We start from the raw sequence: 72089 nt of genomic DNA on the forward strand, positions 1-72089 counted from the left end.
TATTCCTAAGGAATATGCAGTGGAGGTGAAGAATAGATTTAAGGGACTGGACTTAGTAGATAGGGTCCCAGAAGAACTATGGACAGAAGTCCGCAACATTGTTCAAGAGGCGGAAACAAAATACATCCCAAAGAAAGAGAAAACCAAGAAGGCAAAATGGCTGTCTGCTGAGACACTAGAAGTAGCCCAAGAAAGAAGGAAAGCAAAAGGCAACAGTGATAGGGGGAGAGATGCCCAATTAAATGCAAAATTCCAGAGGTTAGCCAGAAGAGATAAGGAATTATTTTTAAACAAGCAATGCGTGGAAGTGGAAGAAGACAATAGAATAGGAAGGACAAGAGACCTCTTCCAGAAAATTAGAAACATCGGAGGTAAATTCCAGGCCAAAATGGGTATGATCAAAAACAAAGATTGGAAGGACCTAACAGAAGAAGAAGAGATCAAGAAAAGGTGGCAAGAATATACAGAAGACCTGTATAGGAAAGATAACAATATCGGGGATAGCTTTGACGGTGTGGTCAGTGAGCTAGAGCCAGACATCCTGAAGAGTGAGGTTGAATGGGCCTGAAGAAGCATTGCTAATAACAAGGCAGCAGGAGACGATGGCATCCCAGCTGAACTGTTCAAACTCTTGCAAGATGATTCTGTCAAGGTAATGCATGCTATATGCCAGCAAATTTGGAAAACACAGTAATGGCCATCAGATTGGAAAAAATCAACTTATATCCCCATACGAAAAAAGGGAAACACTAAAGAATGTTCAAACTATCGAACAGTGGCACTCATTTCACATGCCAGTAAGGTAATGCTCAAGATTCTGCAAGGTAGACTTCAGCAACTCATGGAGCGAGAATTGCCAGATGTACAAGCTGGGTTTAGAAAAGGCAGAGGAACTAGGGACCAAATTGCCAATATCCGCTGGATAATGGAAAAAGCCAGGGAGTTTCAGAAAAACATCTCTTTCTGTTTTATTGACTATTCTAAAGCCTTTGACTGTGTGGACCATAACAAATTGTGGCAAGTTCTTAGTGGTATGGGGATACCAAGTCATCTTGTCTGCCTCCTGAAGAATCTGTATAACGACCAAGTAGCAACGGTAAGAACAGACCACGGAACAACGGACTGGTTTAAGATTGGGAAAGGAGTACGGCAGGGCTGTATACTCTCACCCTACCTATTCAACTTGTATGCAGAACACATCATGTGACATGCTGGGCTTGAGGAATCCAAGGCTGGATTCCTTAAAATCGCTGGAAGAAACATTAACAATCTCAGATATGCAGATGATACCACTTTGATGGCTGAAAGCGAAGAGGAAGTGAGGAGCCTTACGATGAAGGTGAAAGAAGAAAGTGCAAAAGCTGGCTTGCAGCTAAACCTCAAAAAAACCAAGATTATGGCAACCAGCTTGATTGATAACTGGCAAATAGAGGGAGAAAATGTAGAAGCAGTGAAAGACTTTGTATTTCTAGGTGCGATGATTACTGCAGATGCTGACTGCAGTCAGGAAATCAGAAGACGCTTAATCCTTGGGAGAAGAGCAATGACCAATCTCGATAAAATAGTTAAGAGCAGAGACATCACACTGACAACAAAGGTCCGCATAGTTAAAGCAATGGTGTTCCCCGTAGTAACATATGGCTGCGAGAGCTGGACCATAAGGAAGGCTGAGAGAAGGAAGATAGATGCTCTTGAACTGTGGTGTTGGAGGAAAATTCTGAGAGTGCCTTGGACTGCAAGAAGATCAAACCAGTCCATCCTCCAGGAAATAAAGCCAGACTGCTCACTTGAGGGAACGATATTAAAGGCAAAACTGAAATACTTTGGCCACATAATGAGAAGACAGGACACCCTGGAGAAGATGCTGATGCTAGGGAGAGTGGAGGGCAAAAGGAAGAGGGGCCGACCAAGGGCAAGGTGGATGGATGATATTCTAGAGGTGACGGATTCGTCCCTGGGGGAGCTGGGGGTGTTGACGACCGACAGGAAGCTCTGGCGTGGGCTGGTCCATGAAGTCACAAAGAGTTGGAAGCGACTAAGCGAATAAACAACAACAACAAATCATGTGAACAAAAAGAACCAGAAACTAACTACGCTGTAACAATGTTGTGGGACTCTGACCTATTTGATTAACAGCCAAATATCTCATGCAAATGCAGAAAAAATGATTAAAGGTGGGTTAAATTAATTAATGTAGAGATACATGCACATCTAGCACCTTAAGACAGCTAAAATGTTAAAATGTTTTGGGTTAAGCTTTTATTTTTTGACATGTCACAAAAATATTTGGTGTTTTTACTACCAGATAAGTGTGTAGAGCAGTCTTTCTCATCTGTGCCCGTGTATGTTTATAACTTCATGTATCCTATGACAGAAATATTGCATAGCATTCTAAAAATGGTGGGGGGTTTCCAACATTGCCTTTTTTATACAGTTGATTCCTCATGATTTGTTAGCTAAAGGGAACATGAGAAACTGCTTTTTACTGAGTCAGACTATTCATTCATCTAGCTCCATCCTGTCTCTACTGAGCAACAGCTTTTTCAGGAGTTTAATATGGAACCTTAGCCCCTCAGGAGAGGCCAGGACTAAATCTAGGAGTATCTACCCTGAACCCTTCCCTTCAACTTCAGGCAGTGGTGTGCATTCTGTAGAGCAAGGGTGAGCAACTTATATTACTGAACCCTGAAATGATGGATGACCTCACCTAGGGGTTTCAGGTAGATGTTAAATAAGAAGAGCGATCAACCACTAAGGATGAAGGCAAACCACTGCAGCTGATCGGGAGGAATACCATGGTTGACAGTATTGAAAACTGAAGAGATCAAGGAACACAAGGATAGATGCACCCTCAAGAAGTCATTGAGAAGTGCAACCAAAGCTGTCTCACACTATATTTTGGCATGTAACCTGACTGGAACAGGCCCAGATAATCCATGTCCCCCAAGATCCTCCACAAGTGCTGTCTGACCACCTTTTCAACAATTTTCCCCACAAAGGGAAGGTTGGAAACTGGATAATAACTATCCAGAATAAACAGCCTCTCGATAAGGGGATGAACCACCGCCTCCTTTAAGGCAGAGGGGACCATCCCCTCTCTCAAAAACTCCCATACCATCACTTGGACCCACCCACAGTTTACCTCTCAGGCTACCTTAACAACCCAGGAGTGGCCTGAGTCTAAAAGGCAGGTGGCCGAACTTAAAGTTCGGAGGATCTTGTCCACTTCATTGGGAGTCACAGAATCACATTCTGTCCAGATAATATCACAAGACTCTGCCCCAGACAACTCACTTGTACCTGCCGAGTCCTACTGCAAGTGAATCCAAGTGACTTCGTTTGGCAGATAACAGCCCTGTAGATGGTCCTCTGGACTGCCCTGCCCCCCCCGGCAGGAACCTGTCACCCTAAACAGGGTGGCAGGGTGGCTATCTATTGAAGGACCGGGTCTGCCCTTATCACTATGGTTTAGGCCTGAACGTGGTCTCTTATTCATGATCCTTGGTTGGTTTTTTTTTTTTGGCAATTTACAGACATAAAAATGGCATCCTATTTCATTGGCAGGATAGCTTTAAAAATATTTGGAAACTCAGAAACCCCCCAATAATTGTACAAACTGCCTTTGTTTTTTAGGGATGGGCAGCGGCGAGGGCATCATAGAATGGAAGGGGCAAAAGGGAGCCTAGCAATCATCTCATCCAACGCTCTTCTGTGTAGCGGGGCTGCCTAGGGAATTCTGGGAGTTGAAGTCCACACATGTTAAAGTTACCAAGGTCGAGAAACACTGCCCTAAGGAAACGATCCGAAAGCGTAATTGCACATTTTGCTCCGCCTTTCCATCTCCAGAAGAGCGGAAGAAGAAGCCTTACTTTGGCACGAAAGCCAATATCGGTCCGCTCGTCCAGGCTGGAGGTAGATGCTTTGCGGCAAAAAAGGCAGAGAACGTGCCGCCCGGGAACCCTAGGCGCGGCTCCGCTCCTCCTGCTCCCAAGCTGCCTTGCGCCGGAGCGCTGTGGCGTCTGCGTGGTGATTTCAATAAAGGGGCGGAGCCTTCCCTCGTCGCGCAAGGGGGCCGGGCTGGGGAGAAAAGCGCGCCCCTCCTCTCCTTCCCCGTGCCTTTCATTTGCCGGCTTCGCCGCTCGCGTGACGCCGCCGTTGTTGCTGCTGCTCTCGCCGCTCCGCTTTCGCCTCAGGCGCCGCTCGCTCTTCGTTCTCCTCGCCGCCTCCATGGCCAACTACATCCACGTCCCGTCGGGCTCGCCTGAGGTGCCCAAGCTGGACATCTTCGTCAGCGAGAGGGACCCTTCGGGCGGCGGCAAGGCGGGCTACCGCCGCGGAGCCCTGGAGCTTCTCCGCCGGCTTAGGCCCGACTGGAAGCCTGAGGAGGTGACGCTGAAGGTAAAGCGCGGGGCGGCGGCCCGCCGGCTGTGAAGGGGGCGCGGCGGCGGCGGCGGCGGCCTGCGAGGGGCTGGGGCGGGCAGGGAAGGGGATTGCGCGGCCGGGCCGAGCCAAGCCCCCCTCCTTCCTCCGCCTCCCCCGCCGCCTTTCTATGCGCTCGGAGGCTGAGCGGCCCTCCAGGCCCCGCCGCTCCCCAACCGGGCGTCCCCCGCAGACGGCCATGCCTGTCTCCCGCCCCAGTGGGGCGCGATGGGAGTCGGAGCCTGGCGCCTCTGGAAGGCCGGGAAGGAAGAATGCCCTGGCAAGATGGAGGGAAGGAGGCGCCCCTTCCCCAGGAAGCCCCTCTTGCTCTTCCCCTGACGTGGACGGGCATCCTCTCCTCTTCTCGGCGGGGAGAAGGAGGCACCGCCGCGTCGTCCTCGCTTGCCTGCGACGCGTGTCAAGGGAGCGTGTCTGGAGGTGGGCGGGGAACGGAGCGGTTCGTCCTCCGCCTCTTCCTTTTCTTTCCTTTCCTCCTCTGCTTTCCCGCAAAAAAAAAAAAAAAGCTTCTGCGTTTTTCCCCTTCCTCACGCCCAACCTGGGATGGTTGGGAGTTGGGCAGGGCTCCTTAACCCATCTCGAAAGAATTATGCACAGCGGGTAGTGGCTACGCAAAAAAAAACAAAACAAAAAACCATAAGTTTGGGCGGGCGAATGTAGGCCCTTCTTTTCCCAAGCATCCTGTTAGGTGGTGGTGAGAAGGCAGCTTGGCCATGCAGGCTTTTGGGAGTGTCATTACAGCATCCTATTTTTTTTCAGGAAAAATGACAAAATGTTGTGGTGGGTGAAAAGCCTAATTTTTTATTTTTGCACCCACTGTCATGGTTAGCCTTCTGTTTCAGTAGGCATTTAAGTATTTGGTACTGATTTAGGTATTCTCTTTTGAACGTTTTCTACAGTTAATGAAGATGAGAGTCTACCTAAGCTTGCGTCATAGCTCTATTAATCTTTAAGATGCTTCAAGATTAACGCTGTTAATCTTTAAGTGTCAGAGCTGTTGTTCTACCATTGTCATACACATCTTGTCGTAACTCAAATAATGTGGATGATGAATAATGGAAGATTTCCTGATTCTTCCCTTTAAATATGTTTTCCTGTGCAAATGAATCTCTCCAATAGAAGAGAATATGTGTAGCTTAGGGTTGAACTGTGGAGGCCTTGATGCTCTCTGAGCTTGGTGATCTGATGATGTAACCTAGTTGGGTAATGAAATGTCTGCAAGCAAACGACCAAGCTCAGAGCACGCCCAGGACTCCACAAATGAATCCCTGTATGTATTAGGGTTATAATGGAACTTGAATGATAGAACTTGAATGTATTTCAGAAAGCTTACTGCAAGTGTTAATTATTTTACCTCAAAGTAAAATGCTGGCCTTTCCAGAGAACTGTCTCCACCTAGGACCTGGGCAAGCTTAGGCCATCACGTTTGCCCCACTAAAATTTCTTTTTCAGTGTCTCTTGCAGATGTGCCCTATATGGACTAAGGCTGAATTCTCAGCCTTTCATATCCTGAAAACAACTGTAAATATAGTGTCATACTCCCTTCTTCTGGTTTCTTTTCAAGGAACTTCAGTTATCCAGTCTTTTTGTAGTACATGTATAAAATACTTCTCAAAATGTGGATTGTTCTTAGTAAAATTCCATGTTGGAATTAAAGTAATAATAATAAAACAGTTTAAATGGGATATAATTTCTTCATTTTAGATAGCAATTATATTTTGGAAGTTAAAAATAGTGCAAAGAATATAACATTCTAAAACAATACCTTATTAAAAGGAGTTTACAATAAAAGATACTTTCAGGGTCTGTGAAAGAAAAATAGTTCTAAATGTAGTTCATAGACAACATAAAACTAGCTACATTTGCAGAAATGTGCTTTTAAAAAGGTAGCATGAGGAGCTTTATGGTAACTTTTTAAGACTTAGTTATCTTTTAATCACATAGTTTCAAAATAACTTTCTTTTATTAAAGTTTTGATATCAAAACTTGCAGAACTTTTTGAGAATACCAAGTATTTTTTAATGTAATAGACTCTAGGTGGTTAAAGTAATCATCAGTTTAGATGTGGAAGTTGCTTAGATAGCTTATATCAGCTGTGATCCACACTTAACCAATTTAATGAAAGACATATTTTATATTTTGTCTTATTTATTAATTCATCATATTTATATGGCTGCCCATCTCACAGACAGGTGGCTCTGGGCGGTGTACAACAGAGCTAAAAATAATATATACAAATAAATAATATTAACTTTAAAATTATTTATTTCATAATATTTATATGGCCACCCATCTCACAAGTTTAATATGAAATAAACTTTGACTCTGCATTATTTCGACATCATGTCCCTTTATATTGATTTAGAGTCATGTTATGAGGAGTCATAGTTTGACATCAGATTTGTATACAGTGTGCTCAGAGGACTAGATTAGATCATATTGTGGTCATCTGCAATATTCTGCCCTGAATTACAGCTTCCATCATAATGGAACATTCTTTAGGCTGTGTTCTATCAGAGTGTTTATATTTACAGTTCTATGCTTTTTCTTAGTGCCATAATATCTGGATCAGCATATTTAACTGTAATTCCCATGGCTTGGAAGTTTGTAATTTCTATTCAGGTTTTGCAACAGTTTATGGTAAGCAGAAAGCTCGAAATAGAAGAGGTAATCAGGAAGGAAAAAGTAGAGGCTCTCAGGCTCCAACTCAGTCATTACTGGCATAGTACGAAGGACTGTCTGGATTGAAATACAGTGAAGTAAAGCATCTGTCTACCCCTCTTGCTTAATATGGGGAGCCTGGTTGCATGTACTTGTTAGGTTCTAGAAACATTTTAATTAGGGTGTTCTCAAATCAAAAGGAAAGTAAAACTTTATAAAGCATTAATTGATATACTCAGTCCCAAAACACATTTCTTCTTCTGTTGGTGCTAAGCATTAGAACATTATAATCTTAACCATTGTTTCACTTACACATCTAAAAAATTTGAAAATGTGTGGGTTTGGGTATGTTTGAAATAGATACATTTGCACTTCCTTTTACAAGCAGAAATTATCTGTTCCAACAGGAATTAATTGCATTTGTTCATTCATGTTGTTGTTTCAGTGGGAATTGCTCCTATGCCTCACTGACCATGTTTAGAAGAAGATACCAAGTAGAGATTATCATTTTCTTTTATGTGGGGCTGTTGCTTTGGAAAAGGATAATTTACTAAATTATGTCAGTTAAGGAAGCTAAGTATTGTTACTGTGAACTTGGGTACTACCTAACTTTTCACTGGTTTCAACTAGATGTTTGACCATACTGTTGCTGGGAGTCAGGCAGCATATACATTTAAATAATATAGAAAGGTATAGTAGGTTGCATGTTGTAATTGTAGCTGTGTTCTGCCAAAAGGAATAATTGAAAGAGTCATTACAGAATTGATGTCCACAATAAAAAACAAGAAGTAAAATAGAAATAATGTACTAAAGCAGTGGTAGAAACCTGTATCCCTCTAGTTTTTGTTACAACTCAGCATGGCTTAGTGAGTCACTGTTTTAGCATGTTCACAATCTTTATTCTCCTTTATATCAAGTATTTACACTATGTATTTTAATAAGTTTTTAAAATTAATTACAAATGTATTTATATTAATTGCATGCCTTTAGAGTTTCCTAAATATCTGTTGGCCCTTATCAGATATTGTTGTTTCTTGTTATTTCAACATATATAGATACCACAATGGTGTTTCAAAATCTGTGAAATCCATTTCTGCATTGTACTTACATATCTTTTAGTAATGAATATCAGTATTTTATTAGAAGTATTTTAAGCTGTAAAGCCAAATCTTCACAAAGCATTTAAGTTGATTAGTAAAAAATGCCTTGTTGCTTGTGAATAAAGCCTGACAATGTTTGACATACCAGTTACTCATTACAAATAGAGTGGGTGTATGCTTAGCTTATGGCAAGAAAAATGATGGAAAACGTGCTATTAATAGCGTACACATTGCTGACTATACTGAGATGTATTTTACATCATTATGTTACAGTTGCTTTCCAGTCCAGAATCTTCTGTTGTATTAGGCGTGAATCAATTACATAACCATTGCTACATGAGACAAATGTGAAACATGTGCTTTTACACAATGTACAAAGATATGTCAATGAATGTGGCTTTGTATTGAGGACTAATGACAGACAATTTTTTTCTAGATGTATACACTTTTGTAAGAATGGATCATAAGAGCTTTTAAGATTCTTTTTTAAAATATTTTTGTTGGAGTTTACAAATACAAAGATAAAAGACTAATACAAACTAAGAAAATATAAAGAGTAAACAAAAGAAAATTTATAGTTCAAATTTAGTCACAGCCCATCTCACTCAAAGAGCTATATAATACAAAGAGATAGAGAAAAGAGACAAAAAAAAGAATATGTAAAAGATGACTCCCCCCTCCAGACAAGTATAAACAGTTTCAGTAACATAACACCTTCTCTAGTAAAAGAAGAAAAAAGATCTCTTCATCCTATATCTCATCCCTTTTCAATAAAGTATAAAAAATCATATCCTAATTAGCAAAGGTCTATTAAGAGCTACCAGAGATAACAAAGAGCTTTGAAGATTCTTGATGGTATGGAAGAGGTGTTATTAAGAAGCCTTAAGGGGAAGTGAATGGCTTGAGTAAATAACCCTTCAAGTTCAGTAGTAAACTCTCTGGTTAAGGATGAATTAATACAGATGAGAAAGTAGTTTCATTTTCTTTCCAAAAAAAAAAAGAGCAGCCTTTAAGGCTCTTAATGTAGTCCTAAATCAGGCTACTGTTATAGCTAAATTTCAGCAGCATGATTTTATGTCAGAAACCGCAACATAAAGATGGGAATGGAGGCATAAGGCCTTGAGAGATTAATCACTACCATTCCTATTTTTGAACTTGCATTCCAAAAGAGTTGGCCCTGGTCTTCTGATGATGTCACTGCAGTTTTTGTCCTGACCCATAAGGAGTTTATCCATATGTGCACCAACACACACTCTGAGAAAACTTATTTTTTTAGGCTTTTATGCCGTTTTAGTCCAAAGGTGCTGAGCAGCTAATAATTTTCCAGTTATAGTAATTAGACTTAAAAACAGTAACTCAGTGTAATAAAACTGATTCACTAACCACACTCTCACCAGCGTCAGGAACAGCTTGTACGAGCCCTATAGAAGAGCCAGGTCTTGACTGTTCTAGTACGTCAAGAGGGATAGGGCCATCTTTGTTTCAGGAGGTAAACTGATCCACATAAGGGGATCTATGGCAGAAGGCTAGTCTCCAGGTACTCTCTCACTGACACTACAAGAGGGGTCACTTGTAGCATGCCCTTCCTATGTTTACTGGATGGGCAATAAATGCTAGAAATATTAATCTAAACGCATCTGTATATATAATGAGTTAATTTTAGAGTTTCTAGTTCATTTGATGCAAGTATCTTTAACTGTAATTCTGCATTCTTGGTAAAAGGTTATTTCTGGAGACAGAAGTTATATTTCACTTGTAAGCTTTGTTCAATATGTTAATTGACATAGATCTATGGTATGCTATAAGAAATATGGAACATAAGCGTCCAAATGAAACAGAATTGCAGATTTAATTTAATATATATTTATGCATGATTTGATAGATAAGAGCCATAATTGTATCAGGAACGGATGGTTTTCTTTCTGGCATGCAGAAATAATCATTGCTATATATATATAATCATTTCTGCATGTGTAGTTATCAACATTGTCACCCTGGCAGCACAATAGCAAGATTAAAATTTGGTTAGAGCTCTGGGATATTATGAACCACAAAGAAAGATTGTGATACTTGATTGACTTAAGCTAATGCCAAAACTGATGTATAGAATTTAATGAAGAACACGGAGGAGGAAGAGAATAATTCTCTTGTCTAGCTTACTTGGATGCACTAGTAACTTCCAAATATGGTTACTACAGTAGTTGTAAGTAGCTCATTCATACCTATAACATTTCTACAAAATAATAACGTAACAAAGACTGGGATTGTTATTTTAAGTAAGGGAGAAACAGTGAATTATATTTGTGTATGTGAGAGAAATGACTTTGATTAAATTCCTGTGGAGATATTTGTTATCTGTAGCATATAAATAGGGGTACATCAAGATTGATGCAACCCATTATTTCCTCTTCCTTTATTAATCTTCTCTCCTGGCAACCACTTCTTGAACTTCTAGCACTTGGATCATAGTACTGGGATATTCAGTAAAGTACCACAGCAGCCTCTGCTGTCTAAGATATCTAACTGCAGGAAAGAAAACATTGAAATACATTCTGAAAATGTGTTACAATATTACAAAAATGTTTTCTAATAAGCGAATAGAGTATTAGGCTTAAACCTAGTAAGATAAGATTCAGATAGACCTACCTAAGTCAAGGCTAGTAGTAGTATTAAATATAAGTGAACAAGTTATACAAGTTATACAAGATTTATCTTGTCTCACTCCAGACAAGATAAATCTTTGATCAGTAGAGAAACCAACTTGGAGGTACAGCTTGTGAAAGCAGCAAAGGAACTGTTCTGAAGGATTAGGCTTATAGATGGGGGTGCTGTAATCTAACTAGGACTTCCTTTGCTCAGCTCTGATGTTTCCATCATGAAAGCTGGCTGGGTGACCTTGGGCCAGTCACTCTCTCTCAGCCCAACTCACCTCACAGGGTTGTCATGGGAAAAATAGGGAGTATTAGGAATGTTCCCCGCCTTGAGTTATTTATAAAAATAATGAAGGTGGGATAAAAAATCTTTAAAAATAAGTATTCAATTAGCTATCATATATCCATCTAACAGGCTCTACTCTTACCATGGGATCCCCAGGCCCGATGACAGAACCATGTTTTAAGGGCCTTCTGGAAGGCCAACAGGGTTGGGGCCAGCCTCACCTCAGGGGGAATGATGTTCACCCTGATTTCCTGTCCTAGAGGACAGAGTTGATTTGATCAGGCAAAAAGGATTTCATGTTGTGGATGATTAAAGTACAGTCTTCAAGTGAAACTTGGTTCCAGGATACTTCAAGGACATGTCCATGTAGTTTTCTTTGCAATGATCCCTTCCTCAGGTGGCAGCATTTGGCCAACCTTTCCTTGGCTTCAAGCTAAGTATGGTCAGGTCCAGTTCATGCTTTGATGGGAGACATCAGGGAATTTCAGGCTGGAGGCTAGACTAGAAAATTTTAAAAAAAATCCCAGGAAAAGGCAATGGGAAGCCACTTTGTGCTATTGACAGGGCAACTGCTTGGATATATTCATACTGTCATCAGGTATTGAATTCAACTTGAAGGAAAATTTACGTTTTTAATGTGGAAATGGTTTATTGTTGCCTTTTTTCCATTTCTGTGTGTTTTAATGCTACAGTGTATTCTAGTCTAATTTATATTTCAAGAATAGATAAAGTGTATTATGTAAGAGAGAAAGATTTCAACCTGAATCATCCTGTGCAACTCTGTGATGGGAGATCAAGACCAAAGGAAGTATTTACCCAGCTCCCATTTAAACTATGGAATTTGCTGCCACTCGGGGCGATAATGTAAACCAAGTTGGTTGGCTTAAAGGGAGGTTTGGTAATTAACCTTGTTACCTTGTTGGATACAGAAGAAATATGGAATGCAATATTTTATCTGGGATATTATTTCCAATAACAATAGTATACTTCTAGATCATCCAGTTCCTTGGGTGCTGGAGATATCCTGCTCTGTTCCTTTTGTCCCTGGTTAATATGTCAATTCCAAAAATTGCATTGACATGTTGTTGTAAGCGACTGCTAGTTTCCATTTTGTCTCTGTGCTGCTTCTCATATACATGAAAGCATTGGAGAAGACCATCCTTAGTTTTGGAATGTACCATTGTCAGCTTCCTGATGGTTTCTAATGCTATTTCTTTTCATCTAATCTAGATAAGGCTAGAGGTCTCCTGAACAGGTATCCAGATTTGTTAATGGGCTAGGTGAAAACCAGTAAATTAAAGCTTAAACTGGCTGAGGTATTGGATTTATAGTTGATGCAACTATTGAATTTCACTACATTTTCTTCCTTGCCTAGTAACTTAGTTGTTAGATACCCACGTGCATCCTTTTCTTTTTGTGGGTCTTTCCATTTCTATCTACTAGTGCTCATTTTTGCTGTTAATAAAGTAATTCTGTTTACTTGACAGTATATTTTGACATCTAGTGACCTTTTCCTTGATTACATTTTGTTGCTGTTGAGTTACGGTTGTTCTATTAGAGTAATATATTTTATGATAAATTGGACTTGAAGGTGCCATCCATCCACAAAGATGTTTAAGTTCAGCAGAGACACCTCTAAATTAGGGAGAAGTAATTTTACCTACCTATTCTGTATCCCACAAAGTTGAGTTCTGTTATTGGTTGAGACAAGTTAAGTCTTAGACAAGTTAAGCATGATACTAGTGATTATGCACACATATCCATGCAGTTTTCTTGGGAAAAGTATGGAAATGATTTCCCATTGCCTTCTTCCAGGATGTTTTGTTTTTACTTCCTAGTTTAACATACAACCCTGGTATTCCCTAAAGGTCTCCCATCCAAGTGTTCAGGCCCTATCCAGGCCCTATCCAACTTAGCTTCTGAGCTCAGAAAAGGTAAACCAAGTTCTGGCAAGCAAACTGCTTTTGAGACCATAGCCAAAATATAGTGTAGAAGTGGTTAGCATATACAGATATTTTGATAAAAGTGTCTTGCTTTTTCTTTACAGATGTTTACAGATGGAATCACAAATAAACTTATTGGCTGTTACGTGAATGAAAAAATGGATGATGTTGTCCTTGTTAGAATTTATGGGAATAAGACAGAACTCTTAGTTGATCGAGAAGAAGAAGTGAAGAGCTTCCGTGTGCTGCAGGCCCATGGTTGTGCACCGCAGCTTTACTGCACTTTCAATAATGGCCTGTGCTATGAGTTCATGCAAGGAGAAGCTCTGGATCCAGAACATGTTTGCAACCCAGAGATATTTCGGTAAGCATTTCGAAACTTTTCTTTCACACTGAATTTATTTGAAGAAGCTGCTAGCTACAACACCATGCTACATTGTTTGTAGTAGTTTTTAGTTAAATAAATCCCATTTTCCAGAGAAAACAATTTGATTCCTAGAAGGAAACTATTATTCTGAAATACAGTTAGTTAATGGTGTAGATTTTTATAGAAGAACCATCTTACTCTGTTGCTCCAGTGTCACCTTTGCTGTGCAACACTGTTTTTGATTGAGTGATAGTGTTTCTTTCTCTTAGGCATTATGTAATTTTGCTGTCAAATGCTTTTACTTTTTTATTTAGACCATGTCCTGAAATATTTCCCACTGCATCTGGTATAGTCACCGTGATCTTCTATTCAAAGGGAGCACATTTTATTTCTGCAGGTTGCAAGGTTTTTCTTGCTAAGGTCACCTCTTAGCTTCTTTATGGAGTTCCGAATTGCATTTTTACAAAGTTTAATATCCTGGAAGCTGTCCAGTCTAAATTTAGGAAAGCAATAATTACAGTTCCAAGATGCATCAAGAATGCTGTTTTATGGTTAGAAACAGGTTCGGTTCTGTGGGTGCCAGAGCCTGGTTGTATCTCCTTAATTTCGGGTTGAAATTGATTTTTTTTCCACTGGTTCTCAGAGACCATTTTAAATCAACTTGGCTAACAAAAGCTGCTAACAGACTCCAGTCCTTAGGACTTTCTTTGGAAAGTCTGTCCATTAGGGCTTGTAAATGCCATCATAAACAATGTATCTGGGATATTGACTTTCAAACCAGTTTAGGCCTAGTATCCAACCCTACAGTTTCAAGCTGTAATGGACAGAGACTTTCCAAAGAAAGTCCTTAGGACTTTAAAATGGTCTCTGAGGACTAGTGGAAAAAAATCAATTTCAACCTGAAATTAAGGAGATAGAGATATCCAACCCTACAGTTTACATTTGAGATTCTTCTCAAATGGGCATGTGCCATCTTATCTCTCTTCAGTTCTAATTCTGAAATTTCGTTGGGCTTTCCTCTTGGCCAGATTGGATGCACTACCCTCTGCAGTTCTGTGGGATGGAATAAAAAAATCTCTTTTCAGCAGTGCTTATGTCCAAGTGGAGATGGCTCTGTGGAATCCCTAAATCATATGCTCCTTTGTTGCTCTCTCCGTAGGGAATCAAGGAAGATGTATATTTATCCCATTTTAAAGAACTAGCCTGATAGAGAGCACAGTGTCTATCTGTCACTGCTTCTATCTAACCAGGACCCTGATATATCTTTCCAGGTTGCCCGATTTTGTTCTATCATTTGTTGTATCCATCCTACCTGTGGTTGACATTTAGCATTAAGTTTGGTGATTGCCACTGCTATTTGTACTATAGTTACTGTAATGTATTTTATGTACATTTATTGCATTTTTTAAAGTTTTATTAAAAATTACAGGTCTATGTATTTTATTGTTGTGCTTTCTGGCCCAAAGGCCATAATAAAAGTTCGATTTGATTTGATTTAGGAAATCTGCCAGGGACTTTTCTCGTTTAGCTTTCTTTCTTTACCTTCTAACATATTTTTTCCAGTGACTTTTGTTGTCCTGACTTGAAAACTATTGGCACTCCATGATGCCCAAAGCCTGTTAGTATATTTTTCCTTACACACTTGCTCCAGCTTGCTTGAGATTATCCCAGAACATATATAGAGATGCCTCTCTTAAACTACACTTGGCTAACATAATGTATACTGTATACAGTTTCTTCCAAAGTGATTGAATCAGCTGACTTTAGAAAAATAAATTTCTTCTGTGCTTTACTGCAAAGAGTCAGTTTGGTTTTGTGGTTTGTAGAACTATTGGGGTATCATACAATGGATCCTCATTGCTCTTTTGCTGATGACCCTGCTTTCACAATGTATTTGTATTTACAATGATGTTTTTTTTAACAACATAAGTTTCATTTTATTTCAGACTTATAGCAAGACAACTTGCTAAAATTCATGCTATTCATGCTCACAATGGATGGATACCCAAGTCCAACTTATGGATAAAGATGGGAAAGTACTTCTCTCTTGTACCAACAGAATTTGCAGATGAGGAGTTGCATAAGAGGTAAGTGCTTTAAATTATATCCATGATAGTTGTTCCAGAGCTCATATGTGAACATATCTCAGTATCCATCTCCAGACTAAAAATGAAAAGTGAAAGTACAGTTTTAGAATATGTGGGGGTCAGAAAGTTTTAACATGCACCACTGAAATAAGAGAATCTGCATAGAGTTCTGAGAAGTACCATTGAAACTTTTTTTCTGCTCTCAAATTCAAAAAGGTTTCTAAAAGATGTCCCAAGTCGTCAAATTCTACAGGATGAAATGGCATGGATGAAGGAGAGACTGTCTAATCTAGGTTCGCCAGTGGTACTTTGTCACAATGATCTGTTGTGTAAAAATATCATCTACAATGGAAAACAAGGTAGGTATGGAACACAGCTGTAAGTAACCTTTAAGGATTGTTTTATACTATCTGATATAGAGGAACAGTTTGTGGAGGGTGGATAAATTCAAATCTATTTTAAATTATTTCTAAATGTTGCTTACAAATTGCTTTAATAGCCATAACTGATACTTTAATATATAAAGGTTTATAATAAAGAGTATTATTTTTCATAATAGCCATTTTTATTCTATGTACTGTGTAGATAGCAGCAATTTAAGAATAAATTGTTACTTTAACTATCCTTCATCCAGACTTATTTCTGACAGCCTTGGGAGCAAATGTCTCTCGGTTACTGTGTATTATCTCTGTATTCTGAATTATTAGATATATTGATGCCAGCGAGGAGTTCTGCATGTTGAAGTATCTGAAAAGATACTTTCCAAGGCTCTGTTTATACCTGCTGATGAGGTACATAGGTATCTTTAAAGTCAAGCATTTGTTTGTAAATATATTTTCTGTTCGAAGTATTCTGAAAATTGACCTTCTGAATTAATTTTGCTGTCAGTTTTAGGGGCATTTGAACTTCTGAAAAGAATAATTACCGTGTCAGAATTGATCACCTATAATTTTTAACACGGTCCAATGGTACTAAAACATTCCAACATTTACTTTTTTCAGCGACATAATTTGGTTATTAAATAATAACGTAGAAAAGTTAGTACACCCGTTTCCCTCTCTCCTTCATGTTCATTGTATTTCTGAGTTGCGTATATACCAATTCAGATTGTGGTCTTCTTATAAACCGAAGACTGAAAGCATGGTTTGGAATTCTCAAGTATATTTGAGAGAGCTTGGTTTGCATTAAAATCAGTACAAATACAGTTCGTACGAGAACAGGAGAGGAAAATAGTTTGGAGAAAGAGGGAATTTGATTTCCCATTCCAAGTTCAAAATAGAGCTTCCAGTTAACCAGCATGAACTCTGAATGAGACCTGTGTCTGAACTGAATAAAAAAGCAAAATTCACACTGATGAAAAAGTAGCACCTAGGAATTGGATGGGATGGAATAAATCATGGATTATTGTGCCTTGAAGCTGATGCTTGCTTTATCAGGAGATTAAAAATAATAGAACATCCCCATAAACTGATAAGAGGAAGGGGCATGGAATTTTAAAATATTTTCTCTTCCCTCAATTCTTTACTGGTATTGAACCAAGCAGCTCCTTAAAAACGTGAACTGGCATATGAAATTCCTGGAGGATCATGTGACTTAAGTTTTCTAAAGTAATTATAAGTAATTCAAGTAATTATACTTTCTCCTGTGTAGAAATTAGTTCTTTAAAGCAAGTCATACAATGACAGTTATGTTAGCTGTTTTTCAATTCAATCCAAACTTTAAAGGTTAAAAGGGCACCAGGGAAATTACCGCTTTTTTCCTTTGGCCCATCTGTGAGATTTTAATCATAGCCAGAAATTAATGCTTCATAGCTCTTCTATTGCAGCAAAGACCTAGCCGTTTGATTAGTTAAGGTGACTTATTGGCCATCTGTCTAGATCACTCTCCTTAGATTTGGCTTTGAGTCCTAATACACCTTTTCCTAAGAGATGTAAACTTAATTATACAAATGAGAGTTATTTCATCAAATCAGAGGAAAGTGACCCTTGTATAGAGCTGATGGAACTTTTTTTAAACAAGTATCTTGACAAAAAGTTCAGAACGCTATCAGAGTTTCTAGGCTTCACATGCCCACTTTTGAAACAAATATGCTGTCATTTTCTTTTGTGAACAGAGTGGAGAATAAATCAGTGAGAGCACTACATCATTTAAGAGCATTTCTACAAAAACCAGTGTGTGAGTGTTTAGTATTTGGGAACAGGGAGGGGGAGAGGGAGAATTCTCAATATGTAAAATTGCTTGCAACTTTTTAAGGTGGGGAAAGTACTAAGTGTATGTAGTAGCTAGAGTGTACCATTAAAGCTGAAGTGTTTAAATGTTGCAGCACAACACATACACAGTTAGGGTAGAGTGCAAGTCGATCATGTTATGGCAGCTGAAGTTAACAAATAATAGGCATAACTATTATTTGTTATTTCTGATTTTAAGAAGTCTTGTGAGCAAGCCCTAATGGTGCTTAAGACTTCTGCAATGCTGAAGTATGGAGTATTGCTTTAACCTTGGAATAAGTGAACTGTGAAAAAAAAATCAAACTGTGTATTGTCTTGTACTTGGCAACAGTGTTTATGAAACTGGTACATAACAGTGTTATAGAGGAACCATTTAATTTTGCAGTGGAAACTCAGCTTTAACTTTAACTTAAGCTTTTTTGTGCAGTAGAAGGTAAATTCTTAAACAATGCCATTAATACATCACTGGTGTGCTGAAATGTTTTGCAAGCTACTTTAAAAAAAATTAAGTTCTAAGATGCACAGTGCTCTCTCCTCATTACTACTGTTGACTTAATTTGTTAGTAATAAATTGTTTCTATAGAAAATTGCTTAGATAATTTTTTAAAGAAATGTAAGAATGCCTCCAGCTAAGTATGAACCAGGACAAACTGATTGGTTTAATCTATGGTTTGTGCAAACAAGTCTGGATCAGGAACTATGTCTTAAAGTAATTACAAGTTGTCCCAATTCATATTGAGACAGAAGCAAACAGTTCAGATGTAATGCTAAGCAAGCTTACTTTGGTTGCTTCCTCCTTTCTTCTGTAGTGCAGCTAGAGAAAAAAAAATATCAGAAAACACTTGTTGTGACTCATTCATTAAAGCAACTGTAGGGAACATTTAATTTTTAATTTGGTCATGTTGTGAGCTTTTAGTACTCAAAGGAACTTGAGCTTAAAATGTTACCAGATCATTTCAAAATGTGATCAACCATTTAGTGAGTAGTCTTTTTCTATACAATTTATAAACCCACTTTAAAAGTATAGCACAATTACTATATTTACCCAAAATGATTTTAAGCATGAATGACACCCCCACCCCAGTTGTTAGAGAAGAAAAAAATTAATTGGCTGCAATTATATTCTCAGCAGATTTGAAGATGACTTTCCCATTTTGAAGGCTAACTCTTGGGTGGGGGGAATAACTCTTCCTTTCAGATAAGTAAGTAAATAATTCCTGTAAATGTTATAGTTGCTGAATTTAGCTAATAGGCTGTTAATATTTTCACCTTCGATAAACAAGACTTCTGTCACAGATATGAAGAGAAATTTAACTGTAGAATTAAAGAGGAGTATAAAATCATTTTGCAAGAGCATTTGATGTCTTATTGGACTGTATGGTAATAACTTTTCTAAAACTTCCTAGTGAAAGATTATTTTAATGTCAAAAGGTTGTCCTATAGCTTTTAATTCTATATAAAACAGAAAAGGAACTATTGGTAAAGATAATGCATTGTCCTGATTATAATAACACACAGTGTTTAAATACACCTTGTTCCAATATACCTGATAATAACATCCTAAAATTCCTCCTTCCTCATTACATTTGCATATAAAAGGTTATCAATGCATACAGCTCTTAAATTTACTCATTTTAGCTTACCCAGTTGAAAATTAGTACTTTTTAATGTTCTCTAAAGATGGTACTAAATTAAATATATTCTTACTGTGCCTGTTAAACCTGGCTGTTGGTGCTTTACTAATTCAGGCTGACATCAGTGAGAATATTATTTTTTTTAAATAGTGTTACCTTACATAATACATCTTCAATTATTTCTGAAAAAACAGGCAAAACTGCATTAGTACTTAGCAGTTAGTAACAAGTCCTCAAAACGTGGAAGAAGTGGGAGTAGAAGACTAATTTTAACATTCATTTTTTAGTATTTTGGAGAAATATTGTCACAGTTTTGTTTGTATTGACTACAGTTGTAATTTATTTGTATAGATGTTTGCATCCCTAATTTGTAAGAGGGAATTGCACAAAGGCAACTAGCCCAAACTGCTTTTGCTTAATCCTTTTATTTCACTACATGCGGGATATTCACACTGTACTGAATGTATCACACAACATAAATAGTATTTTAATCAGGATTTTTAAAAACACTATTTGGAGTCTGGCTTAGATTACTCTGTAAGGATTTCTTTGGACCACGTATACTCCATTCCCATGAGTATTTGTGAAATATGACTTTGAAGGAAAGAATGATTCTTCCTCATGTACTGTCCTATTCTAATGCTGCCATGTAATTATGATTCATTATTCTTCACACGAATAAAAACCGGCGAAGAACACTGCATTTAAATGATAAAATGATGCTTGGCAGCAGCCACATTTCCTTGAACTCCAAAATGAAATGGAGATGTGCATCTTGAATAATCAAATTTCTTGCAAAACTTAAATTTAAGGCTGAGTTCCACTGTAATGTCAGTCTGTAAAAGGAAGAGCAGTGAAATGCAGAACTTTTCTCTTTAAAGTTTTGTGTCTTGTCAAATATGAGTTTGCCAAATTTTCTTCATCTGCTACAGATTAGGTATGCCATTGTTGCTGCCAAGTGGCGGCGTGCACCGTGCTACTTAAAGGCACTGACTGGAGGTTATCGCATCACTTGTTCGCATGCACCTCCCCCTAGGAGAGCACGGAGCCTGGTAACAGCCTCATCTGTATCTTAGCTTCATTTTCTTTCTTTCTTCGCTTTTTTTTTTTGGGTGATATTGTTAATTATAACTGGAAGTTAGCAAGGGTTAACTGATGGTGATAACAGCATTGCAGACAGAATGAACAAAGTATATCTTGAATACAGATAATGTTTTATCTTAAATAACTACTGCCTAGTGTTGTGCATGCAGGTCTCTGACCTGCTGTCTTTATTGTTTTTTAAGTGCAAACATTTAGATAAAATAGAATCTTGTTAAAGGTTAGCTGTATTGGATGGGAAAAGAAGAATTAAACTGAAGATGAGAGTGCATTTGTTTTTTAACTGAATCATCTTTATAAGATGAGTGACTTGGGAAACAGGATCTGTTTAGAGGCCATCCAAAATATTTTTCTGATTTGCCTGTAGGGTGTAAATTTACTCTCTGGCTTGTAAGATACTGTTGTGAGAAGCCTCTGTATATCTTTCAACTATATTAGTTTGTTCCAGCCCCCCCCCCCCAAATAAACCCAAAATAAAAAATACCCTAAGTCTTGTGGCATCTTAAAGTTGGTCAGATTTATTATGTATCTGATAATGAATTTTTCTCAACAAACTATAATTACATTTCACAAAGAATCCTGAAATGTGTAATTGTAGTTAGGATATTTAGAATATAGTCATATCCTTGGCCCTCTTATGGAATTATAATTCCTAGGGTTTCTTGAAAAGGGAATGACTGATAAGGATTGCTGGCAATATATTGTAGCAGTGAGAACATTTAATGCTTACCCTTGCACTGCACAACGTAAACTACTATTTATGATTGTATCGCCACATATCTTTTTCCCTTGATATATTAGACACACTTAAAGAAAAGCAGCTTAATTGTTCAGGGGTTGATAGGCCATTCTCTATTGCTTGGAAGCATATAGTGCTGCTTCATTTCTTCACATTTGAATGAATCAGAGACATAACACTTGTCAGGAGAGACTTAATGAAAATATTAATTCATATTTGAATACAACTGTTGTGTGGCTTCATGCAGATATTGTTGTTCTGATTACCTAATATGTTGGGGAAGATGTGCTGTAATGTAAGCAAAATGAACAAGTTTTGTATAAAGGAAGCAAAATAACAGCACACATACTCCCTTTTGCAAAATGATAAGTATTCTATTAAAAAAAACCCTTGTCTGTAACCATGCTAACTTATTTTGTGTTCAGCCCTGCTATCTTTGGATGAGGCATAGTTTAAAAATGTTTTGAATGTTTTGAGCAGAGACCAAGTCATTCTAACTATTGGAATTTAAGATAACTGATGCCCCCCTGTGGTACAAAAGCAGAAGTTCTGTCTTAAGCAATTAAGAAATGTATCTTTAATAAAGAAGTTTATTCTGTTTGTTAAAACAAACAAAAATGTAATCCTGGAATTTCCTAAAATGCATGCAACAGAGCACAACAGACTGGAACATACTGGCAGGTATTAAAAGGCACAGTGCAGATTCACAGTGCTCCGCTCTTACTCTTACAAAGTTTTATTTTTGTGTCTCGTGTAGGTGATGTTCAGTTCATTGACTACGAGTACTCTGGATATAATTACCTCGCTTATGACATTGGGAACCACTTCAATGAATTTGCAGGTATATTAGTAACCTGGCTTATAATGGCTTGGTCGTCCGAGCTGCATAAAGGATTGGATGAGTGCATCACAATGCGCAGGAGTACAAACAGAACCACTTCTCAGATTTATTAAAGCAATTGCATCTTTTGCAAGGCACATGCAGGTCCTTTGAGAGTTGTTCCAGCTGATTCCATGTGTTTGCACACACAGCTGCTTTATGAAAGAAGACCCAATGACTTGTTAAATAAATCCATTCTCTTGTGAGCCTGAAAAGTCCCTGGGCTTGCTTATTTTCCTTTATTTGTTGTGCATATACTGGCACTGGGGAATCTCCCACTAAGAATTTAATATAAATTTTGAATTCTTTGGAAGATAGAGGTTATGGTTCACCCTCACTGGACCAGGCCCTCCCTCTCTACCTCATAGAATTGTGGGGAAAAACGGAAGGAAGGAGGAATATGTATGCCACTTTTGCTCCTCAACAAAAGGAGGGATATAAACCTAACAAATGCATACTTAGTCCATTAGTTCAGTGACCATTTGAAGTACAGCAGTACTGAGCAATGGTGGTTACGATTGGTCCTCAGAGTTCTGGTCATCCCAGTACCCCTGCTGTCACATGATTGCAGTCTGGGTGCTTGGCAACTGGCTCGCATTTGTGACCGGTTGCAGCACCCTGTGATCACATGATCGCCATTTGTGACCTACCCCAGAAAGTCAGTGGGGAAGCTGGCAGGGAAGGTTGCAAACCGCTGGGGTAAGTCTCCCCCCACCCACACCCTCCCTCAGTTCTTTTGCACTTCCACTGTGCCAGTGACTCACATGCCCATGCACCCTCCCCAACCCTTGCTGTGCCTCCATTTCACCCTCCCCCACCCAGCAGCAGCCACTTGCCTGCCTGCTGCCCTGCCTGCTTGCAAGCCACCTGGGACCTGCAACTTCCTGACGGCTTCCCCACTGACTTGGCTGTGGGAAGCTGGGAGGAAGTTGCCTGCCCTAAAGACTATGAGATTCAGTATTGCTGTAGCTAAACGGTGTGGTAGCGCTTTACAACCACATTGCTTAGTGAAGGAAATTCCGGTCCCAATTGCTGTCATAAGTTGAGGACTACCTGTACATACAACATGTACGTGATTAGAGTTTAGAAGTGTATTAGTCCAGGAAATGTCCGTTAGTCCATTGTGTGGATGATATATATGAATAGATAAATTGTTGAATACACTCTTGCCTCACGTATCTGTAGTTTTGCTTTCAATCTATGTACCTATTAGGTGTTTGCTATTAAAAAAAAATAAAAAATAATGAGAAGAAGCATAAGATAATGTAGCAGGTACTCCTGCTGAAGCATGAAAACTCTTTAAATAAAAATCTCTATGAATATGCTTTAACAAAGTGTTCTGTAGAGAGTTTAATATACTGATTTCAGCTCTGAAAATTGTGCCATAATGCATGAGAAATTATGTAAAATTGGAAGCTGTAGTTATCTGCATTTCCTGCTCCATTTACTTAGAGGAGGGTATGTAATCTACAAAAAAGAAGCACCTGGGCTGTACAACTATTTTTAAATGTCCATTTTAATACTTTTTTTTTCATTTCCAAGATGACTTCCAGAGCAAATGGAATGTCCCATCTATATCTGATTTGCTTGAGTCTTAGTACTCCTGCAAGTCATTTATTATCTATCAAATTTTGTCACCGCCGATCTCCCTCAAAAGAGGGAGACATGCAAATTCCTTTCTTAAGTGATCTTGAAGAGACATCTTGAAATATTTGAGTTTGGTTCCCATCTATAGTTAGAGGTGTCTTGATATGTTGTAAAATGGCAGCTCTTGTTCTTTTGTGTAAAAATCTCTCAAGGATATCTCAGGGTTCTTTTCTCTTTTGTGTCAATGTAGAATTTATCCTGAAAATGTTTTCTATATCTCTGGGGAATCCCCCTGTATTTTTAGATAATTTTGCATTGGCACTTTGAATTGACCTTCAAGATCCTTCAAGTCTTTTGGGAGAAGTTCATTTTAATCTTTATTATGGTCACTGACCAGAATTCAACAAATTTCCAGCAGGTGAAACAGAATAAAGCAACATAATTTACACTAGATCATGATGAAATCAAAGTGTGTCTGGTTTCACAAACAATACAGCAAAGTTTGGCCATGCTCATTGAAACCGAATCATACCGGTCTGATAATAGCTGTACATAGAATAAATCAGAATTGCCTGGGTACTTGGCTAAATAAGGAGTGATAAGGTAGACCCTTACATCCTTATGAAAAAGGCAGTATAGCGGGATGAGGACTATAAGTTAGTTGGTCAGCCTTTTTAACTAATTGCTAATAGTTATACCAGTTGGTATATAACTTTTGGGTTCTGTTGGGCACATTTTGAATTCTGAAAGTGTACTGAGGGCATATGTACTGTATATATACCTGCCATGCAATAGCGTACAAATTGGAGAAAGAAATAATAATCCAAAGAAAATAAAGGAATGAGGTGGAAAAAAAGTACCTAAATCTAGTTTATACCAACACCATTCACTATATTTCTCTATATTTTTGAAAGCCATCCTTGCATTACATCCGTACCCTGCTTCAAACACTGTTTTATTTTTATGTTGGCTACTAAGGTAGCTTCTAGTTAGAGATCATAGTTTTTAAAGAATACATAAGCATGCTTGGAGTAAAACTTAATTTTGGTAGTGCTTGTGCCATATTGGCCAAAATGTGTCAAAACTGACAGTGTTTAGTAGGGAATGCTGCATATGACAGCAGGTGCCACTAAGGCTGCTAACCGAGTTTACATAATGTTTTCTTAGTTAGAGAAGATGTAAACATTATGTAAAGAACATGCTATCGTTCTCACAAAATGTCTGCTGTGGTAGTAATGGCTGTGGTGAAGGGAAACCACTAGCGTCCTTGGGAGTAAACCTCATCATTAGGGGGTGAGTATTTTCAGACTCTGCGCCTGAAGGCCATAAAGACTATGAGAAGAGGGCTTTTGAGTGGGAGGATAGGGAGAATGGGCACAAGCTGAAGGTGAAGAGAAAATGAAAGATAAAAGAAACAGCTACTAGATTTCTCTATTCAGGCTTGTAAGACTCCCCAAACCCTTCAAAAAGGCCTCAAAATAGCTCACTTCCCTGATGGAGAACTGAACTTTCCCTCAAGTAAGAATGTTGGGTGGGAAATAAAGGAGGCAGTTCATGTAAAAGAAAAGGAGTGCCTAAATTTCCTCAGTTAATACTGGCATTCCAGACTAGTCTATTGGAGAAGGCAAGACCAAAAAGAATCTTTTTAGTGGGACGATATAATTTAATACTTTAATAGACTGAAGCTTGAAAGGAGACTGTGTTTGGATTTAAAGCCTACCTGTGGAAGCTTTTAAGAAGTAGCTGTCTTCCTATCCTTTCTTGTGTCCCAGCAGTTGCCTCCTAACACTTCCAGCTCTTCTGTTCCCCACTTCTCTGCATAAAGGGGTCACAGTGGCCAGTCAAAATTACCCATGCACCAGGAGCCAAAAAAGGCTTTGGCTAGTCACCTCCCATTTCATTTTATAAGAATGTTTCTTGGATGTCCATGGACACCTAAGGAATTATTGAAAAAACAGAATACCCTTAAGATTACTGCTTTGCTTTGTTTCCTATTTATTTTTTTATTCCAAGACTCTTTAAAAAAATAGTAGAGTGGCAAGTTTGGTGGATACTAAAAGATTTGCTGTCGTCAAGGCATCATGTTAAGTGCCAAGGACATGGATCAAATGAAGATATAATTTCTGTTTGAGATTCTGAAAGCTAGTCAACAGTATTTAGTCAACTGAAGCTTTGATGGGTTAACTTTGAATTAGTGGGTTAAAGTGCACAGCCATAACCATAAAAATGTGATTGGTGTTACTACACAAAAATAGTATCTGTTTACTTTTGTGAAGGGACAGTGTTACGTACTTTAAGTTAGGGTACTTGAATAAGTTTATGTTGAGTTAAATCCATCAAATAATGAACGAAGTATAACTTGGGAATACAGAATTTGTTAATTTTTTTAGAAATTTCTATTTTTCTTTTTAACGAATTACTGTTTTGTAGGAGTGAGTGAGGTTGACTATAACCTCTATCCAAGCAGAAAGCTGCAAGAACAATGGTTGAGATCTTACCTGGAAGCTTACAAGGAATATAAAGGATTTGGAACAGATGTCACTGAGAAAGAGGTTGAGGTGCTTTATGTCCAGGTGAACCAGTTTGCTCTGGTAAGTTTAAATTTTATTTTGTTAACACCATGACTGGATGCAAGTGATCTTGGCAAGGTTTTAAGTCCTCTTTGTCATATTTCTTGGCAGTCAAACATCAATGATTTTGCTCCTGGAATTGAGTTGGCATGTAGGAAACGTGTAGGTATATGCAAAACCTACCAGGAAAGGAATGTTCTGGGGGATGGTGGAATGTTTTGTTTTTCCTCCAGACCATACTGCTTGTTCAAGGGGTGCTCTGGTGGAGTTTTTGTGGAAATCATTTTCAGAAAACTGCTGGGCCACCCCTGGAATGAGGAGTCCAAAGGCAAAACATTCTGAAATTTTCCAGGACAGGACCTTTGCGTGTGTTTAGAAAGGATTCTCGTGATTCCTCTCTTACCTTTGCCACAACAAATTCACAAGCGCTGTGCTTCTGTCATCTTTGCTATTGTTATGAAAATGCTGGCCTTTTCTCTCCTTAACTAGGAGCAAACGACAAACATTACAGTTGGGGATTTTGCCCCAGAGAAATGGTTTAAATCATGGCATTTCTGGCAAGAACTATATGATTTTGTGCAAGTGTTTGTGTTTGTGTGTGTGTGTGAGTGTAGGGGAGGCCTACCCCTGCTTGGTGCACTTCAGGTAACTTCCTCTGCGTATGAACAAATACGTTCTTCAGTGTGGTCTCTGTGATTTGCACACATTGTTTATGCATCTATGCACCTCTTCATAATCTTCTAAATTGCATGAAATTATTTGGCAGGAGCCCCACTTGCTACTCAAACTTCAGTGTGTTTGCAGCCACCACTTTCTCAGCACGTTCATATTTCAGCTGATCATCTTTGTGCTGTATCGTGTTTTTTAAAATTTCTTTAAAATAATTGAAGGCAAAAGGTATAAGCACTGCCAGATATTAATGAAATTCCTTTCCACAATGACCTCCCAACTCCATTACCATATGATTTCAGTTGACTCCATGCTGTTCCACTCTAACAGGTCCTCTTTGATGATCGCAATGTGGACCCATACCCTTTGAAATAGCCTAAAATATAATGAAGCAGGTACATACTATCTTCCATTCCATATTCTTGAATTCTGCTGCCTAATCATGCCTTGGACTAACCACTTGATAGCTTTTGCAAGTATGTCTCTGTTATCCTTAGGATTTTTCTCGAAGACATTTTATTCAGGTAGATCCCATATTTGAGATTTAGTCCAGCATGTCTTTTGGCCCAAGACTGCCATCTTATCCTTAATGAAGGCTGCATCTGCACCCTCAGATTCATTCCACTGCCATCAATCTATGCAATCTGCACCATTCATCTCTAAGCGGAGCTTTTGGTGATCATTCTGAATTGCCTGTGATGCTTCTTTGATCTATTCGACAGTTGCTTTGATGCTTTTGCCAGTACTATGCCTGGGGACTAAATCTTATCCATCAGAATGCCTCTGTTCCTACAGCAGACAGGTTGGTGGGATAGCACATTCTCTTGCTCTTGAGGTTCAGCGGTCTTCTCAGATGATAAAAAAAACTTACGTGTAAGATGCTACTGTTTCCACCCTCCTAATTGCAGTGCTTCCAGTCTTGCTGAAGACCGTAAGAACTCAGGCGAAGCGACCTCTTGTACTGTTGATTTTGCACCATGTCAGGAATCTTTATATAGTAGAGAAATGGGGTGCCTTTTCTTACAGCACTAAATTCTATTATATTGGATGCATTTTAGTCAAGCTCTCACCATCAGTAATACTCTGCATGCTTGGATAAGGAGGGCTGATAATTGGACTGTTTCAGATGCAAGCTACACTTCACTGGATGTGTTTTCCCTCTATATTTCCAACTGTATATAATTGTATCAACTTTTTGTGTGAGACAAAACCCCCTTTGAGAAGAAGAGGCAAATTGTCTAATAGAAGCAGGACATCTTGCCAAGCAGGAATTAAATACAATTTGTGATGCAGCTGACTCAGCAGTCAAAGGTAGGTGTCTTCTGTCACCCTGCATCACTGTGTCTGGCTCTGCTCCAGCCATGGTGATCTGTTTCATCTCTCTTGCAGGAACAAAAAATAACCCATCCTCTGACTCCTGCCCTGTGTCAAGGAAATCCTCCAAAGTGCTTGATTATGAGGCACTGGAATCAAGCTCTTTGCAATTTGGAAGGGTCTTCAGGCCTTTGAAGGCTATTTACATCATGGAGCAACTGCTGATCATTTTTTCCTAAATTAATACCATTGGAAACATCATTTCATTTCTTATATGTCTGTTTTAGTCTTGTTTTTAATCATGATCGTATTATACTGTTTTACTAGGACAAGCATTTATTCCTGACTTTTCAAAGTCTGCCCAAAGGGTGTGATCATTCAGCAAACATTTTGATAAGCTTTGCTATGAACTTGCCAAACATTTTGATAAGCTTTTGATAAGCTTTGCTATGAACTTGCCAAACAGACATGTTCCCTTCTGATCTATGCTTGCTCCACAAGTGTTATGGCAGCATCAGCAGCCTTCAGTTACTTTCTTAATTAAATTTATATTAGGCAGCCACATAGGCTCAGCCTGTACTTCCATCCAATATTATAAACTGGGCCTCTACTCTCAGGGAGCTGCAGTCTTTAAAAGGTCTATCCTCTGTTTGGTCGCTTTATACAACCATGTTCTCTTCCAGGTAGGCAGCTTATTACTGACCGTCTTAGTGAAGCACTGAGGTCACAGTGGACAATGACTTATTATTACCTATAACCACATTTCTCTTAATCATTATCCCTGAATTCAGACAACGCATCTTTCTGCTCTAGTTGTCTCCGATAATCTCACTAGTCCTTCAGATCTTCAGCGTTAGTCTTAGATAATGAAAGAATTCAGCAAAAGTCATATTTTTTCACAGAGTTCCTGCCAACCAATTCTAGAAGGTAGCAAACTGACCCCTGCACTGGGCATAATGTGTGAATTCACAGGTGATTAATTACCTTTAACTGCAGATCTTTGAGGAATCTGTTTTTCTTCACCACAGAACAAATCCTCGTAAGCATTTTACAGCATCTTATGCATATATAAAATAAACAGGGTTGTGCAGTTTGGGAAGAAATAATTTGGGAGCACATGGGAGCTTGAATGCAGGACCTGTTTGTGATCATTAAAGCAGCTGTGTCTGACTCCAGGACTGCAGCTGCTGTGAGGCTCCAAGGTATGAATACAGACACAGCTACTTTAATGATAGTAACAGACAGTTGTGTTCACGCTCCTGTATGTTCCAAAGCGCCTCTTTCCAGTCAAAACCAAAGCATTACGCAGCCTTAGAAAAATCCTAATCTGCTCTAATTGCTTAAGAGCCTTCTGTGCACTGTTCATTTGGAGAGGGGAAAAAAAAGTTTCTAGGCCTTTATCAAGTGCCACCAAGTTGGTTCTGGTGATGCTATGCACAAGTACTAACCATCATGATTTACTTTTGGCTCTTCTAAGGACATTCCATAACTGGCCTCTATTTCTGCCAACAGAACCAAACTGTTTGGAATGTAGTTATTCATGAAATAGGTAGTGTTAGATTGTAGGCTCTATCTAATCTCATATAAGTGCATTAAATAGTATATGCTACAAAATGCTATAGTTCTCAACATAGCAAACTCACTTAAAAGTAGCTAGTACAGTAAAGTCCTATAGGAATAAGGCCATTTCCATATACCAGGAAGTACTTGAATATCTTCTGATATTTAAAAGCTGTTTTATTGTTACAAATACATCTTGTCTTATATTTTTAGGGCTTTACAGTGTGTTCTAAAGAGGTGCTCTGTGTAGTGTGTTAGCACAAAGCACGTCTCTTCAAAGAGTTATAGCAACTCCATCCTTTGCAAGGCCCTTGGAGCTGCTTTGAAAGCTGGCCTTATCTGAGCGCTTGGGCCACTAGCAGACTGGCTGAGTGTGCCCAGGCCTGCCACAGAGCAGCTGTGTGGGCCTTCCAAAGGATGCAGCTACTTAAAAGGGAGATGGCTTACCAGTTCTAGCTTACAGTGGTGCTTAAAAGTTTGTGAACCCTTTTGCATTTCCAACATTTCTGCATAAATTGATCTAAAATGCGATCTGTTCTCCACACAAGGCCTAAAACTAGATAAAAAGAACCCGATTAAATGAGTCAAAAACATTATACGTGTTCATTTATTTATTGAGGAAGATGATCCAAAGCTACATATTTGTGTGTGGCAAAAGTATGTAAAACTTTGCTTTCAGTAACTGGTGTGCGCCCCTCAGGTAGCACTAAATATTTCCAATAATTGTTGATCAGTCCTGCACATCAGCTTGGAGGGATTTAGCCCATTCCTCCTTACAGAACAGCTTCATTTCAGGGATGTTGGTGGGCTTCCTCACATGAACTGCCCTCTTCAGGTTCTTTCACATAATTTCTATAGGATTAAGGTCAGGACTTTGACTTTACCATTACAAAACATTAAACTTCTTTTGCTTTAACCATTCTTTGGTTGTAGGACTTCTGTATTTTGGGTCATTGTCTTGCTGCATGACCCACATTCTCTTGAGCTTCAGTTCACGGATAGATACCCTGACATTTTCCTGTAGAATTTGCTGGACAATTCAGAATAGTCCATCAATGATAGCAGAAGTTCCATCAATGATGGCAAGCTGTCCTGGTCCAGAGGCAGCAAAGCAGGCTCAAATCGTGATACTGCCACCACCATGTTTCACAGATGGGATAAGATTCTTATGCTGGAATGCCTTTTGCCAAACATAATACTTTTCATTCCAGCCAAAAAGTTCTATTTTGGTCTCATCCATCTACAGAACATTCTTCCAGTAGCCTTCTGGCTTATCCATGTGGTCTTTCGCAAATTGTAGACAGGCAGCAATGTTCTTTTTGGAGAGTAGTAACTTTCTCCTTGCAACTCTGTCATGTACACTATTGTTGTTCAGTGTTCTCCTAATGGTGGTCTCACAAACACAGATTTGCCAATGCAAGAGAGGCCTTTAGTTCCTACATTGCGTGCACAATTATTAGGCAAGTTGTATTTTTGAGGATGAATTTCATTATTGAACAACTGCAGTGCTCTCAGTCAATCCAAAATGTTAATAAACCTCAAACCTGAATATTTAAGCAAGTAAAAGTGAGGTTTTGGCTTTCTTAGGAGCATATCTATGTGTGCACAATTATTGGGCAACTATTAGTGTGCAGAATTATTATGCAACTAAATGAAAAACAAAAATTCCCCCATCTCACTTGTTTATTTTCATCTGTTAAAGTGAGAATAATAAACAACTCAAAATTTACAAATAAACATTTCTGACATTTCAAACAAAAAATCAGTGACCAGTATAGCCACCCTTCTTTGCAATAACAGTCATAAGCCTTCCATTCATGGAGTCTGTCAGTTTCTTGATCTGTTGACAATCAACTTTTTGTGCAGCAGCAACCACTGCCTCCCAGACACTGTTCAGAGAGGTGTACTGTTTTCCTTCACCGTAAATCTCCCATTTGAGAAGGGCCCACAAGTTCTCAATAGGGTTTAGGTCAGGTGAGGAAGGGGGCCATGTCATTATTCTTTCATCTTTGAGGCCTTTACTGGCTAGCCACACAGTGGAATATTTCGATGCGTGCGATGGAGCATTGTCCTGCATAAACATCGTGATCTTCTTGAAAGATGCAGACTTTTTCCTGTACCACTGCTTGAAGAAAGTGTCTTCTAAAAACTGGCAGTAGGTTTGGGAGTTGATTTTGAGTCCATCTTCAACCCGAAAAGGTCCAACTAGCTCATCTTTAATCATACCAGCGCATACCAGTACCCCATCTCCACCTTGCTGGTGTCTGAGTCGAAGTGGAGCTCTGTGCCCGTTACTGATCCAGCCACGGGCCCATCCATCTGGTCCGTCAAGAGTCACTCTCATCTCATCAGTCCATAAAGCCTTTGAAAAGTCTGTCTTCAGATATTTCTTGGCCCAGTCTTGCCATTTCAACTTATGTGTCTTGTTCAGTGGTGGTCGAGTTTCAGCCTTCCTTACCTTGGCCATGTCTCTGAGCACTGAACACCTTGTACTTCTGGGCACTCCAGGTAGGTTGCAGTTCTGGAATATGACAGCACTGGAGGATAATGGGTTCCTGGTAGCTTCACATTTGATTCTTCTCAAATCTTTGGCAGTTAATTTGCATCTTTTTTTCTCAGCACGTTTCTTGCGACCCTGTTGACTATTTGCAACAAAACGTTTGATGGTTCTGTGGTCACTCCCCAATATCTTAGCAATTTCAAGTGTGCTGCATCCCTCTGAAAGACTTTTTACAATTTTTGACTTTTCAGAGTCAGTTAAATCTCTTTTTTGGCCCATTTTGCCTGAGGAAAAGAAGCTGCCTAATAATTATGCACACCTTGATATAGGGTGTTGATCTCCTTAGGCCACACCCTCCCTCATTACACAAATACACATCATCTGATATGCTGATATCCAATAAGCATTCAGGTTTATACAGCTTGGAGGTGGAAAATAATGCATAAAAATGATGATATGGTCAAAATACTCACTTGCCTGATAATTGTGCACACAGTGAGACATTAACCCTGGGGTTCTTGAGACCTGGAGATCTCTGTTGCACACTCTTAGTGTGATCTTGCTTGTTCGGCCACTCCTGGGGAGGGTAACAATGGTGTTGAATTGCCTCCATTTGTATATGATCTCCCTGACAGTGGACTGGTAGAGTCCAAACTCTTTGGAAATAGTTTTGTAACCTTTTCCAGCCTGGTGAGCATCAACAACTGTTTTTTGGAGGTTCTCAGAAATCTCCTTTGTTCGAGCAATGACACACTTAGACATATCTGTGTTGTGAAGGTCACACTCTGATAGTGAATGCCCAGGATTCTGTTCTTTCAATAAGGCAGAACCTCCCACACTCACATCTGATTATCCTCCCATTGATTGAAACACCTGATTCTAATTTCCTTTTTAAATGAACTGATAATCTTAGAGGTTCATGTACTTTTGCCACACACAAATATGTAGCTTTGGATAATTTTCCTCAATAAAGAACAAGTATAATGTTTTTGACTCATTTGTTTAATTAGGTTCTCTTTATCTAGGTTTAGGATTTGCTTGGAGAACAGATCACATTTGGGGTCATGTTTGTGCAGAAAGACTAAAAATTCAAAAGGGTTCACAACCTTTTAACCACCTCTCTACTTGTGTGAGACCTAATGCTTACATGTGACTTCAGTAAACTATTTATTTCCCATAAAATACGACTTGTTGGCTCGAATCAAATTCAGTCGTATCTGACCCTTGGCGATTCCATAAGCCAGCTCTCTCCATGATTTCCGATCTTGTACAGCTTCTTTCAGTTGCTTTATATTTTGGCCTGTGTCTGCTTTGATTACACCCAACCAGCGCATTCTTTGGCGGCCTCGTTGTCTTTTGCCACTGACCGTTCCAACCATAACGTCTTTCTCCAATGATGTTGATCTCATGACATGACCGAAGTAACTAAATCTAAGTTTTGTTATTTTTCCTTCTAGTGACATGTCCAGTTTTATGCCCTTCAACACTTCTTTATGTGTTATTTTTGCAGTCCAAGGAATGCTCAAGAGCCTCCTCCAACACCATAGTTCGAACAAATCCATTTTCCTTCTATCCAACTTTTTCATCGTCCAACTTTCACAGCCATGTGTAGTTAATGGGGGACATGATAGTGCGAACTAGTCTACACTTAGTCATCAAGTTGACATCCTTGCTTTTCCAAATTTGATTCATACTCACATTGCTGTGCGACCCAGTATGATTCGGCGTTTAATTTCTTGGCTGCATTCACTATTTTGATTGACCAGTGATCCTAAAATATTGTCTACATGAGCCTAAAACATACATATATCCCTTTCTTCAATTGTTTTTCAAGTTTCTTTAATTTTGAGCTATAAATATTATGGAGATTTCAGGTTACATTGCAGTATTGAATGGGATTGTTTAGTACAGTCTGTGTAAAATCCTTCATAAATGGATGGTTGATTATAATATTGCCTTAATATCTGCCAAGTTACTGCTTCAAGGTATTGAAGTTTCCAGAAGGATGGGGTTTAATTTGCAGGTAACTTATGAACAAACCTACAGAAATTAAGTTGTCTTTGATGTTTATGAAGTATCATACAATAGGGTAATACAGAAGGAACAGGAACTATTATCAAGCAACTATGAAATAAAATGGTAAAAACAGAAATATATCTTCTGTGTAAATAAGGGAGATTTGGTATGTTTCAAGGCATGTTTTGGACATTAGGTATTGCAACCATAGTATTTATACATACTAAAGGAAATTTACCTCTTCAATGTTAGGTTTTCAGAAAATTTCAGCTTAAAATAATCAGTATTGCTCACTTGCACACTTCAATTTTCAATATTGTGTTTATAACTCATTGACAATGTCTGTTAAATTTTGGTTTCATACTGAAAATAACCCTAGAAACTGTTCGTGTCAAAATAGAGAGCAATAAAATGGATGTGTTTTTTTTAACGTTTACATTAAATTATGCATTACTATATGTTTTCTGCTCTGAAGAAGTCTTAAGTCACTTCAGGGGAAATGAAAGTAGAATACAATTGGAGCCTTCAGGATTTGAGGTTGTATATAAGATTTGAGGTTGGGGAAGACTTATAAATCTTGGGCTTAGATATTTGTTGGCTAAAATTACCATAAACGCAGATTACCTTAGGCTCAAATACCATGGAATGCCGTGTTAAAGCAATGGTATAAACATTCATTACTCTTGTATTGCTGTACCCGACTGGTCTCTGAAAACCAAGACCATGTTTCACTGATCCAGGTTGGTTTGTTTTCCTCTGCAGGCCTCTCATTTCTTCTGGGGATTGTGGGCCCTAATTCAAGCCAAATACTCCACTATTGACTTCGATTTTCTAGGGTAAGGAATTAGCAGAATCACCCTATCCTCAGAGGTATAAGAATACTCCCTATCTATGGGATTTTGTATTAATATTAAGCTTCAGATTTCAAGTCATACTTCTGTAAAATTTTTCTCAAATGTAAGTGTTCTTTCATGTTTAAGATATGGATCTTTAAATCCAAAATAACCATAACTGACTGACTGTGAAATGGATTTTTGTTGATACAAATATTTTTTCAGGATAGTGAACTGCATAAAAGTATGATAGTAAAGCATAAACACATAACTAGCTATTCTTTTGATTATAATTATTAAAATTTCATTTACTCAAAGTTTGATGAATAACTGCTTGTGATCTAGTGCTAATGATTTATGAATGCAAACTATTTTTATCCCCTCTCAGAGAATTGCAGCTCAACCAAATTAACTTTTAAAATGTTTAAAAATCCATTATAACTGAATGAGTAGAGACTAATTTAAATCAATTTGAATTAAATTAATTTTAATAAACTAAACAGAGTGAGAATACAGGAAGTGTCCAATTTTCATGCTTTTTTTTCTATCCTGGATCCAGTGCATCAACCTTTCCTAACCTGGTATCCCTTAGATGTGTTACTTCAGTTCTCATAATACCCCAGCCAGCATGATTATTTGCCACATGCTGAAGGACATGGGAGTTGAAGTCCCAACACACAACAATCCCAAATATATGCCATGCTTACTGGGACCCATAATCCTAATCTTACTAAGGCTTGGAAGGCATGCTAGTTACAAATGCCAGTTGAAATGTGCAGCATAAAATTTTTGGCTTTATTTATTTAATTTTTATCCACCTGTATTATTTTTGTAAACAAGTCAAGGTGGCGAACATATCTAATACTCCTTCCTCCTCCTATTTTCCCCACAACAACAACCCTGTGAGGTGAGTTGGGCTGAGAGAGAGCAACTGGCTCAAGGTCACCCAGCCGGCTTTCATGACTAAGGCGGGTTTAGAACTCTGCTGCTACGCCTGATAGGCTCTTGGGCTGAGAGAGAGTGACTGGCTCAAGGTCACCCAGCTGGCTTTCATGCCTCAGGTGAAACTAGAACTCACAGCCTCTTGGTTTCTAGCCCAGCACCTTAACCACTAGACTGAACTGGCTCTAAGTCATAACGTAGATACTGAGTGGGTTAAATTTGCTAACCAAGCTGGCCTGTAACTAGGTGAAATATCTCTAGAAATATAACCTAAATCTATCATCCATATGATATATTCTGGCCCATATTTTTTTTTTAAAAAGTTAGAAAAACTATATACTATGACAACTATTTACAAAAACATTACATAACCACTAGATGGCAGGCAAAACTAAAAATAAATGCATATAAAAGTTAAATATTGCGATTTATGTAAAACTGCACCCAAAATTCATATTTCATTGAATGCTTCTATTTCCTCACATAGGTATGCAGTTGTTCGCTTCAATCAGTACTTCAAAATGAAGAATGAAGTAATGGCATTAAAACTTCCTGAGTAAAATTTGAGAACTTCAGTTACCCACCTGTTGATAAGATTCTTACTGTTTTTGTCATGAGTACAGATAATAGGAAAAGCTCTACATTTGTATTGTTCCTTTGGTGTTTTTTGCTTTTCATTGCCTCTAAAGAACAATCTTTTAATGGTAAACTTAAAATGAAGGTCGTTTCTGATATTGTGGAAGGATTAGAAGCTAATGGATTTCTGAAACACAAGGAGAGCAAGTTTAGTCCTTTTTCTTGTATTTTTTAATGTGATACATGAATTATTTATTATGAGTTTAACATTCCATTGCTGCTGTTTATTGGTCCTCCTTAATGGAGAGGATGCAGGCTATCATCCTGTAAAGTTTTTACATCTCAAATTGATAAAGCATTCAGTTGTTTAATTATGAACTATATGGAATCTACACAGTAACAGACCCTAGTTTGTACTCAAATAAGTCACTGGTGCTGACTGGAGATTATATCAGGGTGGAACAAAGTAATTTCCATTCTTTTGTTTCTCTAACCTCTAGCAAAGTGCTGTGTGGAAAAAAATAACCATTCTTGTATATAGCGGAAGCAAAAATTTTGTGGAGGCCTGCTCACTTCATTAAGGAAATGATACCTACTTTCTATAGGCTTTAAAATCTGAAGAGGGATTTTACCCTATAATGCAAGCTTTAGATGACCATTCTTCCAGGTGTCATGTAATTTCCTCCCTAACAACAGTTTTTGAAATCTTTGAACACCTTGTTATATAGACTAGGGATAAAAGTATTAGCTAGATACTGTAATAAAAACCAACAGGGCAAGCTGTTGAGTGATCCTGTAATGATTGGGAGCAAAACTGTACACTGAATTTTTATTTCTTTAGGCTTTGTGAGTGTTCATTATTTTCCTTGTTGGCTTCCTTGTCTTGAGTCCACCTTCTTTGTCCCCCTCTCTTAGTTAGTAAATGGTAGTGGCATTTGAAGAATGAGAATTGGTCATGAACATTTTGGTCTTCTTTTTCAAAAGCTATCCTACCAAGAATGTTTCAAATTTCAAAAATATGAAGTGAAACACAATGTTTGCTTAGCTAGTGTATGTGTGAGAGTATGTGTGTTTAAGAATGGGGAAGTGGCTTTAAACTTCGAGAGTCACTGTACTGAGTTGAATATTAGTTTCTGTTGGTCTTATTTTTTCCACTTTGGTCACTTAAGTGCCCATATATACAAAGTCTCTGTGTTCATATGCATTATGTGTAAATGCAAATATACCTTAAATAGAGATGAAGTGGGAAACCTGTTGCCCAGACTCAGTGAAAATATTTATTCAGAAATATTTTATAGGACTCTGTAAAATAAACATTGGATAAAAAAAAGTCTGACTTGATACAACACAATGATTAGGGTGGATGAAAATTTCAACCCAAAGTCACTGAAAACATCGCCTGTTTACAGAACTAAAAACATGATGAGATACATTTTGAGATGTAATATTTCTAAAATCACTTTCTTCAAATGCCCCAAATTAGAATAGTTCTATTCAGCAGTGGAATTAATTAAGAAAAAGTAGGGTACAATTTGTATTCTGTTGACAGCTTTCCCCAGTGTCGTGCGTTATGGATGTGATGGACTTAACTGCATGGTTAGTGCTGAGGTTCAGTTTATCTGGATGGTAACAGGAATTATATTCTACTCATACTTAAAACTTTCATACGGAGAAGGGTAGTTTTACTTTTAAGATACATTTCAGCTGTTACCACAGTATACATAAATTGGGCAGCTTCTCTACATGATCAGTGTTGAGCCAATAATTAAAGGAAATGTGTAATTTATCAAGTAAAGGGTGTTGCTTGAGCTCTAGAAAATAAGAAAACAGAACAGCTCTTTTTTTTTTAATGTCTTTGTATTCATTTTACATACGTCTTTAATGCCATCTTACCAGTGAGGCACTTGGGAATTAGACAGAATTAAATTACTGAAAGCTTTGATTTTCAAAAAGCTGAAAACTGCTTTGCTCAAAATGCTCTCTGAATTAAATCTTTATAGAATGTTACTGTTGGAAAAATTCAAGTAAATGTGACTTTTTAAGCTAGTTTTTTACTACACCAGCAAGGCTTAAGGCTTAGTAATACTAGGTAAGGGCTACTTTAGTTCATTATTATTATGGTTATTATCACTCTGATCATTATTTTTGTTGCACAGAAAATGATACCCAAAGTATGGTGGTTTGGCCCCTCAGTTCTTTGTCATGGAGAGAGAAGAATGTGCCTCCATGATCACTGGATGATCACTGCAAATTTTATTGATAAGCTTTTATTATGTTTCAGCTGAGCTTAATATGAACTAATTAAAAGTTTTTTTTTAAAATAATGAGCTCTTTAGAAGAGCTTGGTCTCCAAAGTGGCTGGATTTCAATCATGTTTCCATTTTTGCCAAAATTGTGTTAGATTGGACATTTTCCAGCACAGTGTATTTTTGAATGCATACAGGACATAGAAAAATAATTAGTGCATTTAAGTCATGTTAAGAGAAAATATCCATTTACCTTGAAGAATAGTGCATGCAGCTTAATATAGTTACATTTTGTTATTTCAGAGCTGTGGTTTTCTGCTCTCAGCTCTTTTATTCCTATTTTTAATTGGTTTTTTTGAGATGGCTTTGTCACACTTTCCAACTTGCTTACATTTTTCAAGTACTTGAATCTTTTATTTTCCAGAGCTCTAGAAACAACCTCAGGTAATTCTGGCTGTGACTTGGTAACAAACTAATCTATTGCCTTTACTTGTAAGCTAAGGATTCTAATGCCATCACTAGTGACATTGTTATAAAATGTATTGAAAATAGGGAGTTACTAGAAATAGCATTCAGCACTGTAAACATCAGCCTACAGAGCATAGTGGCCTAGTAGCTTTTGTAAAGCAGAAATGCGTGAATTTTTCATCACACTGGCAATCAGACCAGGTTAATCGTCATACCTAATGGATTCAGACATCAAAGCTTCCTTGATAATGGTGGTGGATTTAAAAGAAAGTTGGTATTGTTTTGAACTCTCGGCCTGGGGTTCTTAATGTGAATTTTGTAGAAGGATTAGCTAATCAATTCATGGCAACCGGGTCTGACTGTGTATATATAATAGTGTAAATAACCATTTGTAAATTAGTGTGAATTGTATGGTACCTCGCATTTATGAATTTATGTATTTTCATTATATGTTCCTTTTTGTAGAATTTGGATGTAAACAAAAATCCAGTTCTTGACATCTGTTGACCTCTTTTTGTTAAATAGGGTGCCTTCAAGGGAAATCCCAATTGGAGAACAATAGGCTAGAGTACCTGAGGATACATATTAGCTTACATGATGTGTCTTTCTCATTGTGTTTGTAGTGTCTGCCTTAGTATCCATACATTTACTTTGGAAGAGGTAATCAATCTAGAAATGAGTTAGCACAATAATTGGTTTTAAGTGACAATATCCATTCTTCCAGTAGGGAGCAGATTGGCTGATTAAAAGAAAAACTGTTTTCTCTTATAAGACATAATGAAGGTCCACTCCGAGTACTGCTTAACATTTGTGGTTTGTCGTGCACAGGTGACTCTTGCTTTGAAAAACCCTTGTACAAATTCCTTTCCCAACAGTAGAGGCTCCTGCACATTAAATAGCAACATCATCAAAGCTTGTGGATAGGAATAGCTAAAGCAAAAGGAAGATATACGTATATAAAACGGCAGCAGCAAAAGATATTCAAATCCTTAAAGCAAATTAGATGAGGAATTTCCATAAGACATTTTTAAAAGATCTACGGTTTACTCCTGGTTAATACTGAGTTTTTCATAAAATCTGGATTTGCACCCTCTGATTCACTGACGTTCTCCAAAAAGTCTTGTACCTGTGGAGCAAAAGCATTTGTGAGCATCCTTGAAGGTTAAAGTTGCAAGCGTTCAGGGATACCTTTTACTGCTTCAGTGGTAAAACTGATAAAATTGAACATTCTTCTCAAGTTGTCCTAATTTTCTTTTTGGTTTAAAAAAAACCCTATTCCCCAAAGTAAAACTTAGTCCTTGTCAATCCTGGTATGTGTTTTTGGAAAGTTGCATTCTGTTGAGCCTATTTTTTAAAATTAATTTAGTTGTGCTTTTGAAATTTTTCTAAACACACACTTACAAAGTTGCAAGTGCTTGAAATGAATAGTTAATCTATAGTTATTCAGTTTCTGTTTAGTTAGACTGTCCATATATAGGACATGTAATCAGTTATGGACAAATGATTGTTGACTGCTGCATAACTATAGATCTTAAATGACCAGAGACTTCCCAAAGTGGTAAAGCCCTGTAATGACTGATGATGCATACCATTTACTCCTGTATGCAGACTAGGGAGTGGGGGTGGGGGTGAGGAGAGAGAAGACCCATGAGAATTGTTTGCATGTGACAGCGTTGAGAAGAGTCAGTGTTTTTGTTGGCTAAATTAATAAATGCTGGCACAGTAATGAATTGCAAAAGTAATCCATGCCTGTTTTAAATAAATTAGCAGAAAACAAATTAACCTCTGATTTCAGTGATTTTCTCCAACAAAATTAAAATTGCTCCTGTGCAGCCTCCAAAGATACAGGCCCTTGCTTTGGTTTTGCCTATTGAAATATTGCTACATAAAATGTTCATTTTTCATATAGTAAGAATACATTGATACCTAATGTGCCAAGATGACAAATTAATATTTGTATACATTTGGGATTTTAAAAAATCTTAAGCATCTTGTGGGAGCCTGCCATTTTGACAGTGTTTTGAAAGCCAGTCAGTAGCTGTGGTTGACTTAGGAGTGAAGGAGCGGACAATCTGGGGCACCTTTTTGACTTGGTTCTCCATCTCACTGCTGCACGTACTGATTAATGGGTTGATTGAGATAATAAATAAGCCCTTAAATGAGTTGTAAGCACTGCTGACTGAAAGTGCTGTATAAATTATAAATGACAGTAAAGGCAATTCTCACAGTTTGAAGGCAAAGACTAATGTGGAGAAGAAAACACAGTGGCTCAACTGTGAAAATACAGATTAAAAATAGGTATCAGTCACAAGGAGCAGTAACATTACTGCCGGGCTTAATTAATTTCAGTAGGATCAAAGTACTGAAATGGCTTCTTGTGTTTCTGATATGCCCCATCTCCTGTTTATTTTCAGAGATAGGCCATAGTTGTGGAAGAAGCCTTATCCTCAACTGTGAATGGCATCAGTGGCTAAAATATTTTGATATCTTGGGGTAATGAAAAGCTTTGCATTTACAAGGGTTCATTTCTTGAGGCTCACCATCCGTGTGTGACAGCCGCATACAGGAGCAGACCATTCCCTTGGCTCTCTTTTCTCTCCTCACATTTTTAACCTTTTGTTTGTTGAGTCAGTCTTGTCCTGTGAAGGGTTGCCTGTCCAATGAAAGGGAGAGAAAAATCCCCAATCTGTATGTTATGAATGGAACTAAAAATCGTGCTTTCTGTTCTTTGGCTTGTACTGGAGTGAACTTTTTTTAAGCTAAGCATTGTGGAAGCTCTATATTAAGGCCTTTTATCATTGATTTCAATGAAGGAATGTATCTTGCAAAGAGATTTATATTATGTAAATAATTCAAAATTGGTTGTAACAATAAAGCTGGTTTTTAACTGCACTAGTGCCCTCTATTCAGTTTTTGTTTTAGCTTTCGTAACTATTTTTTTTGAAAAAAATGTTTCTCAGAATCAACCATTTCCTGACATCTGAATCTTTTTCGAGATTAGAATTTCATTTCTGAAATATATTGACACCTTGACTTAAATGTGGCCCCTAAAGCCTTCTGGATTGGATGTTTTTAATATCAGAAAAATAAATCATTATTGGGCTTTGAAGTGTATTTTTCTCCTATGAAAGTCCAGATCTAAACCTTGGTAGGACCTTACTCATTTTTTCCCCATAAACAAATATAGAATAGGTGTCTCTCACATCTGTACTAACTGGCAGTTCCTCATCAGTTGCCTTTCCTTGTTTTACCTGCCTAAGCAACTCAACCCTCTTCTCATTAGCATACTTCACTCAACCAGCTCCCTAGGGAGAAATAATAGCTCAGAGGTTCTGTGCATGCTCTGGGTATGGAGGACTCAACCTTCAATTAGGGAATATGTCATGCCAAAAGGTTGGGAAAAGCCAGATCTTGGGGGCAACTACTGGCCAGAGTAGGCAATAGTCCCGAGTATTTGATTTAAGCTCTGCCTTTCTGCTGAAAGAAGTACTTAAGCTGCTAGTCTATTTTAATTGTGCTGTGTTTTTTAAAATGCTAAAATGACTATCGCTATTAAAAGCTTGGCAAAAGAGGTGAATCCTTGCAGATATAATAGCTTTGTAACAATACAGGAGAAAGTTCTCTGTGGCCTGCTCATTGACAGCACTGTCTCAAGTTCAGCACCCGCCACCCCCACCCCACGCCCGTTCTCAGGCTTCAAGATCTATTGCATTTGGAAAGGAATGATTCTGCCCCTTCCTAAAAGTGGTTTTTGCAGACTTTATGATTGATACCCTGGACTCTTCTAGTATATTAGGTGTGTCCAATGAGTCAGCTAGCTAATGCAGATCAGGAAATAATTAGGGTAAAAGATTCCGCAGGAATTAGTTTCAAACAAAACAGCCATTAGGAACAATGTATGTGGAACAAAGCATGAGATGTTCTTCCATATGGCCAGTGAGAATTTGAAACAAGCACCAAGGTCACACACACACACACACCGCTTTTTAAATGTTTTATTGTAGGGCCATAAAAGTAAGTGGCATTGTAGTCCATGCTGAGTAGTGCTACTTTCCTTCAAGCTCCAGAAAAATTAGTCAAGGATTTTTTTTTAAATTAAACATTCTAAAGCCAAACAGTGGTGATAGGCCTTTCATTTTAGTTTATATTCTGTCTTTTATTCAGGAGCTCAAGCAGCACACTTAGCGCTCCTTTTTTCCCCCACAACAACTTTATCAGGTGGGTTGGTCTGAGAAGGAGTGACTGGCCCATAGTCATTCAGTGAGCTTCAATGCCCAAGGGTTTAGTTGGGCTCTTGCTGTAATCCAGTACCTTAATTACAGCGGTGGAAGAGAAATTGTGCCACTTCGATATAGTCTATGAACATAAAAAATTTTGTGGCTATTTTGAGCTTCCTGATGCTCATGTATAGTGCCTATTTCTTGCATTTGATGCTTGCCTGCAAAGCTCAACAAACAATGCAACACAGTTTCACATTTGGCAAGCTGAAAGCTCAACAATACAGCAATATTATTTGTAATGTATCTACATGGTACACACTTTTGCATTTGGCACCTTGTATGAAAAAGTATTATACCAGGTAATGTTACAAACATGAACCTGTAACTTACCCAGAGCAATTTTTTTTGGCTGTTTTGGCTAATGGTTTTTCCAAGACACTGTGGCTTTGAATAATATCTTTAGAAGCAAATGACAAAACAGGATCACTTAATACAGTGCAGAACAGCATGCCTCACTTTGTTCCAAACCCAGGACAAAGATCAAGAACTTGTGGTATTACATTTTCAGCTTGGAGGATTAAAAAGTTCAGAAAATACTGCTTCTAATAGAGTCATATATACCACCTTAAATTCTTAGAAAAGTTTGGATATAAATATAATTTGTAAGTAATAGAATACTTAAGAATCTGAGTATTGCCCGAGTGATGGCATGAATCATCCACAAGTTGGACAGATACCAAACACTAACCAGATGCCAAGAAACCAGCCAAAGATTAAATCATCATACTTCAATAAAACGCCAAGCAAGTAACATACCTAGAAACAAGAACAAAAAACGGATTTTATAGTATGCCACCTATTCACTGTGTGTGTTAGATTTATACATCCCCCTGTTTTTCCCAGAAGCTCAAGATAGCATATCTAGCACCCCCTTCTCCATTTTTCCTTTAATAACCCTGGACATTAAGTTGGACTGAGAGAGAACGATCAGTCACCCAGGCATTTCCATGGTTGAGAACAGACAGACCTGTGTCTCCCTAGTCCTATCGCACCTTATCCACCATATCACAAATTTAAAGCAATTAATTTAAATGCTTAACAAATAGTTTGAATGAGAGAGTTGCTATACTCTGTGTGAGATTTGAAATCTGTCCTAGCACCCATTTTCAAGGGGGCAAAGAGACAAAATGTAATAAATACAGTGTCACCCTAGAACGGTGTTTCTCAACCTTGGCAACTTTAAGGTATGTGGACTTCAACTCCCAGAATTCTGGGAGTTGAAGTCCACCTATCTTAAAGTTGCCAAGGTTGAGAAATGCTGCCCTAGAAGATTGGTTACAGCCAGGAAATAATGCACATAAAGCTGCATAAGGACATAAGGATGACCATCTATGCTAACCTCATATCCACTTCTAAAAGGCCTTGGAAAGATGTATGTAACAGTTGTATGCAAGTTACGGCAGAAATTCTTCAGGGTTTTAGGAATAAGTTTCCTCTAAGACTCATTAACTGGTTCTTTGATGGCTGGTGAGGCCAGGGAGTTAATCTGGATTTTTGAACATTAAAATATTTACTGCTCAGCTCTGGTCAAAAAATATATAAGGTGAGGTCCTCTTGTATGGATGCGGAATTTCCTTTCTCTGCTAGTTATCCTCCAGGAATCCTAGCCAAAGTGGCTTTCCAGAAAGGAATTCTGGGAGTTGCAATTGCAAGATGTTTGGAGGATACAAGGTGGAAGGAAGTTTCAGGAGGTGAGTTGTGGGCCCTTCTCACCACCTGCGCTTTTCAGTTGCTATCAAAGGTGCCTGTGTCATGTGGGTGAGCTACCAAGAAGAAAGAACTGTTTTCCCCTTTTATCTCCCAGTGAGTTGCAGCCAAGATCTGTAATTGCCTTGCTCCTAATGTTGCGTAACTGTTAGCAAGACTCAAGCCAAGCATTAATGAATTTCACCAGAACTTCATTTTTTAATGAGCATCATTAATCGTTAGTCAGGCATGTTCCAGCCCACATTTTGTTAAAGTGAAGAATTGCCAACTGTGTTGTGCTATAAAAACAGCATATTTTCCCCCAGATTTTCAGATAAAATGAAATGATTTTTTAAATTATCTTAGGAGAAATGTAGAAGTGAGATATTTGACTTTTCTAAATGGACATTGCAAATAGTAGCCTGCTTTGGCATTTCTTTGCAACAGCTAGTCCTAAAATACTGCCTTTGGGCTTAATTATGAAATTGTTTTTATTGGTTATGCTCATACTGAAAGCTGATGATCTACCAATCTTATAGTAAAGTTTTCTTCTCTTAGGTAGAATTTGGCTGAATTTCTCAGCTACCACCGAATCCTGAGAATTTGAATTTGTTTTTAAAACAAACTCTCCATTATGGATTTCTCTGGCCAATTTTAGCCTATTCTTTGACCATCATTCCCCAAACATGTTATGAGTTCTATGATTGTGCAGGGCTTTAAAAACATGCAGGTAGCATTTGTATCTAGCTACGTATGTTAATCATCATAAGGATTCAATCTATGATTCTATGGCTACAGATCCTTGCAGGTTCCAATTTGTTAGTAAACTGGTTCTTTTATGGTCCATTATATTGCACAATCAGAGGCATTTTGGATGAGAAGAATAATACATTTAGATTAACAATCTCTTTCTGACATTGGCTAGCCAGATGCTTTAACTCTATTTTTAACACTAACCATGAGATACTTAGCAACCACCACCCACTACTCACTGTTTACCCTCAGACTATTGTTTTTGCTGCTACACCACCTTGGATCACAAGTGTTCCAATTAACCATCTTATCTAGCAAACTTAGTCTCCATAAACAGTTTGCTTTAAGCAGCTATCTGAGCTGCTAGCTCATCCTGTCTTAGTTTTTGGAATACATCAGCTAGAAATATTTGGGGAGATGCCTTATGATCAATAGCGGTGGTGCAAAAGTTTGCAAAACTGAACTTAATAATTCAAACCAATGACTGATACTTTCAGAATGTCAGTTTTGAGAGCAGCATGAGCAGGGCGAGATTTGATGGTTTTTAGGACAGGCCTAGGGAGAAGCACTTACATCTTGTCACACTCCTGATGAAATCACTGAGGGTATGTCTGGGACCACATTTCTGAATAGAAAATATGTATTGATTTTTTTTTCTCTTAAAAAATGAAGGAGTAATTTTCATTAGCTGAGCCTATTCTGAAGTGAGCCAACAGGAGTTTGCCCATTTAGGGGAATTACATAGTTGAAGGAGCAAGAATCTGCATGTTTTTGTACCCTCCAAAATTTGAGAGATGAGATTTTGGCTGGAGGGCTTATTTAAATAAAAATAAAAATATTTTTTTTAGCTTCCTTCCTCTCTAGTGAAGAAGGATGGCAGTCTTTCCAAACCTGGCTAGACATGTATTTTTTATTTAAAGTATTCATATCTGAGCTGTGGCTGGACACATCCCCGCCCCCCATGTGAATTACAAATCAACAAAGAGATAGAACCGGAAAGAAAAAGAATGGGGTGGGAAAAGGAATATGTGGATGCTCAGATACCAGTGTTAATAGTTTGATGGAATGGTAGCTGGGAGCTTTTGGGGAGGGAGCAAAACCTGCTTTCCTTCTGACCCATTTCTCTGGTCCTGTGGAATGCTGGGAATTGAAGTCCAGCAGATTTAGAAGTCACTAGCTGGGTAAGCTAGCTCACCTGTTGGCATCCCCCAGATGTGTTGGGATTGCAACACCCAGAATTAGCAATAGCAGCATATACATATCTGGAGTGGAGAAGTTGGAGAAGATGACATAAATCATAAAAATCAAGAGATCGCTGTTATTTATTCTTCCATGATGGTGATGTCCACGCAGGACTTCTTTAAATCATTACAAGGCATCTGTCTTATTTCTAGGTACTCACAGATCAATCCTAACTTAAAAACATTGTGTTCTGTTCTGTTTCATATTGAGATACTAGGTTAGATCCTTAAGTGGACAGCCGCTTCCTCTGCCATTGGCAGAGGCTGTCTTCATAATGGCATGTAAATGTCTTCTGATCATGCAAATAAAAGAGAAAAAAGACCATGTGTAGGTGGATGGAGTGAATGGCAGTCTGCCAGGACCAGCTGTGCAGGGATGGATTCAGAAATGCAACTTGTGCAGAATGAACAAAGGGATGATCAGCTTGCTCATTTGGATAGTGAGGGGAAAAAAAGAAAAGAATGGCTTGTACAGACAGCACAGCAACTTAAATGAACCAGCCGTGACACAGCTCTCATTTTTGCCCCCTCTTGGCACCGTCAAGATGCGTCAAACTGCAGCCCCCATCATCCTCAGCCAGCTTGGCCAAATCAACTGGGATGATGGGGTTTGTAGTGTGACACATCCAGGTGATGTCAGGGTGAAGAGGGTGAAATGCAGCTAGGATGATGGAAATGATTTGCTTGCTCAGGTGTTGGTTTATGGAAAAGGGCAAAGTATCATTAATAAGTAGAATTAATTAGGATGTGGTGAAGGGCCTGGCTTAGATGTCTTTAAATGGACATTTGAGTAGGATAGCTCTATCAGTTCTATCAGCTAAATCAGGAATGGATAACCTGCAGCCCGCCCAATGTTGCAAAAATACAGCTCCCAATATCCCTTGCTATTGGACCAGGGGTGTCTGGAAAGTGGGGGGGGGGTGTCAGAAAGTCAAGAGGGTGTGATCATGCAATTGAAGACCATTCTGGAATCTTTTGGAAACCAACCCTCTGGTAACAATTACTAGAGTCCATCCTCCATGAGACAGCAAGGATATCAATTAGGGAGAACCCTCTGTGAAGCTATTATATCCAGCATGCCATAGTTCAATAAGATAACTGAAAATCTTGTACTGAATATCACATAACTCTGAATCAACTAAGGAAGATCATACAAGATGAAGAAAAAGAATAATAGTTGGAAGTGTGCAAGAAGTTGGAAGCTGAAGACTGCCAAGAAGTGATCAGACCTCTTGGTATCAGTGAAGGTACTCTACAGTATAGGTTTTCCATTCATGGGGATGATAACTCATTCCTCATTTCCTGTACTGTCTTCTCCTGGAGCTAGTCAGAGACCTTGCAGGTTAGCCTGAATCAATATGCTGGAAGGTGAATGAATGAAGTCTGTTTTCTCTGTGTAGATGTGTGCCTTCTCTTCTTTCCTACCTCACAATGTGTCCTATCGCAATGCTTGGAGGCTAATGCTGCAAAACTCCAAGCAGGTATAGATCTGGGGAAAGTGGGTGAGAAAGTGTTTGGCACCCCGGCTAGGCCAACTTGACTGGCATGGCAATAAAAATGGATAAGATAGAAATGTTACAAAATAAAATCTCAGGGGCCTCAGAGCCTGTTCAAAACTTACTGGGGGTGGGGGTGGTCTTATAAATGAAGCACAGTACACTGGGTTTTTATACCTAACCTTTCACATTTTTCCTTATTGTGAGGTGGTGAAGTTGGTGAGATGAGAGAAAGCCATTTTGGAGACAAGAGGCAGATGGCAGAGACCTTCAGGGCTGGGTTGAGTCAAAAACATTGGAGGAAGAATGCCCATATTTAAACCTGGGGACTGGCTTATACAGAGGACAGGATTCCAGGGTGCCATAAGACAAAGAACTTCACATATATGGCTTCCCAATTCTTTCCCATTAATCTCCTTATCTAAACTTCTTATGTCTGTTTAGGGGATAAAGTTTAATTTAAAAGAATACCCCAATCAAGGAACTACCAAGGAGAGGACAACACCCCCACCAACACTGGCAGGGCAAGCTACTGTATATAAACAGGGAGCAAACCACCCCTAAACTCACTAGCACTGATGATGTTACCTAGCCAGGTCATGAAATGTCTGCTAGCAAACAACCAAGCTCAGAGAGCACCAAGGACTCCAAAGTTTAATTATCATAACTGCTACAAGGCTGTTCTTGCTTCTTTGTTTTTCCTTTCCCACCTCTGCAACCTCCCCTTTATTGACATTTCGACTTGAATCTCTCTTGGATGAGGACCTTTGCTATGTCTTATTTTTGCCCCAAAGCCCCAGGATCACAAGGCTCATAGGATCTGGAAGCAAGAGTGTCCTTGCTAGCTTAGTTCAAAACACAGAAAAGGTTGTCGTGACTGTCTGCTGTTGTCAACCAGATCTTTTTATTAGGCATAATTACTTCACTCCCTGAGAGAACAGAAACACACAGCAGTTTTAATTCTTCTCTGATTTAATTAGGTGCCCCCCTGTAGCATTGTATACCATTGGAATACTTTAATAGAAGGCTTTGAGATTCACCGTGGATTGCTATTGCGTTTCTATTTTCGCATGGCGACTCAAATGCCAACGGGGATTAGAGAAGATGAAGAAGGGCAGGGTGGTGACAGCAGGCCTTTCTGCCCAATTATGAGAATTGATGGCCTTGATATGGCCTGGTATATAGAAATGCAGGGATATCAAAAGTAATCAACCTTTCTCACACAAAGATTTCATTTGAGCTAAATTAGCAATACAAAACTTGGATTAAGTTGCTTTGTTCAGAAAAGAATTGCTTCTGCCAATGAGAAGCAACATGCTTACAATAAAAGAAGGGCTTTGTTCTGAATTTATATATATACCAAAGCTGAAAGCACTTCTGCACAATAGCAGCCATCCTTCAGTTAACATTTCTTGGATATGTGAGAATACGCAAACACAGAGAATCCTGCAAAAGGGTTCTTGAGATGTACTGAAACTATTGAAACAGAGGATTGTCTGTGGAAAGCAATTTATGTTTGCTTCCTTATGTTTGCTTAAGCTCTAGAATCACCTGTGAAGTGTCTCCTCAAAAGGCTTAAGTGATGCTCCTCCAAAGAGTGGTATAATCACAAGTAACACTGTAAATCTTCCCTCTTTTGGGGGAAGGGGAAGGAGAAGGAGAAATTATTAGCCATGTAATTATTATTTCTCCTTCTCCTCAGAAATGTTAAACCTGGACAGTTTTAAATAATTAAGGTAAAGGTAAAGGTTTCCCTTGACATTAAGTCCAGTCGTGTCCGACTCTAGGGGGCGGTGCTCATCTCCGTTTCAAAGCCGAAGAGCCGGCGTTTGTCCATAGACACTTCCATGGTCATGTGGCCGGCATGACTAAGCGGAACACCGTTCCCTGCCCACCGAAGCGGTGCCTATTAATCTACTCACATTCGCCTGTTTTCGAACTGCTAGGTTGGCAGGAGCTGGGACTAGCAATGGGAGCTCACCCCGTCACGCGGATTTGATCCGCTGACCTTCCGATCGGCAAGCTCAGCAGCTCAGCGGTTTAATCCACTGCGCCACTGCGTCCCTTACCTTAAATAATTACTCACTTTCAATTTCTTAATGTATGTGTGTTGGGGTGGGGTGAGGACAGAATAAGAAGAACTGTCTTCTGGCATCATTTTCCTCCTCCTAAATTAGATACAGTACATGACTGACCCCGTCCAACTAGAGTTGTATTCTGATACTAGATGGGTGATGCCATCACTGAGGGTTTGAGTTAGTATCCACAGAAGCTGTGAAGAAATCTGGGTTTAAATGGTAATATGTGATTCAGAATGTGATGAGTTATGCAGGTGGCACCTGTAAAGAATACCTTAAACCAAACTCATCTTTTTCTGGCATCACACATCAGCTATGACAAATAGCTGAAGCTGCTTTAATGAGTTCCCGACAGCTGCTACGTGCACGCCCACATCCATTCTGTATTGCGTTTTACCCTTTGAATCTGGATTTCTGCCAACCCTTCCCCAGTCTTTTCCCTTTTTGTGCTGTGCATTGATTATAAAGGTTGCACACTCACGGTGGTGTGTTTGGAAGAACTGTGGCTAAATAAAGACAGAAGGGCCATTTAAAAGAATAAAAGGCCATCTTTGAGCAGAATATTGCAACTTGGTTGAAACAAGGAGGAATTTCAATAGAGGAGAATCTCTGTAGCTCAGGGTTGAACTGTGGAGTCCTTGGTGCTCTCTGAGCTTGGTTGTTGGCTTGCAGACATTTTGTTGCCCGACTAGGTAACATCACCAGTACAACCATGGTCAGAGAACACCAAGGACTCTGCAAGGAGTTGTCTTACTCTTGTCACTTAACACCTCCCTGTACAAAGTAATTTAAATTCAGGGATAGCCCACCTCTTACTTGACTAGGAACTTAATTTAGAACATGTGTGGCTGAGTTGCACTGGCCCAACTATGATGGAGAGTCTCTTTTTGCCACTGGTGTCTGGTATAAGCCATGATGATGTCATGCACGTCATTATATTATTGTGCCAACTATGTGAGTTTTGTAATTTGTATTAGCAAATGACAACATTTGTATCATTTCAGCAAAGATGGTGTGATGAATGGGTCATCCCTAGCACCCTTCCACACCTATTTTTGTTACCCCCTGTAGTGGCAGTGCTGAAGACCACTGTATTTTGAGGAGTTTAAGTGACATATTTTGATTTCTCCTTTACATTTTGAAGCTTAGAGTTCATTCTGAGTCATCATAATATTTAGATGGCTTGTTTTTCACTTTTACTTAGGTGGGGTGGGGAGAAGGGAGGACCTCAAGATTGTTTAAGTTAGCACTAGTTTATCTGAATAGTTCCCAGACTCTGGAAACTATCTGGACAAGGCTGGGTCCCACAGCCCTGGTGCCATGGAAACAGTGTCATGAGGTCTAACTGCCAGACTGATAAAAACCTGAAGATCGCCCCTTGAGCTTTTGAGTGTGGACACGGGCCTTGGTACCAGGATCTGTGCTATTTGGGCCATCTTGGGGTCTCTTTGCTGTCACCTGACAGCAAGGGAGACCGGTTATCATCTTGCTTGGTATGTTATGCTTTCTTGTGTCTCTGTTTAATCTGCCTGCCACAATTAAACCATAAAGCTTATTATCTCCTTACTTACTGGTGTGATCCTTGCCTCTGGATCTAAAAGAACTAATTGTCTGGCACCTGGCAAGAACCTGGACACTTGGCAAAACAACAACAACACCCCTGCAAATTGATCAATTCTCACATTATGCTGAGACATGATGTCACTACTTTTAGCCTTGGCTTATTGTGTGGCATGAAGTGGGGTCTGTACAATAAAACCAGGGGTAAACAAATCACAGTTTAATGTTGAGATCTCCAAGGAGAAGCCTACAGACCCTTCCTTTGGGATTCACCAGCCCCCTTGCTTTTCTCTACTTTTTAAAATTTCAAAAGATGATTTAAAATATGCTCTGCTACCCAGTAGCCAGCTGGGTGCCCATAAATTTCTTTAGGATTCAAGACAATAAACACACTCCTACAGCGAAGAACCCAAAAGTTATTGAAAGGACTTAAATTACAAAAGAAGGTATACCTAAATATCCTTTGTGCAGACAGGAACTCTGAAGAAGACTGTGGATGGACCCTGTCATGAGTATGGATGGTGAGCAGGAGGGGGCCCCTATCCAGAGGGAAAACGCATGCGTAGTTTAGAGAGTTTGAGCTGTCATTCAAAGAGACACAGAACAGACCCGCCTTGACTTTTGGGGTTTATCTGTCTGGGTTTTCCCACGCTTCTTCAGTTGGGTAGGATTTTCTGTCTACAATAGCAGTTAATAAAACACTAGAGACTTTCTCCTCATCTCGGTGTGGTCCTTGCTTAGTCAGGACATCAATCCTACCAAACTCTTCTAGTCTGGCGTCTATGACCACAGACAGCTGATATAAACCTTCTAGGGTAGCTGGTGTTCCCTGGCGCACTAATTCATTTTTAATTTCTTCATCCAGCCCATTTGAATTGGTCTTTCAAGGCACTCTCATTCCAGTCCAGATCTCCTGCTAACAGCTTGAAATCAGCAATGTAAATTCCCACTCTCTTGTTGCCTTGCTTGAGCTTCCAAATTTCCAGGCTGGCAGTGACCTCTCTGATCAGGTCATCAAAGTGTGCTCAGAACCTTGCCAGAAAATTCTGGTAGTCATTGAGAATCGGGTCGTTGTTCTCCACCATGGGAATAGCCCATTTGGCTGCTGGTCCCTTTAGCAGACTTAAGATGAAGGTGACTCTGGTTTGGCCTGTTGGGAACTCTGGTGGTCTGCTGTCAAAAAACATTGTGCACTGGGTACGAAAGGTTCGCAACTGTCTGGCTTCTCCCCCAAACTTCTCCAGTAAGCTGCCCTGGGATCTCAAGACTACTGGTGGAGCTGCTGCTGCTGCTGGCACTGGCTGTGGGATGATCGGAGCTGGTTGTTGTAACTGTTGAAGCATAGCCGCTTGTAATGTGTTGACCTGGAGATCTACTTGCTACTGGCATTGCTGCAAAGCTGCTGCCAGTTGTTGTATGGCTGCTTGTAGCTCCTGGTTTTCCAAAGACATTTTGCCAAAAAAAAAAAAAAAATCCCTTCCTCTTTCGATGGGCATATGAGTTTGGTAGGATTATGTCCTGACTAAGCAGGGACCACACCGAGATGAGGAGAAAGTCTCTAGTGCTTTATTAACCGCTATTGTAGACAGAAAATCCTACCAAACTGAAGAAGTATGGGAAAATCCAGACAGATAAACCCCAGAACTCAAGGCGGGTCTGTTCTGGGTTTCTCTGAATGACAGCTCGAAGTCTCTAAAGTACGCATGCGTTTTCCCCCTGGATAGGGGCCTCCTCCTGCTCACCATCCATACTCACGACAGACCCCTTTCTCATGCCAGCTGGAACATCTTACCTTCCCAGTTAAGTCTACGCTGAAGATCCCATCCCACCCTGACTTTTCTGGGCTTAAATATTTTTCCATGAGTGTGAGGTTTAGGTCTGATCCTGACTCTGAAAGCAAAACTTATCTTGAGCCAGAAGGGGAAAACGAAACTTATCCGGAGGGAATTGGGGAAATAGAATCCAGGAGTGACTCAGCAGAGCTGGAGAAATTGGACATGCTGATTGGACAAACTTCGGAGGGAGGGTTGAATCCTCCAATCAGTGCTTGAGACAGAGGAGCAGAGAAGCGTGCAAAGCAAAAGGCAGCCCGATTGGCTGCAGAGGAGAAACAGCATGGAAAAGATCACTTAAAAAGGCCTGCGCACCAAGAGCAAGCTGCCGGAGACAACTGATCCTTCGAGCTCACAGCCTCTGTGGAAGAGTCCTTACCAGAGTCAGAAGCCTTGTCTGTAGCCAATGCAGAATCAGAGCCAGCTCCTCCTGCTGTCGTGGACCTGCTTCCTTCACAAGCTGCTCCAGTCGAGCCTAGCCTTGCCATTCAAGCTGAGCACAGTCTTGCTTCCAGTTCCAAGCCTCGTCTCGCTGTTCCAGCCAAGTCCAGCGTTGTCTCCACATTCGGGCCTTGTCTTGTTGCCCCAGCCAAGCCCAGCCTCACTTCCAGTTCCAAGCCTCGCCTTACCATTCCAGCTGAGTCCTGCCTTATCTCCAGCTCCGAGCCTCACCTTGACACTACAGCCAAGTCCTGCCTTGTCTCCAGATTTGAGCCTTGCCTTGATGCTCCAGTCGAGCCTTGCCTAGCCTCTGTTGTCAGGCCTAATCTAGCCTCTGTGCCAAGCCCGACACTCGTGCCCCAAGCCTCCTCCTTGCCACAAGCTCTAGCCACACTGGGTCTTGCTGCCTCATTGAGAGGATTAGCTGAGTTCTGCCTTGTTGTCTTGCCATGATCTCCTTCTACTTCTGAGTCTGCAGCCTTGCCTTGTATCCTCCACTGCCTGGGTGGACTTGATTGAACTGCACTGTCTAATCTCTTCTGAGGACTTTCATTGTTGTAAATAGTTATTTGTAAATAAAGAATTTAATAGTAATTCTGCCTGGCCATCTCATAGACTGAACAGGACAAGAAGTGAGGGAAGGTGATTTAATTTGGCACCTGGAGTTGCCAGCCAAAAACATTGGGAAATGTTTGTTCTTGGCAGAGATCAACTCATCCTCCCTTTTGAGGAGTAATACACCAGTTCATTATGTGATAAGGGTGATAAGTCTAGGAAAGCAGGTGTGTGTGCATCAAGGTCAGTACAAGATTAGAGGGTAAGTAGAAGATATACAGAGTGCAAAGGCAAGAAAGTGATATATGTGGGGTGATATAGGATAATATGGAGTTTATATAAGATACCAAGGGAAAAGTGGATCGCCCCACTGTTCCTTCTTGCTGATCTTCCGCATGAACATCACAAAATAGAAACAGAATTCACAAGGAAGCAGTCCTCTTAATTTCCAAGAGTACTCTGGGATTCTCCATCCGCCCAACTTGCATTTCTGGAAAACCACACTGGTACAGACCCACAGCTTGTGGGCATCTTCTTACCTGGCCAGAAAAAAGAGGAAGGTAAGCTAGGTATTGGAGCAATTATGCCGGGCAACTTCACATGCATCATATCGTGACTTATGTGCTTGTATCTGAGGTCATGACCCAACTGTGCATTGTGTCATTTAGATGATGACTTGCATGGCTTTTGGATATCGTAGAGGTTCAGAATGGATACTGATAGGAACAACTCAGCAATTTGTCTTCTAGTATTTTGTGACTAGCCATTGCCCCCTAGCCATTTTCTTTGTGTGCTCACAACATGCTTCCCAAATATCCACTATGCCCACTGGCCCCCAAAGGTTGTGGAACAATGGCTTAATGTGGTGTGTGAATGCTGCCATTGGTTGTTTTCACCCAGTATCCTAAAGTATGGTTTATTTAACTGTATTTTATTAAATTAGCCAAAATTGGCTTGGTTCTCCTACACACTAAACCATAAAGTATGGTTTATACACCCACAAGGCTGGTTTGTACAATACTAAGCCAAAACCAATCACACAAGCACACACATAAAAATGGGGTGGGACTTCAATCACACAGCACTATCTTGATGTTTTGACACCTTTTCCCCCAATGCCTCTGGATTCAGAGCAAAGTTCAAGGTGAAAAGTTGGCAATGTTCTGCTCTTTTTAGAAATGAAGGTCTGGCATTTATCACTAGCGAAAGAACAAGGAGATAAGTTCTGGTTCTCATTAATCAGAACAAATGAAACAGTTTAGCTGACTGGCTTTCCCATTGATCATTTGGAATTTGCACTTCATACAGGGAAGCACTCCACAAGGCTAGAAGGATACTCATTATTAAATATACAGTGGTTGGGAGAACTCATATTTGAACAAGTATTTTATGGCTGAGAACACTATTTAGAACTTTGGACTTCAAGTCCCAATTTAGGTCATTCTCTTTTCTCCTTATTTTGAAGGGAACTGAAATAAAGGTTAATTATTTAAGTGCATAACATTTCATGAACATTAGGGTTACCATATCTGCTGCCATCCAGTAGCTATCTGGACTTCAGCAGCTCAGATATGGTAGCCCTAATATTCATGAAGTTTTATAAATATTAAAATACTGACTTATAACTTCTGTCTAGTCATTGTCTGGATTTTTGTGGGCCAGATATTGTAGACCTAGTTAGTATGTTTTCTTTTTTTCCCCTTCCCTTTTTCTATTGGCATATCTATTTTTTTTATTTTACTTTTAAAGAAGAAGCTGGCTATAAATGGAAGGTATGCCAAGTACAGCAGCCAAGTAGAATTTTTTGTTGTTGTTTTAATTAGATTTGATACAGGTAGATGCCCTGCTAGGTGGGAGCACTAGCTTACATTATCACATTTAGAAAGCTAAGCGGGATCAGCATTGGGTAATAAGTGGATGGGATACCATCTCAGAAGTCTAAGGGCAAAGGCTGGTCTGGGAAATTAAAAAGAAAAATCCAGAAAAGGGAAGTACAAACCACTTCCACATCATTCCGAAAAACCTGCATGGATGTATCCATGTGAATCACTAGCAGCTGAACTCACCTTAAAGATTCTTTTATGATCATGGAAATGGATAGGCCCCAAATAGCATCTTCACAGTTCATGATGGCACCAACATATTTACTTGGTCGGAATACGGTAAATGTTTGCATCTGGATTATTCTTAAGAGACATAGATACATTCCGGTTCTCCGCGTCTGACAGTCCTGAGATGAAAAGTACTGCATTTAGAGTGGTTGCTATGATTTTTTTTTAAGTGCTGCGCATTTGAGAGTTCACACTTGTCTATAAAATATGCGTAACAGGTTTAGAGCGGTGCTAATAGCAGTTATTTTCTTTTTCCACCAACATGTCAAACTGACAGATGTGGAAAATAGCGATAGTGAGGAAGGAAATAAACCATAATGTATAGTGGTGGGAAATACAGCTGTAGTGTCATAGGTGGTCAAAGGAGATGCAGCCAGGCTCCAGTGAGATCACGCATTATGTTGACTAATAATAATGTGACTCCTGATTTTGGCTTACTGCATTATGTATACCCAGTCACTGAAGTTTGTAAATCATGGTGTCATGAGTGAGGATGGCCAGCAGGGGGCTCCCATCCAGGCTGTAAAGCGCATGCGTAGTACTGAGGAATTAGGTGGCCATTCAAAGAGACACAGATCGGGCCCGCCTTAGTCTTTGGGGTTTATATGTCTGGGTTTTTCCCACGCTTCTTCAGTTTGTTAGGATTCTCTGTTATGTAGCAGTAATAAAACACTAGAGGCCTATTCCTTGTCTCAGCGTGGTTCCTGGCTGTTAGGACATCAATCCTAACAAACTCCTACTCCCATCGAAAGAGGGAGGAACAAAGAATTTAAAGGGGAGACATTTGGAAATGTCTTCAGAAAACCAAGAAATTTGGCTCGCCATCCAACAATTGGCAGCAGCCCTGCAACAACACCAACAACAGGTAGATCTACAGGTCAACACATTACAAGCTGCCATGCTACAGCAGTTACAACAACCAGCTCCGATTAACCCACAACCGGCGCCAGCAGCAGCAGCAGCAGCTCCGCCAGTAGTCTTGAGATCCCAGGGCAGTCTACCAGAGAAGTTTGGAGGAGAAGCAGGACAGGTGAGAACCTTTCTCACACAGTGCACAATGTTTTTCGACAGCAGGCCGGCAGAGTTTCCCACAGACAGAACCAGAGTCACCTTCATCCTAAGTCTACTAAAGGGACCAGCAGCCAAATGGGCTATTCCCATGGTGGAGAACAACGACCCGATTCTCAACGACTACCAGAACTTTTTGGCAAGTTTCCGAGCACACTTTGATGACCTGATCAGAGAGGTCACTGCCAGCCAGGAAATTCGGAAGCTCAAGCAAGGTAACAAGAGGGTGGGAATCTACATTGCTGATTTCAAGTTGTTAGCAGGAGATCTGGACTGGAATGAGAGTGCATTAAAAGACCAATTCAAACAGGGGCTGGATGAAGAAATTAAGAATGAATTAGTGCGCCAGGGAACACCAGCTAACCTAGAAGCCTTATATCAGTTGTCTGTGGTCATAGATGCCAGGCTAGAAGAGCTCAGACAGATGCAGCTGGGGAGAAACAGGGCCCTCAGAGCGCTTCCAGGATTTCCAGCTCTCTCCATGGCATCCACTCACTCAGGACCAGAGGAGCTGATGCAGATCGGGGTGAGCAGGAGGCTTATTTCCGAGGCTGAGAGGCAGAGAAGGAGAGAGAGAGCCCTCTGTTTTTACTGCGGAGCCCAGGGCACATGGTGAGAGCTTGCCCAGCGAGAAGCCAAGCAACTTCAGTAAGACCCCCAGGGCAAGGAGCTGAAACAAGAGCCATCTCTGCCTCTGCTTCCAACCAGGGAAACTCCGTCGGTCTCCCTCCACAGAGCTCAGCAGGGAGACCATCAATCAATTAAGGAGGGCTCATTCCGAGGATTCCAGGCAATCCTTTTACTACTTACCAGTAATAATGCATGTCAACTCAGAGCACCAGGTCAAGCTAGAGGCCCTCGTGGATTCCGGAGCTTCAACCAATTTTATTGACGTGCAGACCGTACAAGACTTCAACATCCCGACCATAGAATTGCCATGTCCCATAGAAGTGGAGACCATTGACGGCCAGCCCCTCAAGGCAGGGCCGATTAGAAGGTTCACAGAGCCGGTGCAACTGACAACGGGAGACCACACTGAGTGGATCCAGCTTTATGTTACTGCATTGCTTAATGTGCCTGTAATCCTAGGCATGCCTTGGCTGAGGATCCACAACCCATTGCTAAACTGGGCTACTGGAGCAATCTCCTTCCCAGCTAAGGAATGCCAGCACCACAAGATTCAAGCCGCTCTCCTCTCTCCAGCAACCAACGCAGTCACGGAAGCAGGGGGGGTCCAGTTGCCAGCCAAGTATGCAGATTTCGCAGACGTTTTCAGCGAACAAGAGGCCACAGCACTACCCCCCCCATAGGGACTGTGATTGCACCATTGAGTTGATACCAGGAGCCAGGATTTCAGCAAGGAAACAATATCCCATGTCTCCCAAGGAACTAGCCACCTTAAAGGATTACTTGGACTCTAATCTCCAAAAGGGGTTCATCCGACCATCTACTTCCCCAGCGTCTGCTCCTACCTTCTTCGTACCAAAGAAACCTGACCCGTTGGCACCTGCAAACCAGGAGACACCCATGAGAGTGGTCCACGATTTCAGTTTTTTAAATAAACAAACAAAAAAAGAAACTTATCCATTGCCTTTAATCTCTGATCTGCTGGATTGCTTACAGAAGGCACGCATTTTTACCAGGTTGGATCTCAGGAATGCATACAATCTGATCCGGATGAAAGAGGGGCACGAATATCTAACTGCCTTTGACACCAGGTTTGGTAAATTTGAGTACCTTGTTTTGCCCTTTGGCTTGTCTAATGCAGGAGCCATATTTTCCCGATTTATGAATCAAAATTTCTCTGATTTACTAGATAAGTATCTGGTCATTTATCTAGATGACATATTAATTTTCTCTGAGGATGCTACAACTCATGTAACCCATGTACGTAATGTCTTACAAAGACTGAGAGAGAACAAGCTATTCGCCAAGCTAGAGAAGTGTGCCTTTGATTTAACTGAATTACACTTCCTGGGCTATAAGGTATTAACAGAAGGCATATCCATGGATCCTTCTAAGGTCCAGGCAATTCTCTCTTGGCCACCTCCCCGAAATGTTTAGCCTTGCACTCTACCAGAGATTCCTCACTTGGACGAGCAGGCAGAGGAATTTGTAAGTTTGCACCTTCCACCCCCGCCTGAAGCCTTGACTCCAGTTACAAAGGGGTGGGGGCGCAGCCCTCCACCTCAGGCGTGCATTTCCCAGGAGGGAGGGGGGACGACTCTTCTAATTATCTAGCTATTTTCCAGCAGTGGCCACCTGGGCCAGAAGCGTTATCAGACCTGGAGAGCAGCACTGATTCGTCCTTGGAGGAGTTTTCCTTTGAAGACTTTCCATCGTTGCCCAGTTCCCATGGGACCTTAGAAGGAGACGTCGAATCTTATCAAGACTCTCGAAGGGAGGGGGCTGAAATGGAATGTGCATCTGGAGGGGAGGGTGATGTCATGAGTGAGGATGGCGAGCAGGGGGCTCCCATCCAGGCTGTAAAGCGCATGCGTAGTACTGAGGAATTAGGTGGCCATTCAAAGAGACACAGATCGGGCCCGCCTTAGTCTTTGGGGTTTATATGTCTGGGTTTTCCCCGCGCTTCTTCAGTTTGTTAGGATTCTCTGTTATGTAGCAGTAATAAAACACTAGAGACCTATTCCTTGTCTCAGCGTGGTTCCTGGCTGTTAGGACACATGGCTTATGACAGTGGAATGAGTGAACCCAACTTTTTTGGCTTAATCAACAAGTCATGGTTTTATAAGCTGTTGTCATGTTCACTGATTCAATGTAGTTTATACATCGTAATGTTTCACATGCCATGGCGCTGACGCGCGTTTCTGTTTGGGAGGGAGCTGCTGTGAGACCTTGTACCAAGCTCTGTATGTGGAATCAGTACAAAGGAATGTGTTTGGGTTATGTGCTCGGCTCAAGGACTTTTCCCGCAGACCATCAGAGACGGTTAGGAGCACCTGGGATTGTGGACTTGGGAAGATTCTACGGGGGGGAGGGATTTCATTTGCACCGAGGGTTTTTAGTTTGAATTTGGCGCACTTTCATCATTCTCAGCTTTCTCTGTGATCCTGCATACTATTCTTTAATAAATCAGATACCTTTGAATTCATACTCATGAGTCTGATGGTGTTTTAGAATAGGCAACCATTACAGCTGTGGCTTGCCACGATTTGTGAACCAAGGTTCTGAGCTATCCAAGCAATGGCAACTGAGTGAATCAGCCTCATTGGTTGTGTACAGGGGCATTTGGGGGGGGAGGGGTCAAAAAAGTTAAGATGGTGGACATGACTGCAATGGAAGCCCTGCTCCATTGTTAGGTATGTTGAAGGAAGGCTTGAATTGCATGGTAGTTGCCATCTTGTCTTTTTCTGTACCTGTTGCAGATGCCCATGGCTATATGTGTAAAAACATGTAAGACACAGTGCTCTTAAATTGTTTGTGATTGTGCACTATGTGTGTGACTTGAAGGATCATACAACTCAGGTAACTGGGGTAATCCAGTAAACTAGAACTCAGTTAAAAACATGGCCCATTGGGTCACCACAGTATCTTAAGGGTTCTGATCTGTGCCACTGAAAACTATTGAGGTTATGGAGGAAGATGCAGTCTGCAAGATTTAGGAGATTAGGACTGGATTTGCAGATTGCACTAAACTAGAGCTTGCTCAACCCTACATGTGTACAGGTAGTCGTCGCTTAACAATGGTAATTGGGACCAGAAACTTTGTCACTAAATGGTGTGGTTTTAAAGCACAATGTCATGTGACTGCACCACTTAGCGATGGTGGTTCTGGCAGTCTTGGTTGCCATCATTAAGCAAATTTGCGTGGTCGTTAAGTGAGGACCTCACGTGACCACAACTCGCGACTTCCTGCCGGCTTCCTCATTGACTAGAAATAGTAAGCAAAAACAATTAAAGGAAAGAGATAAAAGGAAAGCCCAAGTAACCAGGTGTCAGCCCTTCAAGCTAGACTAGACTAGGATGCCCATTACACTAGGTCTAGGCTATGTCCACACATTCTCCATACTGCTCCCTATCTTTCTGTCCTTGCAAACCATCCTTGTTTCATGTCTGTACACCACTTCTTACGTTACCTTTTGTCCTCTTCTAAACTTCTCATGTTGAGGGTCTCATCAACTTCATCCAGCTGCAACTTTCTTATTCTTCCTCTTCCTCTAAGCCCATTTACTCTTCCTTCATATCTTGTTTCATTCTCTCCATATGACCAAACCATCTCAATGTGCATCTTTCATATGGCCTATTTAGAGCATTTGCCAGAGAGCTCAATCTTCATATAATGTGTCCAAACTAGGATAATTTGAGCCTGGTCATTTGTGCCTTGAGTGAGACCTCTGGGTTTGTTGGTTGGTTTCCTTGGCTGTCCACAGTATTCTCAGGATTCTTCCTCAACCCCAGAGTTTCAAAAGTGTTAATACTTTTTCTATCCTGCTTCTTCAAAGTCAGGGTTGCAGGAAAACCATTGTCTGCACTATTCTGATCTTTGTAGGTATAGACATAGCATGACATTTGAATATATTTTAATAATAATAATAATTAAATTTATATGCCACCCAACTCCCAGTGACTCTGGCCTCCATGGAATCTTATAATTACTGATAAATAAAACTCAAAGAGATGACACCATGGTGATTTTATGAACAAAGTAGGGGAAGCCTACAGAGTCTGGCTTCTGGAATTCAACCCTTAATAGCAGCTCCATTCTGGGTCATGTGACCAGGAGGGAGTGAGGCTTACAATGGAGCAGTCAGCAGCATTTTGAGCTACTGTCTTAACTGCCTCTCTACGGGGATGTGTTAGGGAAAAAAATCTGGATTTTCTGCAGACTCTCTGCAGACCTCAGGCAGATCCAGCCCATTTTTGAATTCAGTCTTTCTTTTGCTGATGGACAGACAGACAGAATGATGGAGCCCTTCAGCCCCTTTTGATAACTTCTCACCAACATTTTGTGGGGTTGGAAAGTGCAAAAAGTTGTGCTTCTCCTGCAACATTGGTCTTCTACGCCAACCCTTTCCCAATGTGGTGCCTTTCAGATATACTGGGGCTGTGACTTCCTGAATTCCCAGCTGGTGTAGCTTAGTTACCCTGGCTGGACATTCTGGGGACTGTGGTCCCAACACATCTGAAAAGTGCCAGGTGAGAAAAGGGCACAGATGGCCAAAAGAACAGGTTGGAAAACAGCTAAATGACCTTTGACTAAGTCTTCCCGGGCTGTTGCCATTTATTGTAATTGACTGGGTTTTTTTTAAGGGTAGGTGTATTCCAGCTCAGTTGGGTGCACTTGCTTAATGAGTTGACTTGGAACAAGGAAATCACAGCCTTGAATACAGAGAAGTTAGGATATCTTGAAATCAATAGTGAATACATCACACAATACTCAATATACAAAATGTGAAAAGCTTAAGGAAGAGTGTGGGTGTTCAGTGACTGAACTGGAGCTTAATGAGATTGGCTGGATGGCAACAGCTCCTTGGCTCCGTGCCTGGATTTTTTTTTTCTTTTTAAAATGGAAGAACCCTGAACTGATGTTGAAACGATGCAATTGCCTTGCACTTCCTGGGGTGAGGTGTGGTGGAGTGGAGTGGACAGGAGGCTTCCTTTTCTAGAATTGCTTTTCTGACGTCCTGTTTTGGAAATTAAACTACATACAGTATGCGAACAATAATACCGAACTTTGTTGCCTGTTTGTGGCACACAATAAACTGGGTTCTCTGAACCACTGTATCAGTCAGGAAGCTGGACCTCATGGTTCTTAGGGGATATGTGGTCTCTACAGGGCTGCTTTATGGGTTCTAGTTACTTCTAGATTTCAGTGGAAAAGAACCAGGACACTGTCATGGTTAAAGCATTTAATCTGAACTTGAAGACCCAGAGCCAAGTCCATACCTAGTCACAGAGTTCATTGCATGACTTTGGACCAGTAATTTTCTCTCAGTCTATATCACAGGACTGTTGTACAGCTAGTCCTTGTTTAGCATCTGCCTCGTTTAGCAACTGTTCACAGTTAAGATGGTGATGAAAAAGTAACTTTGCGACCAATCCTTGCATTTACAACCTTCACAGGTCTATAAAGCAAAGGAAAGCTGGAATAAAATTGAAAGCACAGGCATGGTTGCACTCAGTGATGGCTTTGCTTAACGACTGAGTTGCAGGGCCCAATTGCGGTAGCTAAAAGAGGCCTACCTGTAATGGGAATTAAGTTAGAAGAGCCATGTTGTACACTCAGTAAAGGGTGTTTGCTGCTGCTGCTGCACATGCCACCTCCTCTCCCTTGCCATGAGATAGACAGCCTATTCTCATCTAAATTGGGGTATGATTCTGAGATGTCTAGGGTAAAGTAAGGTTCATGCGAACTCTTTCTTCTCACTGCATCCTAGGTCAATGTCATTCCTTTGTCCCCAACTGCTTTTCCCCTTGAAATCAGTGGACCCACATCGTGAATTGACTCTTGGGATTAAATTTTAGTTAGGCTGCCTTGAATTAAGTGCTTCTCTCCATCTGATTCTTCCCCAAAGTGAACCATACTATAGATGGGATCACTAAAGAATTAACTGTGCTATGGAGGGTGGTGGTCCAGGATAGCTACTCCCATTGTTTTCTCCCCTTAAAAAAAAGAAAAACTTTAATCAGATACAATTAATAGGGAGGAGCTCAAATAGCTTTCGGCTGCCCCATATTGCCAGCCTTCCCAGGTAGACCAGATGGGAAACACTATCAGATGAGCTAATTCTACTTTATTGTAAAGCTTCATTAACGGAACCCTTCAGGTCTGAAAGTACAATTCTCCCACCATCTCCTTTACAGCCTGGGAAGCTAGGGAGGGTCCCTCCTGAGCCTCTTACTCCACTCATTATGCAGCTGAGGGCTAAGCCATCTCTTATCTGACTGCTCCCTAGGTGGGATCTCCTCGCCCTGTTTCTCAAGGTGTTTCTCACATACTATGACAAAATGGAGAACTTATGAACTTTGGGGAATTCTTGTCCATTCCAACTGGCCATCTGGTCCTCCTGGATAGGAGGAACTAGACGAGGACTACCATTTTGGGCAACTTGGCTTAAGCAATGTTTTTTTTTTTTTCCTGAGCCCTTGAGAATTTTTGAAGCCATTGCTTCCCTTCAACACTGACTTGTGACTAGGGACATCTGCAGGGGGGATCAAAATTTGAAAAATAATAGGCATGGCATTTATGATTGAAGCCCCTCCCCTTTTGTACATGCATATTAAAGAAGGGGGGCTTCAGTTGTGATGCCACATCCACCATCATCTGGTGCTAACACCCCTCTCTGGATGACTCTGCTTGTGATTTTCTTAGCCCAGATTTTTGGTGACTGTTCTTCATTCCTAAATACCATCTTCTGTCATGCCTCTGGTTTACCTCAAACTATTGTTTAGAGAATCCCTGAAAATTCCACTTTGGGCTCCAGTTTTTTTTCCTTTTTTGGCAGATTTTAATGGGAGCTTAAGAGCTTTTGGAGGCAAACTATCCCCATTCCCACTCTTAAAACCATCCCTAAACTCAAAGCAGCCACTTTGCTACTGAATTTCAAAGATACAGTCTCAGGGTGCCAGCCTTATTTTACCACATCATAGTGACAGGGTCAGGCACAATCTATTCAGTATTTTAATCAGAGGTTGAAACTCGTTCTTCTTCCTCCTCCTCCTCCTCTTGCACCTGCTTGATATTTCTTTTTGCTCAACTGCAGAAAGTAAAAATAAGATTTTCTACTTGATGACATTTCTATTCTTATCACACATTGATTGACATGTTTGTGCCTCCTGCTGCTTCCCACTTCCCACTTCCCATGTTCCTATTTATTTATTTATTTGGTAAAAAGGCAGATATGTTTGCATCATGACCGTCTCAGATCTCTTCAAGGTTAAGGCTCTTCCAGAATGTTGGCTTCCAAGATCTATAAGCATTTCCAGAAGGTTTTGGACACGGAGAGCTGCTTTGAGATCGGCAATGCCATGGGCAGCTGGTGCCCCTCAGAACTAGTAAGGCAAAACCAAAGGGAGCCATTAGGCAGTGTGAGACAGTTGCTTCAGGCTAGAGATGCCGAGTGAGAGATTTTAGAAGATACAGCTGTGGACGATGCAGCCTGTCCTGCATCCCTTGGCCTTTTGCTGTCTCATTTTCAGATATAAGCAAGATTCAAGTGAAAATGTAATGAGAGTTTGGTGGAGTTTGCCTTGGGCAATAAAACACTTTGGGCCAACCCTCTCAATGATGGGTATTGCCCCTAAATCTAGTCCTGATCCAATTCTCCCTGCAATGACACTAAGAGTGCTTGCCCATTGCAAAATAATTCACAGAGAAGCAAATATTTGTAGCTCAGGGTTGAACTGTGGAGTCCTTGGTGCTCTCTGAGCCTGGTTGTTTTCTTGTAGATGTTTCACTGCCAGACTAGGCAACATCTTCAGTGCAAAGAGTGAGGGGGCCGTGCTCTCAGTTTATATACCGTGGCTTGCCCGGCTTGTGTTGGTGGGGGTGTTGTTCTCTCCTTGGGAGTTCTTTGATTGGGCTGTTGTTTGCTGCTGTTGTTTGCTGCAACATACAATGCAAAGACTGTAACAGCCACTATGTAGGACAGGCAGGCAGAAGACTAGCAGAGCGCACCCACGAACACCAACTAGCAGTCAGAAGACACAATGAGAACTCCTTAATCTCACAACACATGGACAGACTCAACCATAGTTTCAACTGGGAAATGGTGAGCATCCTGAACCAAGTCAAATCCAAAAACGCCAGAGAATTCCTGGAAGCCTGGCACTCAGAGAAAGCAGCCATCAGCAGACACATAGAGGTAAACAACATTTACAGACCATTCAAAAGAGACAATAGAAAAACCAAAAGACCAGTACACTCCCTTGCCAGCAATCAACACCTAGATACACAAAAATCAACACTAGGATTAACACCAGATGAACCATCAAACAGCACAATACACCCTAATCAAGGAACTATCAACTCAGGCAATCAACCCAACAGCAAACAACAGCCCAATCAAGGAACTCCCAAGGAGAGAACAACACCCCCACCAACACAAGCTGGACAAACCATGGCATTTAAACTGAGAGCAAGGCCCACTCCCTCTTCACACTGAAGATGTTGCCTAGTCTGGCAGTGAAACGTCTGCAAGAAAACAACCAGGCTCAGAGAGCACCAAGGACTCCACAGTTCACACAGAGTTAAGATCTCACTGAACTTCATCGCCCTCTTTTAGACTGATTATGTTTACGTGCTGCCATATTTTATTCACTGTTGGGGGGAAAATGACTTTCTATCCCACAACCCTTTTCAGCTATCCTGCAATTAGATCACTATGTCTTAGGGGTAAAGTGGACGATGCTGAGTTAATGAAAAGTGAAAGCACACGGACAATGATATTAGCCAGATTTTGCTTATTCATTTAGACATCCAGCTGTGATTTGGTCCTGACTCTGTCTTTGGCATGATGTCTGTATTTAGCATGTCTCTGCAAGCAATTAAGGCATCAAGAAAAAAACAAGGAATTTACTATATATCACAGGCAAGTCATCATACCTTGAAAAGCATCATAGTGTTCAAATGTCTCTCTGTCTAACTCTAAACGTAATTAGCAAAATCAAGTCAAATGAATAAGGTGAGACAACTGCTACTTTGGAGGGCAAAATGCAGCTTCTCTAAATGGCACACAACTCTATAAAGATCGAGGGCTGTTCTTGTCTTTTGAATGGAAGCTGAAGAAGGCTGGGAAAAATTAAACAATTTGATTAAAGAGGGTTAATATTATTCCATATGTTTTTAATATTTTTGCCTTCTGTCACATTAAAAACACAATCCAGTGGCAATTGTCATTGGTGATGTGAACTAAGGTTTTTGCAGGCTCTATGTGATTGGGGTTATATATCCCCCCCCCGTCTTCAAAGTATTAAAAATAAGAGCATATACTGTCATATTTAACTTTATAATTAAAGTGGAAATCACATCTACATCTGCAGTAGCCTGTTTATCAGAGAATAAATTCCACTGAGTGTTGGGACTCTCTTATTATTTACCCATTTATTATTTAATGTATTTATGGACTGCCTTTCAAGATGATGTCCTACAACTGAATTGCACACCAAGCCACTGATACATCAGATTGGTCTGGGTGACTCTGAGATAAATTTCTTATACTGTAGATCTAAGAACTACTGTTAAAAGTCACAGTTAATTGTTCAGAATCATAGAAAGTTATCTGGAAAGGCAAAGTAGAGAAGGGTAGTTTAAAGGCCTCCCTGAATGCTTGTTTTGTGGGGCAGGCATGATTCAGTGGGAAGGGAGTTTCATAACTGTAATATCTCCTTGAGGATATCCTGTTACTCTCCTTATCAGCAGCATCTGTAAGACTGCCTTGTAAAAGAGTAGCAGATCCTCAGGGGTGTCTACAGGGTATGGTCCAAAAAAGGCAAGATGGCAGCTGTGGCAGTGCAATTGAAGCTCTGTCTGTTTTTTTTAAGTGCAGTCATTTGCTTTCTTGTGGTCCTGAATGGTGTGCCTGACTGACATAAAGCCTGGCTTCATTATAGCTATTTTCTCATAGTGATAGTTGGATGATTCTAGGATAAAAGTCTCTAGCAAGGATCCTCCCAAACAGCTTTGCCACATGTTGCCTTGGCAAGCCGCTGCCAATGGAGGGTTAACACGCTGATGATCTTTCTTACAGAAAGCTGGGGAAATGTGCTGGAAAGCAATTTTTTCTGACACAGAGGGGCACAAGAGGAAAATGCCCTGTTTTCCAGTTATTACAAAGCAGCGAAGAATTTTGTTGCCCGCAAATGCTGGATTACAGGCATTGGTGTATGAATGTACGGGGATGTGTGGTAGGGTTCTCCATACATAGGGAAGAATTCAGAATTTCATTTACTCTTTTCTTGAGGTCTTATTTGTTCCTTTCTTTGTTCCCCTTCTATAACCTCTGCACTCATTTCTTATGACTTCATGGATAAATGAGTAGTTATGGGTGTACCTACCGTTGTCCATGTGACACTACTATTCCGGGAGCTGCATTGGTTTCCAGGATGCTTCTGGGTGTAACTCAAGGTGCTGATGGTCTTCTTTAAAGCTCTACATGGTTCAGGGCCTGGTTACCTTCAAAACCTCAGGCTGAGTCTGCCTGGTGAGTAAGAGCTGGGAGCAAAGACACTTAAAGTTCCCATCATGAGGAAATGCCATCTGCTGGATCCCCATAATCAAGCCATCTCAGTGATGGCTGCATTCTGTGGGCATCTAGACTGCCCTCTCCTTCATGAGCTTCAGAAGAGCCTGGAAGACATGGCTATCCCCATTGAGTGGCACCACTAGGGGATGTTGTTGTTTTGATTATTATGTATTTATTGTAATGTGTTTTGCTGCATGAGGTATGCTGCTCAGAATCATTTGGAACTGAGTGGCATAGAAGTCATAATAAGCAAGCAAGCTAATAAACAAACAGTTTTCTTGGCAACAATATGGAAATAGTTTACCATTGTCTTCTTTGGAGATTTTTTTCTTTTTTGTTTTCTCAGTGTAATCTATAACTGATGTAACTTGGTAGTCTCCTATCCAAATACTAATCAGGTCCTCTCTGGCTTAGCTGTTGAGGATCAACCAAGATTGGTTTGGTGCTGCCACTTGATGTAAGTTAGATACCCCCTAGTAAATTGCCAGTGGCTATTCTGGTTTTATACCAGGGCAGCCATATTTTAATTAACTCAGCAACTCAACCTCGTGGCTCTCCTTCCATTCACACAGCCACTTTCTTGCCTTCAGGCTTCAACCCCAAAGGCAGCCAAGGAATTCTGAGCCTCAAAACACATCTAATCTGGACAGCAGCAGGTTAGGAAACCACCATGCAGCATTCATCCTTTTTTTTTTGTCCACGTTCTTGGGAATCCAGGAAAAAATAAAATAATGTGCATCCAAAGCTTTGGGGAATGAGAGGATGCCCCATGATGACCTTAAGAAAGTAAGAACAGGTAAGCTAGAGAAGGGAGAAAAAGAAGAACCCACATTTCAGCCCTTCCTTATTCACTGATGAAGAATTAGCTGATATGTCATTTATATTTAAATGCTAGAAAGTTAAGGTAAAGGTAAAGGTTTCCCTTGACATTAAGTCCAGTCGTGTCCGACTCTAGGGGGCGGTGCTCATCTCCGTTCCAAAGCCGAAGAGCTGGCGTTTGTCCGAAGACACTTCCATGGTCATGTGGCCGGCATGACTAAACGGAACACCGTTACCTGCCCGCCGAAGCGGTACCTATTAATCTACTCACATTTGCATGTTTTCGAACTGCTAGGTTGGCAGGAGCTGGGACTAGCAACGGGAGCTCACCCGATCACACGGATTCGAACCGCCGACCTTCCGGTTAGCAAGCTCGGCAGCTCAGTGGTTTAACCCGCAGCACCAGCACATCCCAGAAAGTTAGGTGGCAGTAAAAAAAAAAAAGACAGCAATGAACCCTTCATTTCCATTTTGTATCACTTTCTGACTTGTTTTCCCATGTAAGTTGACAAGACCATGTTACAATAAGGTTCCTGTTTGATCAATCTGGAGCTGGAGCAGGGTGGAAAAGGAACATGACTGAACAACCATCTCAGAGAAGGAAATTCAGAGGTAAGTTTCCTTGCACTTTGCCTGAAAAATTATGGTGAGCGGAGGGGACGTCTCTTGCAGATTGGCAAACTCCGTGACTTTGCCGGTTCTCCCTTACTTAAAAGCTATCAATTGGGAGCTGTTGTGTGCATTGCCCCTAGAGTCAAATGAACCTTTTCAGGCTTTAATTAAGGGTGACAAACCCTTTGAACATCACCGTATTCATCTGTTCGCGTGTGCAAAGCCAAGTGTAACACAATAATTTAATCAAAGTACAAGCCTAATAAAGACTCTTGTTGCCTCAACTAAATGGTGTTACTGTGGCAGCAGCTCATAGTTTCACATTTAAAAAAGCAGGTCAGAGTGTTCATTCATCTTGATTAGCAATGCCAACCTAATTACTTCTGGAGGAAACAGTAATTAGCTGGAGTCTCACCTCATTAATCATGACATTCTTGTAGCAGACTATTTTTATCTGATAAATGGCTTGGATTGGAACAAGGTGTATATTTGAATTGCAGTTAATTGTATACAGCTTGCTGCATTTTGCTTTTTTTACAATCTTTTAACTGCTTCCTTCCTATCTCACGCCAAGGGGTCCTTCCTGTGGAACGGTATGGCAGGGAGGGGCCAACTTGATTTATCCCTCAATCAAAGCCACATTCTCAGGGAGGGCAACAGGCTAAGGAGGGGTGGGGCTACAGGGAGGGGGTGGAGCCAGAGGCAAAATGGGTGGGGCGGGTGGTGGGGCCACCCTTCCCAAAATGGGTGCTTCTTTCCTTTTAAAGTAATTCTTATTGAAATATTTTAGATAGGAAGAAGATAAACATGAAAATATATAAAGAAAAGTTAAGGAAAGAAAAAGATAAAAAATAGGCTGACCATATTTCCTTGAGACAAAAACAGGACATTGGGATGGCAAAACGGGACAGGGTTAAACTTATGTAATATTCCGTGTTCACGAAAAAGACAATAAAAA

The 72089-nt window shown here is 40.2% G+C and overlaps 1 protein-coding gene across 1 annotated transcript; it reads left to right on the top strand.

Annotated features, from left to right (window-relative positions):
• The first annotated feature begins 4143 nt into the window (after positions 1-4143).
• On the top strand, positions 4144-42287 carry ETNK1 (ethanolamine kinase 1). The gene is made up of 8 exons (XM_063308872.1): positions 4144-4398; positions 13183-13442; positions 15392-15532; positions 15749-15891; positions 21992-22075; positions 26132-26292; positions 35093-35166; positions 36593-42287. Exons 1-8 carry the CDS (start codon positions 4228-4230, stop codon positions 36663-36665), a joined length of 1107 nt encoding a protein of 368 aa, XP_063164942.1. The 5' UTR covers positions 4144-4227; the 3' UTR covers positions 36666-42287.
• The last annotated feature ends 29802 nt before the right edge of the window (positions 42288-72089 follow it).

The sequence above is a fragment of the Candoia aspera genome, chromosome 7, assembly GCF_035149785.1.
Source record: "Candoia aspera isolate rCanAsp1 chromosome 7, rCanAsp1.hap2, whole genome shotgun sequence".
NCBI classification, from domain to species: Eukaryota; Metazoa; Chordata; class Lepidosauria; order Squamata; family Boidae; genus Candoia; species Candoia aspera.

What these genes read in the sequence shown, in the direction of transcription:
- ETNK1 (XM_063308872.1), top strand. Translation starts at nt 4,228, where the DNA reads ATGGCCAACTACATCCACGTCCCGTCGGGCTCGCCTGAGGTGCCCAAG. An exon ending in CCACTTCAATGAATTTGCAG is followed by an intron (nt 22,076 to 26,131) that starts GTATATTAGTAA and finishes ACTGTTTTGTAG; the next exon opens with GAGTGAGTGAGGTTGACTAT. An exon ending in AGGTGAACCAGTTTGCTCTG is followed by an intron (nt 26,293 to 35,092) that starts GTAAGTTTAAAT and finishes TTTCCTCTGCAG; the next exon opens with GCCTCTCATTTCTTCTGGGG.